A 60948-nucleotide genomic window follows, 5' to 3' on the forward strand; every position below is an offset into this window, starting at 1 on the left:
AGGGAGTGACAGATAGACTTTGAGCTCAGTGCAATCCTGACGCAAGAGCTGAATACTTTACAGGATCCTTGTTCCCCAATACACCATGGGAACCACACATGGAGGGCAAGGGTTGATAGAAGGAGGGAGCAAGATGCAAATAAATAAATGTTTTTCTTTAGTAAAAATGAGAGGTCTGTGGAGAGAAGGGTGGAAGGCTCATTTCACAAGGACAGACAAGAGGATGGCAAGTGTATGTGAAGGCAGTCCCTAAGGTGCTTTCCTAGAGGTTTGGTGAAGAAATCAACTGAACAAATCTCTGGAAAAAATTGCTGATTTGGTAATATAACCAGTTTTCATTGAAGCCTACCTGTTCTAATTAAAGTTTACTGAGAAAGTGGCCCAGAAGCACTGAATGAAACATGAAGACAAAGAGAGGGAATAAGCCATTGCAACATGTTGGTGTTCAAAGTATCCAGTTATCAGAGAAAAAATGTTTTGACTCAATCTAGAACAGAAGTTGGAGCATGAATCTTCCTTCCCATGAGTGAGTTCAGTAACAAATATGAGATAAGAAAACAAGGAAAACAATATGTCTTAAATTTCAATTCTGCTCCCATCCTTCCTGGGCATGTTGTTCTTTGTCATGTGTGTTTTCTCAGTCACCCCAATGATCCTGAATAATTTGACAAGTTCTACTACTTGCACTGTCTTTGTTCAGGACTCTTCCATCTGCCTCACCTTAGTTTTTTCTCCATTGCTGAATTTTTCACCAATTTTGCCTCTGCCTGTGCTAAGTGAATACGGCCTCCTTTTACTTGCTTTGTATAACACCCACATGCATGGATGGAACTGTATAAATAATTAATACACACCTTGATTTGAAGATTGTGAAGAAGGTGGCGATTGCTGCAGGAAGATTAACGTGCATTGAAATAACTAGGCTATAATTTTCTCTGGCGACCCATGAAAGAATTAACCCAAAGGAGGCCCCTTTAAGTACTTTTGCAGATAGCCCAATAAATTCCAGGTATGCCTTCACTTTTCATTCTTCATTTTCCTCTTTCTTCCAAGACATATCTGCATATCTTATATGCAAGCATATATGTATCCTTGCCTGTCCTCTAGTTTCTTCAAGTCATTTTAAGCTGTGGATTCTGCTATGTAGTGTAAATCTTTTCATGATGCAGGCATGGTAGCTGAAGAGCAGAGGAGGGGCAATTACCCACATACCTTCTTGCAGAGTCCTCTAGTCGTGCTGCGCACAGCTCTCAAAACAGGAACTCATCGTCCCATGGAAGATGGTTACAGATTTGCTTGCTGGTTCTAAGCCTCTTATTTTCTAAACACATCCTGAACCCTTGAGCTCAGTGCCTGATGAGAGGTAGGACAGACAGAGCAAAACAGGCAGGGGTCCATCAGAAAGCTGCCCAAACCTCCACAGGATGATTTTGTCAGTCCAATTCTTTGGTCAAGTTTATCAGTCTTTCACAAGGATCTATTAACAAGGAGTAGCCTGGTGACAGCCAAGGTATACTGCTACTCAGATCCCAAACTCAGTACCTTTGTACCTATCACCTGATCTCACTTCAGCTTGGATCTGCCTTATTTTTACGGGACTTGAAACAGCTCAGCTGGGTGGGAGCTGGATATCACCACACAGAGGTGTTTTGCCACCCAACATGAGAGCTCAGTGACCTTCAGTGGCAGCAGAAGTCCAAGACTGGCTTTTTTGCCTCGGATTACAAGTGTTTTTTTTTTTTAAACCTTCTATTTTCTTGGTCCTTTCCTCCAAGATGCTGTAAGAATGGATGAATCTGGACAGATTGTGAGCGTTGTAAAGAGGGAGGGGGACAAAGAAAGGAAGCACCTGTGACCAGCTAGAATTAATGCAACTACAATAGGGGAAAGGTCTTTTTTCACCCATCTGTCTTTCTAGCTGTGCCTTAGAGGGATAAAGTAATTTTATAATGGCTAGAGTTTTCTGATGCCAAAGGGGAACGAAGGAAAGTTACTTAAAAGCCAAGAGCAGGCTTGCACCAGACACCATGGTAGCAGCAGCTGAGTGTAGCACTGATAGTTTCCACCCATGGAAAAGCCTTCACAGAGAGCAGGACAGAAGTGGCTTGGGCTCTCAGGGCTGGCAAGGGAAGCAGAGCACATTTAAGCTTGAGGTTTTATGACTAAAGTGGGAACTGTGTCCTATTAGGCGCTGCAGGGTGGGAACTTCAGGAGAGCATATACAGCTGGGCTTGAGGTCTCAGTGAAACACAGCCGTGTATCATCTGATCATGACAAAATAGCAGGGGAATTTTTAAATTGTAAATGCAATAAATCATCAGAAAAAGCTGATTCAGCTCTATGCAGAAGACATTCAACTTCCACTGATTTGAGCAGAAGCTAAGGTTACTCAGCATTTTGCTTGATCAGACCTTATAAGCAAACTTAATGGTAGCCCCTGAAGCTCAGCTTTCTCTTTTAATTTACATCAAGAAATGATTACCATTTGTTCTCCTCTATAAATTTGCAAGTCTTTACCAAAAACACTGATTTTCTTGCTGGTGTAACCTACTACATTCCATTTATCAACCTATTAAAAAAAATGGGTACAGTAATTTCTTATATGGATTAGGTGTCTCAGATAGTTCCCAGATACTGCTTTTCATCTTTTGCAGATTTCTGTGCTCACCTGCAAGTTCTGCCTTGATCCCTTTCTCTGCTTGGCTCCCACACATAAAAAGGGAGCCTCAAGTGCCCAAACGCGCATTCTTCACCAACAGTTTACATTAATGTCTCTCTGCTTATCCTGTAATTGCAGTGTATGTTCAATACAAACATGAATGCAAAGAATTAGAAATGGATGTAACTCATGTGTACCTGCTTTATCTGTCATAGCACCAAGAAAACAGAGACATTTTGAAATACACAATTGGAAAGCATGTGGCCAAACTGTTCATAAATAAGCTGGCTGGCCTCTTCACCCAACAGTGAAAAAGGCTGCCTCAGTCTTAAGAAATGTTGGGAGTGTGGGGCATTATGTGTATTCAATTGCCTTACATTCCAAGATCAAATTGAAAATTGTTCTTACAGGTAGTTTTAGGCCTTTAACTTTACAGTCAATGCTGGTGTTTGGAGTAAAAAAAGAATGACCATCAGCAACAGTTTTTTATCACACAATCAAGATGTCACAACCATGCAATAACTACACCATATTGTGGTTGCTATTAACATGGTGTTTTTTGTCTCAAGTCCAAAATCTTATCTAAATAGTAGTGCTTTGAGTAACTACATTAAATAAATAGGTAATGGCATTAAGTAATTGCTGAGGGTGAATAAAATGGCTTTAACATGAAATTTACATGGGCAGATAGTGATAGGACAATGGGGAATGAGTTTAAACTAGAAGTGGGGAGATTCAGATTAGATGTTAGGAAAAAATTCTTTACTCAGAGGGAAGTGAGGTACTGGCACAGCTGCCCAGCAAAGCTGTGGGTGCTCCATCCTGGAGGTGTTCAAGGCCAGGCTGGATGGGGCTGTAGGCAGCCAGATCTGGAGAGTGACAACCCTGCCCATGGCAGGGGATTGGAACTGTATGATCCCACCCAAACTAATCCATTCTGTGATTATGAGTCTATGATTCTATGAAATTAGGGGATAAGTGCTCTCTTATATGCCTAGCTATATCATGCACTGCAGGATGTCTATGAAACAATTTAGGATGGAAAGGCTCAATCATGCGGCATGCTACATGCTCTGGCCACTCTCTGTAAGTACAGTCTAAATTTCAACCAAATTTCAACTAAATTAAATCTGGGGAGTGTAGAGGAGGTAGGGACTAGTCCCCATGCACAGGCTCCTGCTGGAGTTGGTGGTTGGGGATCAGATCAAAAAGGAGTTCAGCTGTCACTGAAAAACAGATGGGGAGTTGGTGAGGTGGAAGGAGAGCATAAGCAATTACTGCAGACAGCTGGCAGGGCTGCAAGGCAGCTCTGACCACCAGTGGTAGAAAGAAGCAGAGAGCCAAGGGATGGCTGGTAACAGGGTTTGCTCCAATTTGCAGGGAACAGGCATAAAAGGCTTGAGCTTTAGACCAGAAAATGAGATTGTTGAAGCTGATGGTGGTCTGATAATCTGTACCTCATCATGCTGGCAGCAGGAACCTCAAAAGTCAGTGATGCCCCTCAGTAATGTGATATCCTGCTTGGGTGAGCGGAGAGGGACCCCGCAACACCAACAGCAGCCTGGCTTCTGTGGGGCTCTGGAAAAATGCCCAGTAAGGAACAGGAGCTGCAGGAGCAGCATGTAAATGAGTAATCAGCAGAGCATGCTTTAAGCAAGGGAATCGAATTTGCAGAAAGGCTACTTGCCTTATAGAAAACAAGATGCCAGGTGGAGCATCCTCCTGAGACCTGCATGCTGAGCCTTACAAGTGCCACCATCAGGGCTGATGTGAAGCACTGTGCAAGAACTTCCCACAAGGAGCTGCCTGTGGTACCAGGAGCCTGCAGGCTTTCCTGGACTTCTTGGGATAATCTTTACATCCTGATACCTGGAGTTGTTTTTATGTAAGTGGAGTTTCAGCATTCACTTTCCTGAAGAAGACAGTCTGGGACCTTGTTACAGTGGAAATCTTGAAATGTTTGAAAAGGACAAATCAAGAGCTTCAGGATCTGCTCAAAAAATCACAATTTTACTTGTGTTTGATGGCATCATCGGGCTTGTGGTGGTTTCAGACCACTTGGTATGGGTGGGAGCTGAGCATCACTTCCTTCTGCGGTGTCTCCAGGGTCAGTGCCTGGTCACCTGTAGAGCTCAGTTCTGCAAAGCAGCTTTTGTCTTAGGCCATCCTGGGCAACACAGCAAGCTCTGATTTTGAGTAGGTGGAAAAATTACTTCCACTATTTAAAAAATATTAACTTCAGCTAGCATTAACTTATATTTCTTTTGGTTTTCTCCTTCTCTTCTTACTCAGGACTGTACATACTGTACAGTTAGGCTGCATTCACTATCAAAGGTCCTACAGAGCAGAGAACGCTATCTGAAGACTGATGAATCCCTACTGAAGGAGACTCTGTGATGTGGCTGCCCACAGAAGCAGAGCAGATTCAGTGACCATAGAGGTCCCCTCCGGCCCTGCCCACACCTTCCTCCCATGGTGCAGCTTCGTACTGGGGTGTTTTGTGTTTAAATAGAACTTTTAAAAGCTGCTGAAAAACCTGTGAAACCACAGATGGCAATCTGACATGTGAAGCAGACTTAAAAAAAATCCGTGCATCTCATCATCTGATCCACTAAACCAACTCTCCTAATTCTGGTTGTGCAGCAGGAAGGGCAGATAAGCATAAAGAGGTGTCTGATTGTGTCACAGTTAGGGAGAATAGGTAGCTAGAGAGCTGCTTATTGCAGCTATGGTATAATAAATGTTAACTCAAAAACTTCAGCAGAACCAAGCCAAACTAACTCTTCAAGCTTCTGGTTTCATATGGTTAATAAAGCTGTGCAGAACTGCAGGGTCCAAGCGCAGCTATCTCCATTCTAACTATGCTTTTTACTGGCTGAAGCTCACCATATAAATCTAGATGTTTGGTTACGTGTTATTTTAGTATTCTGCTGTAAAAATAATTTTTTGGAAACAAATAAAACAAAACCAACTCCACAAGTCTAAATTACTAATAGTTTTTGCCAGCACAATTGCTGAAAGCAGTACAATTAATGTAATTATCACCAGTTGTACGGTATAAAGTAAAACATATATTCTACGTTGTAAAATCCTTTTCAGTGTTATAAAAATTAAACTTAAGCAAATTTCCTTTTGTGCCACCTTGAAGTAGAAATGTTTATTTTACATTAAAACAGCTGAACTCAACATTGTTTTTTTTTAAACATAGCTTGATTTTTTTAAATTCTAATGGCTGTTAGTTTTCATATGCAGCATGTGGAACCTGTTAATTAAAAGCTACTTCCTTGTGTTAGGTCTTGATCATGTTCCAGAGCCTCATACCTAATGTGCTATTAAAATCACTCTTTGACAGCCCGAACCTGGGAGGTGCTGAATACCATCAACTCCCTGTGAACTTTCCAGGTCGCTTTGCACTTTGGAGGTTTTCTGTGGGTTAAGAATCAGGCCGGACTGTTGTTTCTCCCAGCTGGCCAAACATCCATGCCCCAGCAATGCATACTCCCCAGAGCCTCAAGTCTGGTGCTGTGCCCACATCAAAATTAAATTTTGAGCAGCTTAGAGAAGGCATTAGCCACTCTTATCTGATGGCTCATTGCTTTTGCTCATGTGCTTCTAAGGGAAGAAGTACAGATGCAGAACTCAGAGCTCACAGTTTTGTCAAATAAAAATATTACTTGTTCTGGATGCCATCTCCAAGTAATTGGAAGAAAAGAAGCTTATCAAGTGTAGACAACATGTATTCACCAAGGAGAAATCATGCCCAATCAACCTAGTAGCTTTCAATGATGTCATTACTGGCTCAGTAGATGGAAGGAGCAGTGGATGTTGTGTACCTTGTGTACCTTGTTGTGTACTCAGCAAGGCTTTTGAAGCCATCTCCCACAGCATCCTTGTTATGAAACTTAGAGCAGAATAGATGACTGGACAGCAATGTGGATTGAGAACAAGATCTGGAAAACTGGGCAGGGAGGAACCTGATGAGTTTTAACAAGAGCAAGTATTAAGTCTTGCATCTGTGGAGGAATAACCACATGCATCAGTACAAGTTAGGGGATGACCTGCTGGAGAGGAGCTCTGTCAAGAAGGACCTGGATGTCCCGGTGGACAGCAGATTAGCCATGAGCCAGCAGTGTGCCCTGGTGGCCAAGAAACCCAATGGTATTCTGCGGTGTATTAAAAAGAGCACGGCCAGCAGATCAAGGGAGGTGATCCTCCTCTTCTACTCTGTCCTGGTGAGGCCACATTTAGAATACTGCATCCAGTTCTGGGATCCCCAGTTGAAAAAAGACAGGGATCTCCTAGAAGGAGTCCAACAGAGGGCCACAAAGATGATAAAGGGTCTGGAGCATCTCCTGTACAAGAAAAGGCTGAGTAACCTGGGTCTGTTCAGCCTGAGGAAAAGGAGACTGGGGAGAGCATGAGACAGACAGGTCAGTGAAATGACATTCCTAGACCTTGCCAGAGCAGCTTTAGTGCACTGAACATCTAGCTGAGCCTTTGCATAAAGCTCATCATGGAATTCATCCCAGTGATTCCTCCATCAAGAGCAATATCTTACTACAGAGAGTAAAGACAGTGCTTTAACGTTTCTAGTCTTGATTTAAATCTTCAAGTGATGCAGTCTACTACATCTCCTTCATGAACGTTTCCAATGATTAACTGTCCACGCCGTTAAAATTCCCACCATCTGTAAGTGCTCTCCTAGCACCTTTCATCCTCTTGTTCTGTTACTTTTGATTTTGGGTGGTCCTGTGTGGAGCCAGGGGTAGGACTTAAAGATCTTTGTGGGTCCCTTCCAACTCAGATATTCTATGACTCTGTGATAAAAATAAGAAATAGTGAAACAGAAAGTTAGGTCTGGATCTCACATCTCTCCCCACTCGGGTAAATAACTTCATCCCTAAAAAAATAAATCTTCAGTGATTAACTATGACTTGCAGGCAGTCTCCATGCATACTGAGGACTGAATTAAAGACTGTGCCATTTGAGGAGAGAGCTGTTAACAAGTGTCTGAAATACACCACTTTCCTTCCTGTCTTGTCTCTGTCTCCTGGCTTCTGAGCTGCTCAGCTGGGCCTATCTGGGGACCCACAAAGCTGGAGGACTGAGACTGAGGTGCAGATGATGGGAAGGTGACTCTGCACACGATGGTCCTCAGCCCCAAGACCTGGACGGATGGTGGCCACTGATTTCCACTTAGCATGGTGTAGAGACTCAGCAGAAATTAACATTTTGAGGCAAACCTATGGGTGAGTGCTAAAGGTCAGGATGCTGGCAGGGAAAATCTACAGTGGAGCATAAAGGATCTTTTCTGCGGAAGTGCTGTTGGATAAATATACTTAGTTGTGAGGAAATGCCAGAGTAGGCAGCAAGGGGATTGAAAGCCATCCAGCTCACCGGGGAGGAGGCAGCAGCACCCGCACAGGGCACCTCACTGTATGCCCTCCTGCATAAAAGCAATGAGCAGGGCTTGGAAATGCTGACTGAAATCCCAGCACCATGGGGGGACATGCTAATGGTGAGCTCCAAGCACATGCTCACTTCCTGCCAGCTGCTGAGCACATGCCATCAGGTAGCAATGCTATTTGCTTGCTACTGAACTGTGCTGGCCTCCAACCCTGCTCCCAACGCCTGGTAGACCTCACTGCCACCCAAAACATTTTTTTTAAAGAGAAAATAGTTACCAAGATGTATTATGCATAGCAGGTTAAGATTAATGCTATTGTTTTCACCTAATAGCCATGCACTGCCAAAGCTCTATGAACTGGCAAAGGAAAAAGTACACCTATTCATAAAGATTTTCTGTGAAAGTGTTCTTGCATAAACAGGAGTTCTTGTAAACACTGTGTACTCTCCAGATGTAAATATTCAGAAGAGGTGTTCAAAACACCTGAGATGGTTCCAGCTCAGCATTTTATTGATAGGAGATGGTGAATTTTTGGTCAGCTATTAAGTACTGTTTAATACGATAAAGTGTTTGTTTGCCTATCAAGACTGGCTGCTTACACTGACTTACCTGCAAGGTTTTGATAACAGATACTTCAAATGCTAGCAAATACCTTGTGCAATATAGGGAGACTAGACAGGGAACATGCTGTCGAATGCAGGCTAAAATGTAGACCAGATTGTTTACAGAGTTCAAACGGGTAAAATAGGTTTGATTTGGGAATTCTGGGGGTATCAAGAAGAAATTTTTTACAGTAAGGGCAGTGTGGCACTGGCACAGGTTGTCAGGTGGTGGATGCCACATCCTTGGAGACAATCAAGGTCAGGCTAGACAGGGCTCTGAGCACCTGATTAACTGTGTCTCTGTTCACTGCAGTGAGTTGGACCAGACGGCCTTTAAGGGTCCACTCCAACTTGATTCTGTGATTCTATGGTTCTAATATATTGTTTTGCATTATTATGAAATTAAAGACTAGCAGCTAATTTTTTTTTTTTTAACTTCAATCGTTGCTCACATCTGAGCTGTCTGAACCCAGAGTCTACACTTTCTGTGCTAAAGTGAAGGATGCATCGTTTGTTCACTGTATTTGATGATGATGTGATGTGATGTCCCAGCTGAGGAGCACATCTAGGGCAAAGGTTCAGGAGCACTGCTCTGCTCTGTGGGTGTGGGTACAGGGGAGAAGTTGTCCAAGGGCTTGCATCCTCCTCATGACCCTGCAGGGACTTTCAGGAGGGGACGCTGCACTGTGTTCAGCCAGGCAGTCCCAGCTGACCAAACTCAGCACTATTTTTCCTAGCTTGTCCTCAGTCTTAATTACTGTTGCTGGAAGAACACTGCCATCCTCCTTCTGTGCAAGTTGGACAGAAAGCACCTGCTGGGGTCAGGCAGTTCACTTCCCTCCTGCTTTGGGAGTATTCCTACTGTACTTTATTTATTTTTACCCCAGAATAACTCTGAACCTCCAAGAAGCAAGGCTGCTGCCCACTGCTTCATCAGACTGGGAGAGCTCAGCACCCAGCCTTTCTGTGCTGAGTATGTCCATCGTGTGTGCTCTCAGCACAAAAAATGGAACTTAGGTGAAATTGGAATGAAGATTGTGCCAAAATAATGGGATATGATGGCATCCCAGCTGTGAGCAAAACCCTTTGAGGGACGTGTGCCTTCCCACAGCACATCGCAATTCCGTGACACAGTGCCAGTGGTGGGAGAAAACAGACAGCGCTACCAGAAATGAGACATACGAGGACACAGAGGTTTGTCCTCCTCCCTGCAGTGATGTGGTGCTGTGAGGTGTTTGAGCCGACCCTTCTGAAGTGGGACAGGATGGCACCTCACACCTCCACTATTGTGGCTGTGCCAGAGGTTACTGCTGCTTGGCATCACCACAGCATACATAGCAGCAGATCCCTGATCCCCCAATAGAGTTGTGAGAGGAGACCCATAAACCACACATCAGAGGTGCGTTGCACAAAAAATGATGTCTTCTGTGCTCATCCCTGTAGGGATGGGTGGCCCTGGGCCACAAGAGGCTGCTGCAAAAAGCACATACACACGAGGGAAGGTCTAGCAGCATCTCCTGATACATGACAATTGTGTCACATACCATTGCTAGGACAATCTGCCTTCCTCCATCTCCCTGCAGATACGTACCACTGGGGATATCAGCCTGGTCTCACCTCGCTTCCTCCTCAGAAATCTGGCAGAGACTGCAGCCTCCAAGCTTGAATCCTAAATAGGGCTGTACTCCAAAGACCATCTCATCTCACATGGGACATGCCCTGGAGGTACCTGCCTGAAGAAGACCGAATTGCACCTCAGCCTGAAGCCTGACACAGCCTAAACCAGACAGCCTGAGCCACCTCCCTCCTATTTTTTCCCCTGGATCACATACTGGTGAATGCCAGACATCCCTCATTACACTGCTTTAAATCATAGCATGCAAAACTTTTTCATGTATTGACTGCTGCCACAAATCCTTTATATACTGTGGCATTAGAGGCAGTTTTTGGCTCATTCTTCACTTCTTTATGTTTAGAGCAGAGAAACAAAGGAAGGGGAGGGTGGAGTAATCTTTACACTGTCTATTTAAAGGCAGAGATGGCTGCGTGCAAACCAAAGCACACAGCAATGGGAATTACATGGCTGGAGAAAGCAGTTGGATAGGTGTCTGTCTTCTATGACAATTTTTTTCCTAATGTTTAGAGAAGTAGAAGAGGTGCAGAATTTGCACATCATGCAAACTACAAACATTATTGAGAATGTACTAATGAGAATTAAATTCTGGTAGTTGCTTTCAGATGTCATCTGAGAAACTGAAGCGGTGAGTCCCAGAAATAGGTTGCCAGCTGTCTCTGGTCATATTCTTTGTACAAGAATGCTAACAGTTCCCCCTCCTATCCGCCCAGGGACAAACCCTGCTGTCATGTAAATCCATGCGAGCCTCCAGCTTCTCCAGAACTGCACAGCTGTAAAAGGAATCTCACAGTTTTATTAAAGGCTGAGAAAAAACACTTGGCACTGCTGCCTGCTGTCAGCTACCACTTTTCTGGGAAGCACTGGCGGTCCAGCCCAGCTTGCAGTTTCTTGCCTCTGCAACAGGCTCCATGTGGGCACGTTGTTGGGTGCCCAAGAGGTTGGGTGCCAAGAGCTTGGATGTAAGTCCCCCCATTACTTGCAAATGCTTTATTCCCTGTGCTTCTCACTGGCAGGGTGCTGAAGCCTTTCCCTGCAGCTCTGCAGCTCTCTGCTCAGCTTTGGGGAAATCCCATCTCAGACTGGTGGAGCACAGACCTTGCAGCCTCCTTCCTCACATCGCCCAGCAAAGCAGTCAGGGCTGTCCTGAGGCACGCGTTATGAATCTCACACACCTACAAGTGAGAGGGGTACTTCCAAAAGCCCTCTTCTGCCCAATGATAGCATTGGCTCAGTTCTCACTGTGACAACCACATATTTAATTTTGGAAGTGAATATGCCAAACTGATTGCCTTATGAACAGTATTTGTTCTTAGGGGCTTACACATGTTGCCACAATAATTGTACCTCTGGTTTGAAAACTGCCTAACTGGAATATCCTCTGATATCTTGATTCTAGCCCTTTTTAGTGTACAAATGATACATGAATAATTTTCAACTTTACTTTATGCTTAACAGTTACTGGAAAAACTCCACCTTTCTCTCCTGGAGCTTTATCAGTTTTTTCTATTTCACACCTTATTCCTAAAGAATTTGCTCTCTCTGAACATCCATGTGCCCTCTGCTTTTCTCTGGTACCGACTCTTTGTGACTTGAGCAAGTAGCAGCCAGACAGTCATTCAGTGTCCTACATGTTGTTTCCACTGGATGAGAATGACGCAGACAAGGGTTTATGTTATTTTCTGCCGTAATCTTGTTTATTTAAAGGCCACATATAAAGCCCTGCTTTGGATGGACTCAAAACCCAGAATGGTTTCTTTGCTTATTTACGCAGCGATTGCCCTGTTCCCCAAATTGTCCCACAGCATGTGTTGCCCAGTGTCTTCCCCACTCACCCACAGCCCTTACCTGCTTCCCCACTCACTCCCTTCTGGGTTCCATTCTTTTTCTGCCTACATGTATGTAGCTGCCATCTCACGGGCTTGCCTGAGGTCAGCAGCCTGAGCAGCCCCTTCCACCAGCCCAGCACCAAGCTCTGGTGGTTCTCCTGGTGTTTCAGCTGGCTGTAAGGTGAAAGCTGCTTCATTCTCGTGTTGAGCTTGAATCATACTTTGTCACATCCACTAGAAGGAACGAGGCTTCTCCCAAGTTATCGGTGAGAAAAAACACCATCTCTATTGTACTGTTCACCTCTGTTTTGTTGATGGCTGTTGTCTGCATTTGTCAGAGCATTCCTAGAGCCTAATGAAGTCCTCAACACTTCAGTATTTATGGCAACAAGGACAGCCCGACATGGTGGCTGCTGTATCAGCTCTCCTGGAGTCAAGCTGACATTTTTAGAGGCAATGAAGCAGGCATGCACTGAGCAAGCTGTGCACAACTAGCAGAAAACATTTCTTTGATTAAAACCTTTAACAAATGAGAACTGGAGGAAATGTTGCCTGGATTTTCTTTTGAAAGTGGAAATTGCTGCCTCCTAAAATTAAATTACAGAAAGCTGGGCAAAGAAAGATAGCAAACTACATGCTAGACACATTGTGACTCAGCTAATATATTGCTTTCTAAATATAAAAACAACCTACTGGCAGTTCGGTGCATAAGCAAGAAGGGAATGATGTACAACACCAGACTGAGCAGAGGCTGCAGAAGTACTGATGAGTTTTAGTTTCCTTTCCGTGATAATTTATGGAAGAATGCTGGGGAGACAGGGTAAGGCACATCCAAGGTGGAGCAGCAGTACAGAAGTCGCTCAGCAGAGCCCCTGTAGTAGCAGCGGCTGTCCAAACCCACAGCAACAGCCAAAGGACTTCTACTCTATTTCCCACAAGATGCCTTTCCTTGTCCTTTCATCTAACTACTTATTAACACTTATTAAAAGAAATGCCTATAAGCCATGGCAGTAGCTTCTGACTCGCTTGGCCACAAAGACAACGTAGGGCTCTCCCTAAAGTTACCCTGAATCTCATTCCTGGAGAAAAGCAGAATGTAAAATGTTCAGTTGTTCATACCCTTTCCTGTTTTGCTCAGCGCGTTCAGCACTGCAGATTACAAATAACCTTCCATCTCACAAATGTCAAGTATAGGACACTATGAAGACTGTCAGGTTTATTATCTTATTCCAATTCCCTAGTCTCATTCAGCCAGGGAGTAAAACAGTGAAAAGAAAGGAGCAGATAATTTTCTTGTTCTTAGTTCTCTAACCTCAATTTCTCCTCTGGCCAACCCCACCAGAATGCCATTCCTAGAGTGGGCTTCTCATTGCTTTTCAAATTGTAATAAAATCAATTCACTTGTGAACGAAGTTATTTTTAGATCTCATTTAATAAAATTAAAAATTAATCTGTAACACTTTTCTGTAGTTGAATTATCTAAAAAACAGCATTCTTGGAGACCATGATTCATAATACTGAATCTCACATATAAAATCCAATTGATAATGTAAAAACTTACACAATTACATCCTTTTTTTGTTTGAAATTCAAAGCAAGATTTCAGATCTATTAGACTGGATATAAGGAAGAAGCTTTTTTATAATAAGGTTGAAGCACTGGCACAGGCACCCAGTGAGGTGGTAGATGCCCCATTCCTGGAGATGCTCAAGGTCAGGCTGACCAAGGCTCTGAGCACCTGATGGAGCTGCAGGTGTCCCTGTTCTTCGCAGGAGAGTTGGACAAGATGGCCTTTAAGGGTCCCTTCCAACTCAAATGATTCTGCGGTGCTATGATCCTAGGAGACCCAGCAGGTCTTTGATTAGGTATAGTTATGTCAATGCAAAGTGAAGTTCCTTTTCCTTGAAGAAGAAAAAAGAACCACAACATTCTACCTTCATGCTTCTCCAGCACTCTAAGCGTCAGTTCTCAACAGATTTTCAATGCTGCACTCTCAGACTCTGAGAACCAGAAGCATTCTCATTAGTCATCAGCTCCAGCAGCTAGGGAGGGTCCTTTGGCACAGTTGTATGTCAGCAAAGTATGAAAACACAGATTACTGTGAGGATGGCAAATGCTGAAGATGAAATCTCTTCCCACACCTGCACTTTGATGGCCATTTTCTCACAGAGAGATTCTGCTATGGCACGGTCTCTGCGAGGGCCAGCTTGGGTTTGGGGAGAGAGGAAACACAGCAGCCTCCTGGATATTCATTTCTCAAAATTCCAGGAATTGTTGATACCTGACACAATTTAATGGTGCAAAAATGTTGAGAAATGATTTGATTAATTAGATAGCTCCTGCATTTTGAGGCTGAGCATTGCATAACATGCCTGGGCTAGGAGTACTTTGGAAGACAATGCAGAGGAACTCTCAGCATCAGTTTCAACAGGGCAGAACTGACAAATCTGCAGCACAGGCTTTCTAGAACCTTTTCTAAGTAATCAACCTGAAAAGGACGAGTTTGGTTTCATGGCTACTTTCAGCAGCTGGACTCCCAGCCAGCAGGAGTGCTTTGTGTTAATTTCAAACGCCTCAATCATGATTCGAATATGTTCCTATGCCAAGTGGTTTCCACTGAGTTAACAAACAGAAGTATTCAGCCTTGTGCTGGAAATCTATTCGCATTCCAGAGGACTTGAGTCGATGGGCATTGGCTTGTCATTCACATACTCTGTCTAGCAAAACAACGTTCCCCGCTTACTTACACAGAGCAAAAGTGTTCTAGGAATTTGCAAGTGTGGTGTTCTTAGAAACAGTGACTTGCAGCCACTTCTCCCTAAAGCATTAACTGTTGTGGAGTGATGGGGGTAGAGCCTCTGTGAGGAATATTTGCATTGAAAAGGTTGGACAAGTAATGGGTGAACAACTTCATGAAAATCACAGTGCTACTGTTCCTCTCGGGGGTACTCCACAGTGTTGTAAGCACAGGATGCAGGAAGGACTTCCCGACTCTTACCAGGACGAGGTGGGGGAACTCTCCCCCCAGATGTCCATCTTTCTGTCCATTTAGTGGAAGGTTGTGCCTGAAAGAAGGTAAAACCTGATGGTCCCATATAGGAAATGCCCTATCTATGCAATCAGTAATCTAAAAATAGAAAGTGTCAAATAGAGAAATATAAGAGAAATCAAGTTCAGTGTGGAGCCGGAAGGAATAAACTGCTTCCAGCACTGAGCCATTTGTGTAAGAGACTACAGACACTTGGGTATCCTCACAGCATTTCCTATTTTGCAGCTGAAATTACATCAGTAGGACATGTCAGGCAGACCCACTGGTGCAACGTTCATGTGGTTTTCAACTCAGCATCACCATTCATCCTGTGAGGGAATTGCCACCTCCCACCTTCTCCAGTTTTAAGCACCATCGCTCATCAGCACAGAGAGTCATTGGCCAGGAGCTCACAGATTCCCTCAGTCTGCCATAATAAGAATGACCAAACAACTCAACATTTCATGACTCCTTTTGCATTGTGGGAGCTCCCAAAATCACCCTTTGGACTGCTCTGCCTTAGCTGTCTCACATATACAAGAAAACAAGTGTTCAAGACTTGAGGAGCATGTGTGGCCTTGCACGGACTGTCAGACTGGAGTCCAGTCTGACAGAAAATGGCCAATTTAAATATTGCTCCAATGTTGCATATCCAAAGTACATTTTCCACACAGGTCTCTTCTCTTGAACTGTCTAGCTCAGCTGAAGTTTTCTCCCTGAAGGCTTTGGTTGCTGTTGTTTTTCCACCTCTAGCAAATAAGGCCTCCAATGCCTCTGAAATGGAAGCTTTCCACTTCAGTGGATTTAAAATATATTTTAAAAAAAATCCAGTAAGAAATAATTCTAGTTCTTGCATGATGCCCCAAGAAGTTTTTTCACGTCTGTGATCCAAGTTTTCAGATAGAGTATATCGTGTTCAAAAAATATATGCACCAGTTCTAAATAACAGATTGATTTTTGCATATGTTTATAATGAAATGATTTGGTAGAGCAACTTGACTACCTTCCTTCTGATTATGTAAAAAGAAAAAAACTCAAACCTTGTCAAATTCAGCAGCAAAACTGGTGACTGATATTTAGAGCAACAGGCACTTGCCCATAATCTATATCATAAAACCATAACTGGCTCTCTCCATTAGGACCAAAGTGACAGGAATGTTGCAGGTTGGGACAAAGGTGTATTTGCAGCCTGCATACTTTCTGCACGCATTAATAGTCCTTCATGAGTATTATGCTCACATTTTTCAGAATGTATTTATGGTATTTTATTTGCTAAAGCCTGGCTGGGTGGTCACTGCTGTCTGAGACATAAAATTATGAAAGCCCCTGGCCTAATCTGCAAAACCAAACAGTCAGAGCTCACTCAGGCTGCTCAACAAGCCGTGCCTGGCAGGGAGCGGTGCCATCCTCTGAGTATCCTTCTTGTTCTGCCTTGGCTGGAACATCAGCAATCAGAGAGGAGAGAAACCTCCTTGGGAAGGATGAGAGAAATGCTGAAAATGCACAGTACACACAGCAGCAGAACTGTACCATTTGCTTAATTTACCTCTTTTTTTTTTTTTTTTTTTTTTTTTTTTTTTTGTCCCAGCATGAGAGGAAGCTGAGTTTACAAAATAGCAACCACCTAACAGAAGGGAACGTGCTTACCGAGCCCTGACTCATGCTGCTGGTCTTTCCAGGGTCAGGAACTCCACTTTTGCTTACTCACTGCTGCAGCAGTCAAAGAAAATCAAATCTGGTGCATGAGACAGGATCAGTGTCTGCCAGTGTTCTGCCTGGCACCTGCATAATGTTTGACTTTCAGGATTGGCTCATCGGCTTTGACAGGAGTTTTTGGGTGGCCAAAAGAAAGGCAAGCAAAGGGTGCCCTGAGCAGGAGATGAGCCCCTTCCTGGTGCCCCAGCTGTGTCCCCACCACAGGAGTTGCCACCTCATTCCTTGGGCTGGCGCAGGGCTGAGTATTGAGGACCAGCATTCGTGGACCTCCAACATCCCTATGGACTGATAAGCCCCTTGGACAACAATGCTGTGAGCCCACAGCTGCCTCCCTACCAGTAGCAGTGTGCAGCAAGCAAATTTCTGATGCTCTACAGCAATAAATGTGCCTTTCAGGGAGATAATGTTTTCATCTCTCTCTCTCAGCCCTTTGTTTCTCAGCTACATTTTCATGCAACTCAGACAGGTCAGTCCAAAAGCTGGTAACTTAAAAACTCCAGTAAAAGCAATCCATGTGAAGCGAAATGGTAAAAACTCCCCTAAAATGCCACTGGTCCAGATTCCATAGTCAGTACTGATATTTTTCAACAGCTTCTCCTCAAATATGTGTTGTCATTAGCACAAATTAAAACCAAGCCTGATAGCCTGCTAACTGCAGATTAATTAACATTCCAGATGAATGTTTTTTGTTTTCAGAGAAAGGACCAATCTGCTGAAGGTCACTGTGCTCTGAGGGAGCTGGGAAGAACACACTCTGCTGCACCACACTCTGCAGAGCCCAGAGATTTAGTCTTGTGAACCAAATGCTTCTAGCAGATCTCCACATTTGGATATACAGAAATAACTGGACACAACACTGTAACACAATGCTTCAAAGCAGGGACAAGAAATAGGATTAGGGTTTAGTAACTGCATCCCATAGTATGAAAGGGTCTTGGCTCATTGGAGTCCCTGGAGATTATCTTTTATGAAGGAGACGATAGGACATCTCTGCAGTACATAGTATTGGGATGTTCAGGAGTGCTGTGCCCAGTTTTGCACAACACATGCAAGTCAAGAGGAACAGTGAGAAACCAGAGAGAATCTAAACTGCAGAGTCACTGAGATGGTGACAGCAAGTGACCTGCAAGGACAGGTGAGCATCTTGCAGCTACCTGAAGGACAGGGACAGCGAGACTCAAGCCAAGATCAGAGGAGACAACAAAGCAGGGAAAAGCACAGGGAAGACAAGGGGCTTCTAAATATCTGCCGATGAAATAACCCTTTGAGCCCTTCACCTCACTAAGTAACATAGCTATCCATTTGTTCAAAGACAGTTTTCCAATTTGGAGATTTCAGGAGCCAGTGATCTCTGTTTTTACAGATCTCACAAGAGTTCTGGTGCTGAATGCTCAGCCTCAGAAAGATTTGGGAAAATATTCAGGCCAAAACTTCAGTCAGGAAGGGCAATCATTCTTCCCAGTGTTTCATTATATCAATGTTGGTTTTTTTGTCTGATATTCCCTAGATTTATTTTATTTCAGTTCAGAAATCCAGCATTCTCCTATATTTTCTGTTACCATACTGTCAAATATAGACTATAGACTGTTTGGCTGCAGTTAGAATCAGCTGCCTCCCAGAACTGCAAAATGTGTTCAGGTACTGGTTCATCAATTCCTGTTCCAATACTCATACAGTTTGGAGATCAAGATGTCAATTAACATGATCACAGCCAGACAAACACCCCTACACAAAACATCGTGTCATGTATTTGAGGAGTAACATTACAGAAGAAAGGAAAACTTCAGAGTTTTCCTACCTTCTCTCACCATTAAGCCTGGTTCATTAGTTACACTGGTTATACTGATCATAGAAGTGTTAGCTATCTCCAAGCCAGAGTTTAGCTGTTAATCCATTTATATGAAGACAAATTAAGAGCAAGTTTTTCATGCCTTCAGTAATGCCCTGGTGTCCTGGGGATGTTGCAAAGAAGGGACATGGGTGTCTCCTTCACATTGGACTCTCTCATATCTCAGCCAGCTTCCTCCTCGCCATTTGCTCATGTCAACTTCCTCACGGCTTGCTCCAAAAGTAATGCCTCCAATTTATTTGCATGGAAACCACTACTGATACAAATAGCACAATAACATTTGCTTTTAGAGCAAATTCTCAGCTACAAAACTCTATTTTTCAATGTAGTTGCTACCATTGGCTGGCATTTTTGCCAGCAGTGAATAAGAGCCTGCGTGCATCACTTGTAAAAATCTGCATGACAGTCTGTAAAGTGGCTTTTTTTTACATAGCTGCCACACACTTCCATGTCAGACACCATCCTGTCAGACTGCCCCTCTGCTGCCATCTGTCACACAGCAACAACATGTAACAGGATATTGGCGGGAAGGCTCAGCCTCTACTGCCATACCACCATCAACTCCCTCTGAACGTCATGGGCCAACATAATAGAACAGGAGGCATTACTTTCAGAGCAGCCCTCATAGATCTTTACAGACCTTAGCACATGCAGAAAGGTCCCAGCAGGCTGCAAACCAAACTCCCCTCTTTGGTCTGAATGCTTTTAGTGCCTCTTGTATCGTGGAAATAACCCTAGAGGACAGAGATCACTCATTAAAAGCGCACAGTGAATGATCTAGAGCTGCTAAAAAGAAAAAATATATTTCCACAATCTATATGTTTTCATACTGTGCTAGTTCTCCCCAGGTAAACCCAAGACCTTTGTTGCATATGATTTGAAATGAACCTAATTTCCTCCACTTCTCTGTTTGCCACCTCACTCCTCTTTACAGGGCTGTGGCTTCACCTCCTTGGGAAGGACTTTCCCTGCAGAGTCTCAGCCTGCTAAAGCCCTTTGCTCTGGTGGAAGCTCAGCCTCACAGCTGGCAACAGGCAGCTGAAGGGAAGGTTTAATGAGCGTCTGTGGCAGGTGGGCAGTAAGCACTTTTACTGGGCATTAAAAGCTCAGCATAGCCACGTAACAGCTGAACACAGTCTCCAAGACTACATTTCTGTGAACAAATCACATTGTCCATCAAGAAAACAAGTAATGTTCTGCTGCACATTGCTTCATAGGCTGTGGAGAAGTTCACTATTATCATCTCTGCAACTATGACTATAAGTAACGAGGCTTTGAATGTACAATTTCAGCTCAGGATTATCTTGACCAATTTTTAAATGGTTATTTAAGTGAAGTAAGAACAAAATTGGAAAGGTGCATATTCACATATACCCTCAAGTTTGTTGTCCATCTAGAGCATGTTTTTTGAAGTCACAACCACTACGTTTATGTACCAAACGATATCCTGGGCTCCATCAGAAGAGGGGTAGCCAGCAGGGCCAGGGAGATAATTGTCTCTCTCTACTGTGCCCTCATGAGGTCCCATCCGGAGTACTGCATCCAGGTCTGGGGTGTTTCACAGAAAGACCATTGAGAGTACAGAAATTTCCTCATATGTATCTTAATAAAGGAAAGTTCACATTAGCTCTCATTCAAACCCACTTGAAATAAATGGTAGCATTGTATAATCTTCTTTTCCATCACTGTTTTTAATCTCTCTTTTTTTTTCCCCCCCCCCTTTTTCTCCAGGGAATACAGGCTGGCTTGATTAGAAATGAGATTGCATTGGATCCGACCACAACTGTTACAAAAAAAAAACAGATTTCCTAGACAGTATCTGTCTCAACATCCAAATACTACAAAATAGCATGAAGATTAAAACTAATGGTTGGAAGAGAATGAAAAGGAAAAGAGCTAATACTGAAGAGCAGGTGACACAGCAGGTCATTTGGTACCGATTTCCATGCCAACTGAGAAAGCCAAAAGAGCCACTTCTCTGTAAAGGACAGTGGGATGGACTGGCACCAGTGAGGAAAACTTTCTTACTGAAATTGGGAATGTGTATGTGATTTTCATTCTCCAGAATATACCTCAAGTCTTATGACGAATGTGACTGACAAGTGAACTCTACAACTTTAACGTATGTGTTGAGTCATTACATGACTCAAATGAGAAGTCATATAATCATAAAATTATAGAATGTCTTGGGTTGGAAGGTACCTCAAAAATCGTGAAGCTTCAGCCCCCCCTGCCACAGGCAGGGCCATAAACCTCCCCGCCACAGGCAGGGCCACCAACCTCCCCATTTAATACCAGACCAGGCTGCCCAGGGCCCCATCCAACCTGGCCTTGAACACCTCCAGGGACAGGGCATCCACAACCTCTCTGGCAGCCTGTTTCAGCACCTCCTCACTCTCTCTGTGAAGATCTTCCTCCTGATATCCAACCTAAATCTTCTCTCCTTCAACTTAAAACCACTTCCCCTTAAAAAGGGACCTGGCAGTCCCGGTAGATGAAAAACAACATGAGCCAGCAGTGCGCTCTTGCAGCTCAGAAGGCAAATGGTATCCTGGGCTCCATCAGAAGAGGAGTGGCCAGCAGGGACAGGGAGGTGATTGTCCCTCTCTGCCCTTGTGAGGCCCTATCTAGAGTACTGTGTCCATGCGTGGGGACCCCGGTACAAGAAAGAAGTAATACAGTGAAGATGAGAAGGAGAGACTTCAGGTTAACCAGACCACAAACAAATAAACTGATAGAATATATGGGGCAGTCTTCTAATGAGTCTGTTCGGAGGCAAGGGGTGAGATAGACCCAAACCATCCTGAAGAAGAAGATATGAGCACTGATTTCATCTGGAGTCAAACCAAACAATGTTCCAAGGGAGAAAATGCACTGACAATCACAGCCAGCAAGTCTTCTTCTTCCTTAGAATGAAGATGAGGCTGAACACGGGTCTCAGCCCACGGCTTCTTTATGAAGAGCTATGAAATTAATTACAGTCTCCACATGAAAAATACTGGTTTTATCAGGAAGAGAAAAAAAAAAAAAAAGAAGCTAGCTGAGAAATGTTATATAATATTACTGTCTTGTCTGCCAAAACATGGGAGAACTAGAAAATGAGGTTATCTGAAGAAGGTAGTCATACATAATTTAGCTGTAACAAAGTCAATGTGTATAGGATATTTATACAATGCAAAGGTTTCTAAAAAGAAGTAGAAATTACATTACATAAGAGGTGTAAAATAAAGAAATAGACACTCAAGCACAGCTGTAAGAGAATATTTCAAGGCACTGTTTCAGTGTTTACATCTACCCTTTCAGAAAAGGTAGGAATAATAATAGTTTTATTTAAAGCTACACTCAGGGAGACAGTTTCAATAAAATAAATGTATTACAGCATTTCAGAAATGCTCCTTTCACCTAGACTTACTGCCTCCAGTAAGTAAGATATACATACATATTCAGGACCTTTGGACATGAAAAATCTACAGGACATAGCTTGCATATCACCATAGTTTTATTGTCTGTGATTTCTCAAGAAAACAGAAATGGGAGAAATATGTTGACAGTTCAGTCTAATTGCAGAATTCTTTTGACTTAGTGCCATAGTTGCTACATGTGAGTATTGCATATAAAAATAACTTTCTCTGACCTAAAAATACATAAATGAATAAATAAGGTTGGGTTTTTTGTTTTGTTTTGTTTTGTTTTGCTATGAGATGAAAACCCCCTGCATCACTAAGCAATACACAGCTAAACTGTAATTTATACACTGCTCTCCATGGTAGGACAGCTGTGAGTGTCTGTTTGAGAGACTGGCTTAATAAAGTCTGTGTGACTTGAGGACTATTTTAAAAGATCTCTCCCAGGAAAACATCAAGATATAATGCTTTATGCAATCAATAATGTTGCAGCCTTCTGTTGATAGCTACCACAGGACAAGGTCATCCTATAGACTACACCATCCAGTCTGAGCATCACTGCAGCATCTTTGTAATGCACACAGTCATCTGTCCTAACCAAGGATCTCACACTGAATTTCCTGCCACAGGGCACAGACCAGAATAGCTCTAAAAAATTATATGTAGAAAACCAGACTTCAGAAACACTGAATGAAAAATTAAAGAATCTTTTCTAATAGAATCAGGTAGGGGAAAATGTACACAAGCTATTAAAGTTATATAATCATTGGAGAAAAAAAAAAAGACAACGGAACTGTTTTATAAACTCCTTAACAGGTCAAACTTGATTATTATTGTCATTCTAAATTCCTGACCATTAAAAAATATTTTTTTATTTCAATTTTCAAGGTAAGCACAGAACAGAACCATTGAGACACTTTGCACGATAGCATCTCCTTTGTTTTAATCACTAATTGTCGTGGGTGTTCTTGTGCTAGGTGGATAAGTTTTATAAATCCTAAATTTCAAGCATAAATTAGTCATGCCCTGCTCACTTCATAATGTTCAGCTGCAAGGTGCTGGGTAGGCCTCTCCCAATTCCTGACAACAAGAGTTCAGTTTATGTCCCTGGTACTGAGTCAGCAGGTAGATGTAAAGCCCCTTTTAATGATCTCTGAAGGTGAAAACTGATGCTAAGGCAGGGCAGGATTGCACTGTGAGCAACCCACGGACAGCTCAAGAGCTTAAGAGAAGAGAGAAAAGTCTGGAAAACAGAAGTTTTGGTTTTTGTTCTTAGATCAGTAAATGATGTGTCACGAGGAAAAAATATTGAGGAGGATGTTGGCTGCTTCTTCACTGAGGTCCCTGCTTCCAAATATGACTGCCTGCACCTATCTAGCTACACCAGCAGGGGCCAAATCTCCAAGATTTCAGCCAAATTTCTAAAAAAACAGAACCTCGCACATCTGCAATAGAAGCTGTAATTGTAAGGAGACAGATCTCCACATTTGCAAAGCAAGGACAATTTGTGATGGGCGTCACAGGTATCGTGTGTGATGTCATGAGCCGGGACAGGAGCTTGAACAAAGAGGTACCCAGTATGGGTGGCCACCCATTTATTTCTGCTTCCATAGCCAAGGGTAGCAGAGCTGGAGCTTATATTTGCTTCTTTGCTTGATACAAGAGAGAGACTGAGAGAGCTGGGGCTGTTCAGCCTGGAGAAGAGAAGGCTCTGGGGAAAGCTGAGAATGACCTTTCAGTATTTAAGGGGGGCTGCAAGAAAGAAGGGGACAGACTCTTTAGCGGGGTCTGTTGTGATAGGACAAGGGGAAAAGGGTTCAGTCTAATAGAGGGGAGATTGTAGTTGAATACAAGGAAAAAAATATTCACAATAAGGATGGTGAGGCACTGGTACAAGTTGCCCAAAGAGATGGTAGATGCCCTGTCCCCGGAGACACTCAAGGTCAGGCTGGATGGGGCTCTGAGCACCTGATTGAGCTGCAGGTGTCCCTGTTCACTGCAGGGAGTTGTACTAGGTGGCCTTTAAGAGTCCCTTCCATCTCAAACGATTCTGTGATGCTATAAGATTATGCAGAGCAGAGCATAGACTAAGCAGCAGATGGAAGTGACTCTGAGACATGCAGTGAAGACATGGAAGCTCCAGGTGCATCTTCTCCTACCTCCTGCCATTTTCCATTTCCAGAGAAACCTGGGACTGCTCTGGAAGCAGCCTGATCAATTCCCTGTGATCAGTGTGTATTAAACATGTTTCTCTTCTTCCATGAGGACAGTAGTAGTGAGCGACTTTTTCAGAGACTGGAGAGTCCCATCTCCAGACTTCCAACGTTACACCAGTCATTCAGATAGGTGTTTCTTTTTCCCTTCCAGTTGGCAACAGGCAGTTCAAGTTCTGCACAAATCAGTAGTAGTCTAAAACAATTTTCGTCTGATTTTTCCCTTTCTGCTCCATGCACTGCCAAGGTTTCACCCACCCCACTGGGCTTGGAGCTCAGCCTGACATGGTGTGCTTGTAGCCCCAAACCAGTCAATGCCATAAAGCTTCTCTGGATCTCCATCACCTTTTTCACCCATGCTGCTCACCCAGTAGTTGACAGATCCACGTGGGGTGAAATACTTTATCCATTTTTTGCTCTTTCTTCTAACTTAGAAAAAAAGAAAGAAAATCATCCTGCTCTTGGTTCTCCTGGAATTTTCTCACATCCTTTCCAGGCATAAAAAGATGATGTCTATTTGCAATCCCATTATTACAGATATGCACAGTTATTAAGAAAATGCTGTGAAGGCACATCAAGCAAATAATACCAATTTTCAAAATTCTATAGCAATGTATTTATACAATTTACAGAATTCTGTATGTATTTTACACACCATTACAGAATGTCAAGTAAATAACACCAATTGCTCTGTTTTTTCCCCCTCAGATTTCTCTTCAAGTGAATTTTAATGCTAAAAAGGGGTGTCAGATCGGCAGCAGTAGGAAATGAAGAGTTCTGTTTGTGCACGGCTGCGGGGCAGCAGCAGCACACGTGTGCCCATGTCAGCTCAGCTGCATCCAACCCTACATTGGGACCAAACCAGGGAGGAGCGAGGACCTGAAGCGCATCCATGCCCCTGGCACAGAAGCCAAGCAGCACCCAGGGGACTTAAGGCTTTGTCCACCCCCACCAGAAAACAGAAATAACTCATTTTGCACAAGTGACTGAACAAAATCTGTTGTTCGGTCCTTGAGCCGGGCTGGATTAGGCCCAGTCAACATGCAACGAGTGGTAAATTGCCAGCTCCTGGACCATCCAGTCTCACAGTAACGCCTATGTTAAATTACATGTTTCCATATTTACAGAAAGTCAGTATTTACACACCATTATGGGTTATTAGAGTAAATTGGATACAGTTTATTTATATGGACTGCCATAAACTCATAACATTTTTCTTGGTTTTAATCCTTTCTTTAGAAAAATACAAAAAAAAAAAAAAAATTAGAACATGTTAACGAGTAGTAATGATTTGTCTATGACTAAAAATCCAAATCAATTGAACAATAAGATTCAGTCCATGGCCTAGCACCCTGGCCTCTACTCGTCAGGTTTTTAAACTTTGCAGTTCACTTCTTGGCACACACAAGATTTTCTGCCAAAACACAGAGTCACAGCCGCCCTTCCTTCAGTACCATTGGTCTGTTTGACAAGTGGTGAACCCAGCACGTCCCAGGAGCTCGCTTACTTGTTTGAGCTCTCGCAAGGCTTTGTGCTCCTGGCCCAACCATTCAGCACCTGGATAACCTGCAGCCACATTTACGTGCAGGTTTGAAAGGGTTGGAAACCAACCGCAACCGCTGTGCTGAAGGTTGGGCTTAGGCCCCTCAGCAACAGCAGTCCCCAGGCAAGTGCATGTGTCTGATTGCATCTTACAAATCAACAATCTGCTTCCATGTGTCTTTATCACTCAAAAACATTACAACAAAATGCCATCTTTTAGTGAAGGTTGCTGGTATCTCCTAGTTGAGGCATGGCTCCTCCTACCCACAGAGCACAGAGAGCTCCCGCTCACCAAGCACACCGAGCGATGAGCTATTCCAGAGCAGATTTATGCTTCGAATCCTATCTGTTTATACTGCACAGACAGGTGTGCATCAGAGAAAAAACAAATCAGGATTACATAATTGTGAGCAGGGTACAGTCACAGCTATGCCAAAGCATGTTTTGGCTCAGCTCTAGTGCTGCCAAGGGCAGCTGGGGTATCACGCTCCCTCCAGACCCCACAGCAAAAGCTGTGCTCACATTAATGGCACCAGTTCGAACCCTAAAGGATGCAACATCTCCAAAATGCATTTGTCGTGCGGACCTTATGTGACTTTCCTCTCTTTTTTTTTAACCTTCAGAGTACTGGGGAAAAAAAATGTTTCTTTCTACAGATTAATTCCCAAATGGTAACAGCTCATCAATGTGTTTGTGTGCTTAACATACAATGCTACAGTTCCTTAAGTATTACACACTGTTATTTCACAGTTCATGAATATCTGAACATACTTTAAGAAAAAAGTCTAATACTTTCCCCCCATTGTCATTATTGATAGAGATTTATTAGTTTCATTTTGCAAGTTTTACTTTAAGAAGGGTGCTAATATCATGTATTATGACAGTTCACACTGAAAGCAATTTTCCATAAAAGATGTTACAATGACCCCTATGGAACTTGTATAATTTCATAGTAGATAGTTAAGTGCACAAATAAAACACATTTACAAGATTGATCCTGTTAGCCTGGTTCTTGCCCTCTGAAACCCTTATGTGCTATTTGAGGAATCTTAAAATTAGTACAACTGTTGATATTACTTATGCTGTTTCTGGAATTCTGCTTTAGAGGAGGAAAAAAAAAAAAAAAAAAAAAAAGCATACTTATCATTTAGCTTTGGTATGATCTGCAATAGGTTTTAACAAGTAGAATATATTCCAACCCTTATATTTTCCGCAGCTGTGAATTTTACAATGATGTAATAAGTCATTTTACCAGAGAGGAAATATTACAGACACAGAAAAATAGTTGGAGACCCAGTTTTCTTTTTAATCCTCTGGGGGTAAGCTATGAAACAAGCAGTCAGAAGAGTGAGTACTCAGTGTCATGAGTGGTATGCATACTTTTACAATAATATGGGCACAAAAGAGATTGTCGCCTTTAGTACATGAGGGTCACTAGAATTTATTATTATTACCTTTTTATTGTTATTCTCTTTATCCATGCACCTTTATATTTACTTGCATGAATTTACCACAGGTTCATAGTGGCCTTTGCCATTTTAATGCTTACAGAGCCTAAAGCTTCCAAAATGCCTATCTGGCCTGTACATATTTCATTAAAAATAAACTCTATATAATAAATAAATATATAAAATAAATAAAATGTTGCCTTTGGAATTTCTATAAATAAATTTAACTTTTTATTTTTATTTGTTTTTACTAAGAGGTCTTTGCTTTAAACTCAGCGGGGTGAGACCCAGCGAGCGATTAACTGAAAAGTCTCTTGTCTACGTGAGACTGCACCCTCCATGCCTTTGTAAATGCAGCGTACACTTGAGCAGGCCACCAGCCAAAAATCCCGATGAATCAAAGTATGGCAGCTATGCTGATATATGACGAAGTACAACTGATCAAAAATTTAAAAGCGTGTCCATTCCCCAGCATGCATCAGGCCGTTCTCCTCCTCCCTCTGGCTCCCCTCTCTCACTCCCATTCACGCTCTCGCTTCCTCTCGCTCTCACTCACTCTCTCGCGCTCTCCCTCTCGTACTAAATCAAGCGAGTGGGCATAGGCTCTCCTCCAGGAGGACAAACCTTTAAGTGCAGAACAAAATCAGCATGTTCCATCCAAGCCTCCATCATACATTATGCATGCGACAAAGTTTGGCAACAGTGGAGCTGATGTGATGACACAGCTAATCAATAAGAACCCACCGCATGAAACCTTTATAGTGGTTACTTTTTAAGGGCTCAAGTGAAGGAATTGTCTTTGTCAACTTTGGCTTAAAATATCCTTATATAGTTCAGGTACTTTCTCAGGGTCCACTGGTCTAGGTAAAAAATGTGTAAATTTTTGATGCCGTTTAGTCCTAGTCCCTTCTCTTGGAGTCCCATCTTTATTTAACGCAACGTAGTATCGTCTTCCAGTGTCCACGTGTTTATATAGATTTGATGAATATGTGTTATACCAGTTTTCTTCAAACTGCTCTCTGAATACACACTCCTGGGTTAATTTTTCCTATGAAAAGAAAAGAAAAATTGGTAAGGAGTTAGCCATAAAAAAAATCTATTTTGTAAAGAATTATGAATTTCACTGCACAAAATCAGTACTTCCTTGTTCAATTTACAGAATGAATCCTTGCAGTGAATAATCCCAGTTTCAACTAAATAAAGCAGGATTGCTGAGTGTTTCACAAAGCAGTCACATGGGTAGCACACAGTGTGTGAAGCAAAAATGATCCTCCAGAAGCATTGTTGTCGAAATCAAATCAGCACCAATGAAAATGGAAACAAGGATTTTAATTTGTGATCATCCCAAGGCAGCTCACAAAATATTACTGGGCTTATATAAGCAATTGCTTGATCATGAGTGCAAGTGCTTGAACAGACATTACGAAAGGTTTGTAGAGTGGTGATATCACTCAAGATCTTAAAATCTCTACATCTTTTTATCACAAGGAGCACTCAGTGCATCTCATTAATTACAAAGGATGCAATTCAATACCCATCATTTGGTTTGTTATCGCAGAACCACAATTCACAAAAGCCTCAAAGAGGAGCAGTAACTCTATGTGCTGAGATGAATTTAGGTGAAGACAGGCTTCCAGACCGTATAAGCATTGTTTTTGTGTTCCATCCTATGGAAGACATCCACTAAAGGCATCAGCCATTCACCATCTCCCTTGTCAGAGAGTCCCACTCCTTCCAGTTCACTTTCTCATTGAGTCAGTGAGTATCACCTACACTCTTTTGCTCTAAATGAATGAGGTTGGCTTAAAAAACAGCTGCTTATAACCTGATTTATTTTGAATAAGTTAGGAAGTGCTTACACAAATGACTGAGAAGGAAGACTGGAAAAAAAGTATTAGCCTCTAATATGGGGAAGCTGATGGAAAGTTGGGAAGAATAAACTTGGGAATAGTCTTATCAGCTGGTACAAAATATAGTAATGATAATTTAATATTTTTACAAGAGTTTTCAATCAAATAGCACTCACATCTACCAAATTCAACTTGTACTTGAGGATCACCTCCTCTTGATTACAAAACTTCATACAGCACCGGATTCTGTAAGCATGTAAACATGTAAAGCATGTGTGCATATGCCTTAGAGAAATTAAAACTTTAAATGGCCCTTTCAGACAATTACATAGAGATGGAAAAACAGAGATCAAGGGCCAGGTGCAGCAAAGCCTTTATGGCACGTACACCTACAACCTGAGCACAACCAAGGAGCCATATCTCAAACTCCAGTTCCTTCCAATAAACCACCATCCACAGCTTAACCCAGGAGCTTCACAAAATGTACCACCACTATGTTCCAATTTGGCCTGGGGCTGAAGGAGACTTTGAAAGTCACTTCTGTGTCTCAGGACTCACAAGCTCTTTTCCTACAGCAACATGCTTCAGTCCAGAGGTTTTTCTGCTGTTTCAGGATATACCCAGAAATGCCTTCTCCTTGACAGAGCCAAGATGGCTTAGCATGCACCTTGAGATTAAAGGGTTTGACTGGGCGTGGAGTGGTCCCAGCAATCCATGAGAAGCCCTGGCACCAAATACTGTGTCCTCATGGTGACACTTCATCTTGCTGACTGCATGGCAAGCACCTGCTCCCCATGAGGGGTCTGCACCCCACTGGGGCTGGAGACCAGGGTCCTGTTAGGATCCAGGGAGCCCTACATACTTCACAGGAGTCACATAGAATCATAGAATCATAGAATCACCAAGGTTGGAAAAGACCTAAGAGATCATCCAGTCCAACCGTTCACCTATTCCCAATAGCTCCCACTAAACCATGTCCCTCAACACAACAGGAACCAACACAAATAGGAACCAACCCACATGGGAGAGCAACCAGTCAGCACTCCACCTGGAGACAAGGCTGCAAATTCAAGATCTTCTTCAATGCCAAAAAGGTTAGGATTTAGAAGGTTTTTTTTCTGTGGGGTTTTTTCCTGTAGTTAACCTGTGACTAGTCTGTTAGTCTAGAAAGGCAGCAAGCAAGCAGTTCCTGACTCTGTTGGGAACCTCATCACTTCTCAGGAAGGAGAAATCCCCTCCAGAGCCAGGCAGGGGGACATTAAACACTTGAAAATTCACTATGGCAGAGGCAATGGCCCTGCATAAATTCAGTTGGCTGTAGCAGAAGAAAAGACCGCAGCCCCATTCCTCACAGCATCTCCAACCGTTCCACCACCAGATGTCCCTCCCTGCAGGCTCGGCTGAGCAGAGTGCATAAAAACGTGAGCGGGTCCGCAGAGCTGCTGCATATAATCATTTATGTCATTTTCTGACTATGACACTTTTACTGTGTGAAGTAGAGAGTCTTTGGAGTTGCCCTCCCTAGAGATCTTCCAAAGGTGCCTGGCCATGGCCCTAGGCATCCTGCTCTGGTGTCTCTGCTGGAGCAGGGGTGAAGCAGGTGACCTCCAGAGGTCCCTGCCCACCTCAAGCATCCTGCCATACTGTGAAATAGCTCAAACACAGCAACACCCATGCTGTTTAGAGAAAGAAAAGAAACACGTACCTGTTTACATTAAATCTTTGTATATGAGCCAAATCCTGCAATCAGCCATTGATAATTTCCTCCTATGTAGTCTGACAGCTAGAAATTACAGCAGCAATGTGTACCACCAGACATCTGCAGCAGCTAAATGTTAGGCACGTTGCAGTAGCCCCTTGTACAGCCTCTAAGTACTATAAAAAATATTCAGCTTCTACAAAGATCATTTTTAAGCACAGCTCTCACTAGTGTTTTATTTTGCATGATGTTCAAAATCACTTTCTATGCTTTAATGCAAAAGCAGATGCTAAGAGATACTATATGCTGAATCTGTCAGACCATTGGGGAAAGAGAAACTAATGCAAATTGTTTTCCTGCTCTCAGAAGGCAATAGAATCACATGACAAGCACTGCAGAAGCGCTCCTTACTAAAAATAGCAACAATTTAGGAGGATATTTCAGTCCTGTCTTGAATTCATTAATTATTCACTTCATCTGCATCTTTTTTAGCATCATCATAAATTTCTATCTTTGTGTGAGCAGTACTTTCCCGTGCCCTGAAGGAGAAATTTTAAAATAGCCTCTCTTTATCTGGCAGGTTTGATCGATTATGACAGTGCTGTGGTGCGCTGAGCTGGCAGACCTTGGATAAGGTCTGCATGCTGGGTGAGCTCAATGGATTTCAGGCTTACAAACTGAATCTTCATTTTACAAGTTCAGCCTGCTTTTACTTTTCATTCTCTCACAACACAGCTAGTTCTCTCCTACCTTTTATGTGATTCTGAGAAATCCATACAAGAACTGTAGGGAAATATTTCAATAAAAACCCCACAGAGCAATCAGGATGCAGGGTCAGATCTGTAATTATACTAATAACCACACATTCAGAAAAGTTAAATAATCACACTTTCAGTGAAGTTCAATATTTTCATTAGAAATTCTTTAAACAGTTCTCTAAAAATTCTGGTTGTAACAAAAGACCACTGAAGCAAATCATGGTGCCCAAAGAAGCTGAGGATGCCCCATCCGTGGAGGTGCTCATGGCCAGCTGGGATGGAGCTCTGGGCAGCCTCAGCTGATGGGTGGCAGCCCTTCCCACAGCAGGGAATGGGGCTGAGTGGGCTTTAAGGACGTAAGGCAGTCTATAATTCTATTAAACAAATGCCACTGACTTTGAATTATAAATACATATGAGGAATGTGAGGAATAAAATCCCAGTACATCCTTCTTTCCTTCTTTCATACTCTGGAAGATCCTTACAAGAATGGTTCATCTGGTACCAAGACAGGCAAGAACTGATAGTCACCAGCACATTCACCTGTATTGCACTACTTAACACTAGTTCACACTCACGCTTTGAGCATGTGTTTTATCCTGCCAGCATGAAGATAATGCAGGGGTGAGGCCAGTCCATCCTGCCAACACACATCTTGTTGCCTCACCAGGTTGGGATGGGAAACATGCTGGAAGCCACCACTGCCAGCACAGGGAGGCAATCATGTCTGCTGATTGCAGGTGGCTGCATTTTATAGAATGACAGAATCATTGGAGCTCAAAGGAACCCCTAAGGCCACCTACTCCAAACCTTGCAATGAATAGGGACACCTACAGCTTGATCAGGTGCTCAGAGCCTGGTCCAGCCTGACCTTGAGTGTATCCTCTCAAGGAGGGATAGGGCATCCACCACTTCTCAGGGCAGTGCCAGTGCCTCACTACTCATCATAAAAAACTTTTTCCTTATATCCAATTACAGTCTCCCTTCTTTTAGATTGAACTCATTTTCTCCAGTCCTATCACAACAGACTCTGCAAAGAGTCTGTCCTCTTCTTTCTTACAGCCCCTTTAGATACTGGAAGGCTGTTCTTGGGTCTCCCCAGAGCTTTCTCTTCTCCAGGGTGAACAGCCCCAGCTCTCAGCCTGTCTTCATAGGCTACACGTTCCATTCCTTGGATCATTTTTCTGGTCCTCCTCTGGACATGCTCTTACAGTCCTTTCCCTTCTGGCTGTGACCTTTACAAAGCCCCTAAATACAGCTGAAAATATTTGGACCTTAGATTCAGCACTTCTAGAATCAACTGACTTCTCTGTTATTTTCCAGTGCCAATATTTTATTGCACTACACCTGATGTCACCCGACATCTGTCGAAGGCTGACACAAATACCAAACATACCCAGCTGGAGCAGTAGTGGAAAGCAACCTGCTTTCCTGCAGAAGGGGAGGCTGCCTGCCTTGAGCAAATTATTCAATTCAGGGACCAAATAAGGAGGTGACCTCAAAATTATATAAATCATGTATTTCACCGCATAGCACATGTTTTCAATGAAGTCTGTTCATATAGTATTCAACTATGAATTGATCAATCTCCAGTTTACTACATTCCCACTTTCTACCTGTGTTTTTTAGCTTTTATTTAACTCAAATAGTTCAAGTAATTCAAGTGTTCAAAGATGCACCTATCACAAAAGCAAATAAACCAGTGGATTTAATTCAGAAGCCTGACAACATCTGGTTAGCAGCTAAATATGGAGCAAAACAATTATATTGTTCTATTTCCAGGTAGACCCATTAACAGTGAGACTGTAAATTAGTGTAGCAGACAGTTACAGCAACCACAAGGAAAGTTTTGGCAACTTATTTAAAACAGATATCCCTGTGAAGCAGCTAACTGGAAATAAGTGGAAATAGGAAAAATCCTGCCCAGAGGATGGTTTCATAATTTAAAGAATGGTTAGACATTAGTGTTGCTTCACAAATGAAAGCACAGGACAGGGTCCTGTATAACTCTCATCAATATTCTTTTTTTTCTTTTTTCTTTTTTTTTTTTTTTAATAAACTGCAGAGCACAAATTTATTTTGTAATATGACAAAAGGAAATAGCTCAAAAGGACAAAAGGAATGGCTCCTCTGATCACCAGACCTATTACCACAGCAAACAGGTTTCATGTTTAGCAAATGACTCCATACCACATACAGTTCTGCCTTAGGTAAACTACTACACTGAATCAATACAGGAACTTTACAAGAAAATATCTATCCAGGAGTCCAAACAACCATTAAAAAGAAGCGTATAGGATGCAGTCAGCACTTCCTATGTATCTGCTGTGTGTTACCATTGTGTTAATCCATGCTGTGTTAATAAAATTATGTTTAAATAGATTGTCTTCTAAATAAGTTCACACAAATCCCTTTCATGCCTGTATAACATTAATAAAAACGGCCTATGTGGTGAAGAGAAGCAAGCAAAAAATTCCCTGTCCTCCTCTGAAGTGGTTTTCTTTGCTCCTCTGCCTACAAACACATGCATGTTACATATGGTTGGCCCTTCCCATGCCATAAGGCAAACACCCTCTAGAGCACACTATCTTCAGCTAATAATTAACACTCATCCAGAGTGGTCATAAATAAAGGCGCAGTTCAGCATGCTATGTTGGGAAGTCTCTGGCTGCATGGACAACATCTAGCCACAAACAGAAGCCAAATCTCAGAGTCCAGGCAGTGCCACTTTCCTCCTAAGTTAGCGGAGAGCAGTGTGAGGCAAGCACTGCATACTGAATGCCTGATCCAGTGAGTGTCAGAGTTATCCCAAACCATTTCATTCAGCAGTGTTTTTCAGAACACCATTTAATAATCTCATAGAATATTAAAAGAGAGAATGAAAACAGGCCTGTCAAAAGGACTAGTTGTCTTTTTTAGCATGTTTGCACCACTGCTTCTCCATGAGCTCTACACAGAGATGGCAGGAAACCCTGCATGGCCAAAAGATAGACCTAGCAAATACCTATGCCTCCATGCTGCCATTCTGATGCATTGCATATTCCACAGCAAAAGACAAGGGAAGTGAGGCAAGTGCCATGGCAAAACCACCATTGGGCAATCGCATTTTCCCTACCTGAGGTCACCCGATACTCTGGCATGAATGGAGTGTTCATTAGCTTCTCCTCCCAAACTTTTAATTCATTTCATACAGGCCTTTATTATACATACACCCTCGCTTAAACATAATAAATAAATAAATATTGTTTTTTTAAAAGTTTGAATGTATTGTACTGTGCGAAGCAGTTACGAGAGCGCCTGAAGATGAACGCTTTCACACAAAAAGTTAGTAAGAGCTGGCACAGCCCGCTCTCCTTGGGAGCCTTACCATAAAAAACAGCTACACTGGCACAGGAACAGCGCTATCTCCATGTCCTGATGAAGGCAGCAGAAAACCAGCATTTCGTGAGCAGAGCCAGCAGGCTTCAGCATCAACAATGAAATACCAAGGGGACCATCATGGTCTCTCTCTTGTGCCCCATCGCTCCTTTTTTCCTATTCCCATGTCCTCCGCACCACCCGGACCTCCCCTGGCAGGAGCAGATGGGGATCCAGCATTACGTTATCCCAGCACACCAGGGTTGTTTACAGAGCTCTCCAACACAAGAGATGCCAATTAGGCCCCCACCCATTTCTGCCACTGCCAAATCTGCAGCTCGTGGTTTTAGTGATATCTGCTCCTTGGAGGTTTCAAGTTTGCAGCAGCTGTCACGCTTCACGCATGCAATCCCCAAACACAAAGCCATTACAGGAGGACCGCCCCTTGGTACTAGAGCTTACGTCTGCCAGCATAGGCTGCCTACCAGCAGCCATCTTCTGTCCCTCAGGGTTTGCTCTAACCCTGCCCAACCAAGCAAGCAGGAGGAAGGCCCACTGCCACCTCAGCACCTGGGCTCTGCTCACACTTCATAGAATCACAGGATCATAGAATGGCTTAGGTTCAAGGCAACCTTAGGGATCATCTAGTTCCAATCTCCTTTGTGTTCAGGGTTGTTCCCCACCAGCTGAGACTGGCCAGAGCCCCATCCTGCCTGGCCTTGAGCACCTCCAGGATGGGGCACCCACAGCTCTCTATGCAGCTTGTGCCAGTGCCTCATTGCCCCCTGAGTAAAAAATTTCTTCATCACATCTAATCTAAATCTCACCTCTTTTTGTTTAAAGCCATTCCCCCTTGTCCTATCACTATCAGCCCGTGTAAAAAGTTGGTTTTCCTCCTGCTTGTAAACACCCTTTACGTTCTGGAAGGCCTCAATGCTGTCTCCCCAGAGCCTTCTCTGCTCCAAGCTGAACAAGCCCAATTCCATCAGCCTTTTTTCACAGGAGAGATGCTCCAGCTTTCTCATCATCCTCATGCCCTCTCCTGGACTCACTCCAGCAGCTTCACATCCCTGCTGAACTGGGGATCCCAGACCTGGATGCAGTACTTCAGACAGGATCTCACAAAGACAGAACAGAGGAGAACAATTCCCTCCTTCTCCCTGCTGGCCACCAATCTTTTGATGCAACACAGGATACAGTTGGTCTTCTGGGTTGCAAGCACACACTGCTGGCTCTTGTGAAGCTTTTCATCCACCAGGGCCCCCAAGTCCTTCTCCACAGGGATGCTCTCAGTGAGTTCTCACAGTCTGTACTCATATCTGGGATAGCTTCAACCAAAGTGCAGTATCTTCAGTTGGAGGCCAAGCTGACATTCCAGGGAGAGACCATTGAGGGCCTTGCACAGTGCCACAGTACCATTCCCCTGAGAGCTAGGAGCTCCCTCCTCCATGCTGGCAACAACAATAATGGCATGGGGAAGAAGTAAACTTTTCAAAACCACGTGAACAAGCAGGTGTGTTCCCCTCTGTCCCTGCCAGCAGGACCAGACCCATACCATGCCACTTACCATTCACAGTTCTGACCTCTATTTTATTTTTGGTTTCCCTGGCATAATCAAGAGCTGTAGTCATCAGTGTTATCTAAGCATCTAATTCATCACGCTTGGCTGAATCCTTCCAAGAATCAGAAAACAAGGTGGTATGCAATCTGATACAGGGCCTGAGCCAATTTTCAAAGAAGACAGCAGAAAAGTTACCATCAGTTTAAATGGAACTTGAATCAGGCTTGTGATGATAAAAAGGCAGCAAATATTTTGAGACATTAAAAGAGCCATTTCAGGCATGCTCAGATTTACTGAAAGCTGTAACCTGACCCACCACTTCCTGCTCCACAAATTCTCTTCTATCAAAAGACAACATGTATATCAACCCAGATCTGCTCTCCTGCAGCTATACACATACTCTTCAGGCTGTACAACTGAAATGCTAGTCGAGCTTTTCACCGAGTAGAGATTATAAATAAATTGTGTTTTGTTTAAATACAGCTAAGATTGAGCACAGCATCAAAGGGTTTAATCGGTGTTTTTTTATTTTGCTTTGCAGTTCTTTAAGTACAGAACATCAGATTAAAGGAGATAGCCCTCCTTGAGCAGAAAGCACATGACTTCTGCAGGATCAGCTAAACTCACATTCTGAAAGACCTTATAGCACGAGGGATGGTAGTACTTGATCTACATGAGTGTTTACACTCAGCAGGTACCCCCCAGATTTGAGTTACCCATAATTAGAGAAGCACTTGATTCTTCTACAGTGTCATCATAAAAGCTGCAGAACACTCAAGACTCTTCATAGAACACATTGCTATGGAGATCAAATAATTATAATAGATATGCAGTGACAAAAATTCATCCCATTCAAGTACTTTCTGTTTTACTCTTTCATCAAGATTATTTGGCCAAGGACTGACAACAAAAGCCTGACTCCAGATAGCTTTATGTAAAGCCAATAACAACATCTGCTAGGTGCTAGCTCAGAGGACAGGGACATCAGTGACTACAGTGTCATTCTGGAAAGGGATTGATCTGGATGTACTTTAAGTATCATCAAGCAAAGCATCCCAGGCTAAGGCATTTTGGAAAGATCCAGTCTTTCTCACTAAAATGCCGAGCAGCATCCTGGAAAACAGCAAATTTGCTAGACAGACTTTAAAACCTGTAGTGCTCCAGGATCTGCTGCTCTGAGATCTTCACCAAAAAAAAAAAAAAAAATCCCAAAGATTTCCACATATTTTTGGTGCTGCTGTGCCCTCATTTAGATTGCCAGTGACACAGCTGACCCATCAAATTCTTAAGCAAGTCAGGTAGCTCTGCTCTTCTGCTGTCCCCCTGATCCTCACACTAGCACAACACTGGAACCTGTCTTTTAATGGGTCAGACTTGAGCCATGCAATTAATTTTGGCTTTGATGAAAGAAGTTCAGTCTGACTGGAAAAAAAAGAAAAGAAACAAAAAAAAGAAACAAAAAAAAAGCTAGTTATATAGTAGCAATTTCAACAGAAGGGGTGAGTGAAGAGGTCAGAGATCAGGCAGTTGAACTACCAGGAACAAAAAGCACGTGGACCTTCCAAAGAACTTCTAAAATGCAAAAAAAAAAAAATCACGAGGGTTCCTTTTTTCCAACTTTACACATTTGTATATTCTAAAGTGACCCAAAGGATTTTCCTCAAATCTTCCCAACTAAGTTTCCTGTACTGAGTTCAGATTATGTGTTAGTTGCTTTCCTAATGAAGGCACCAGCAGGCCAAATATCTGCCTAGGTATTCAGAAGCAATAAACGTTTATATGCTAAAAGACTATCTTTATATTGCAGACTCTTACAGGAAGAAACTCTGTCTAGATTTAGGTTTTTAAAATAATGAATACAGTAGTGCTCTTATCTTGATCAGGGTCTGCTGACACAACCGTAAAATTAATAGGTGGTTTACAGGAGCAGGTCCAATCCTGCTTCCATTAAAGTCGGTGTCATATCAACCGTAATAGAATCAAGTCAAAATTTCTCCTGAGTCACAACTGCAGTGCCTCCATAATTGTGTTGAAGCCAAAGAATGAAGCTGAGCAGATGAGAGCTGCCCGGCCTGGGCCAGGCTCAGGAGCTTGCATCTGCAGCAGAAGCCAATTTATTTCCCAGCAGTGGTCATGGAGCACAAATTTAAAATCTCAGCTTCAGATCAAAAGTAACAGCAGAAACCTGACATTACAAAAGGAATGAAAAAGAAGCCAAAGGGCCTCAGAAAAGGGAAAAAATGGATTTGCACTGCAACAAGCTTTGTTTCTTAAGCTTTCTGAATGCAACACAAATGAACTGCATTATTGAACATCACCAGATCAGCCCAAGCACATTCAGACTGCAAAGCCAATCCCAACCTAGACAAAATCCCTAATGAAGTCCCCGTGGGGCAGACTTTTTCTGCACTGCCTTTGAAAATGATGAATGGTGAAGTGGAAAAGAGAGCCACATTCACATCCCACTGGCTCCTGAGTCAGAAACAGAGCACATCAGATCTTTATCTGATGCAGCGAATAATCCCCAAGCATATCTCGGTGTGTCACTGCTGATGATGCTCTTTTAGTGTGTCATTTCAACACGCTATTCTCAGATCAACTCAGTATGCAGAAGCTTTTCACACTCCTGTACTGCTAACAAGGCTGGCTGCAAAAACATTCAGGGCAACAGAAACTGGGGAGCTGTACAACCACAGAGAAGCAAATCAGAAGAAATTCAAGCTGAACAAGCCCAGCATTTTCTGGATGAGTAGGATCTAGTTTTACAGTACAGTTCTGCCTCTACAAGAATGGCTGGTACCACCAGGCCAGTACCCAAGGTTCAAGAACTTGCTTTATCAGAGCTTAGCTAAATTCATAGACACTGTCCAATAAATTCTATTTATCGATATATAAGCACATAGAAGATATTCTAAAACTCTCCTGTTCCAGGAATGTAGCCATAATCCATATTCAGCACAGAATCATAGAGATCGAGGCAAGGAGATCACTGAGAGTTTTCTCTCTTATAAAACTAACATCTGACCTAGCAAGCACCTGCAGTAAGTCCTCTGAGGAAAATCAAAGACCTAAGGAAAAGTGCAGTACCTATCCCACAGGGCACTGTTAGCAGCCTGTGGTGACAGGTGTTAGCATCTGTGAAAGTCTGATCTGAAAAACAGGCTGAAATCTTAGTTTAACAAGAACCACAGTAGCTGCAGTTTCACACACAGAATTCCCAGACTCCCTGGGTTAAGTGGATTCACCTATCAGTTTTTCCTACCCCTATTTCAAAAGACCTTTCTCCCTGCAGAATACTTCCTGCCTTGCTACCATCCTGCTGGCTGGCTTGCATTCACTCCCAATGCTGGTTCATCCAAAAGTCACATACAATAGTACAGTTTTCAGAAAGGCTGCCCATGCAAAAGCAGAGAAGGGCTTTCTGCAAAGGTACGGGAGATGAGATTGTGAGCAAATCTAGCCAAGTAGCTCAAGTTTCAGGGCTCTTCTGGAAACTACACCTTCAGTGAAGAAACTGTCCATGGTAACAGATCTATTGCCTACCATTTAGTGTACGGAGGAAGCGGTTTCAGCTTCATCTCCCAATTCCCTGCAGAAGTTTTTCAGGCTAACTCAAAATCTCACTTCCTTCTGACCCAAAATTTCCTAGTTATCCAACCTCAGTTTCCTTATGATCCATTAAAACTGATTTTCTTGTCCTTTATTTCAAGGACTTTTTTTCTCTTCTTGGCACTAAACATCAGTGTATTTACAGAGACCAGCAGTGTATCATCTCAGTTTTAATTCTGCAGGCTAAATAAATCAAGATCTTTAAACTCTACCATTTATTAGCTTTTTCATCCCTCTGATCATCCCATTCTGCACATATGCCAGTTTCAATTCATCTTCTTTATCACAAAAGACCAGAACTGCACTTTGCCTTTGGACCAGATCTGACCAGCAGCACTGACAGCTTTCCCTGAGCCCAAGCCTACAAATTCACATTTTTTGCACTGTAGGTCAGAATCCCTTACATGAGGCAGACTCGTGTGCTAAAAACACTGCCCAACTTTGCAACATCTGCAAATTTCAATAACACACAACTATTTTTTTATTTTATGACAAGATGTTTAATGTCCCTAATAAAAGCAGAGCGTAAAACCAGCCCAAGGACCAACTCATAAAAACTCCAGCAATATCTTCACTGCTTATGAAGATATTACCTCTAATACCTCTCAACACTCCTCACTGCCGTCTTCTTCTCAGTTTTTTCATCATCTATCATACAACTTTTCCACTAACTCCCATTTTAAATACTTCTTCTGCTGGGCCATAACCTAACACAGCCCTGCAGTTTAGAATCATAGAGTGGTTTGAATTGGAAGATACTGTTAAAGGCCATTTGGTCCAATTTCCTTGCAATGAACAAGAACATCTACCACTTGATCAGGTTGCTCAGAGCAACCCTATTTCTCACTTCTAAAAGAAGGAATTCCCACATAAAGTAAAACAAGCAAGATTTCCTGACACTATCTATCCAATTTTAGTAACCTCACCTCACAGGCCCTCCTCTCTTCTTCCATGCAACAACATCCTGACATACCCTGAGCACAACCCAGGTCAGACCAAGAGCTCTGCAGCTTCCCGAGTCCTGTCCCGAAACACAAGCCATGCAGCAAGAGGTTCACTGACACGTGAAGCAGGTAAGCATGCATTGCATGCATTGTCCCCTACTGAAGCAACCTCTCCCTCAATCGGGTTTATTCCCCTCTTTGCACATCATAAGGCCACACAGTGAACTTAATGGGGATCCACCATTACTGAACAGAGCCCTTCGGCATGGCCAGGCTGACTTCCAGCTTCCCTGCTTCAATTTGCCATGCAGCAGCAGAAAGGCTCGTGCCACAGCGTTCAGGGAAAATGGCCTCTTCTCTGCCCACACTTTGTCAGCTCATGAAGTGAATCAAGTGACAACCCAAGGTGCCTATCAGGCACTCACTAGCCCAGACAGTGTGTTGTGCAGCCACGGGCAGATTAGCCTTCATCTGTACAGTTTATATTGTATAATATATGCTATAAATTATACATTTATTATCTATTACATTCATATTATACAGAGAGTTTGTAAAGATCATAGAATCATAGAATGGCCTGGGTTGAAAAGGACTACAATGATCGTCTAGTTTCAACCCCCTGCTTTGTGCAGGGTCACCATCCACCAGACCAGGCTGCCCAGAGCCACATCCAGCCTGGCCTTGAATGCCTCCAGGGATGGGGCATCCACAGCCTCCTTTGGCAACCTGTTCCAGTGCGTCACCACCCTCTGTGTGAAAAACTTCCTCCTGATATCTAACCTAAACCTCCCCTGTCTTAAATTTCTGTACACTTAAATTTCTATAGCTTCAAATTTTTTTGCCTATCCTTTTTTGCACCTGACTCAGCTTCACTGCAGGAATTGCTGTTCCGTCCCTACTCTTCTCTCTATGACCTTTTTGCTTTTGCTTTTCTGCAGTCTGTCCTTCTTCACAGACCTTCTGCTAAGCAATCACAGCCTGTTAGACCTCAGATCTCTCCCTGCACTTAATCCTTACTGGGATATTGTTCTCCAGAATTTCTAACAAGTTTTGAGTTTCCTTCACATCCAGGCCCATTTGTCATAAAATCATAGAATCATAGAATCATTTGAGCTGGAAGGGATCTTTAAAGATCCAACCCCCATGCACTGAACAGGGACACCTACAGCTCCATCAGGCTGCTCAGAGCCCCATCCAGCCTGACCATGCCAGTGCCTCACCGCCCTAAGCATAAAAAAATATTTTCCTTATACCCCTCCTGGCCTTGCTTCTTTTGATGCAGCCCCTGATATGTTTGGCTTTCTGTGCTGACCTTAGAATCATAGAAGGTTTAGGGTGGATGGCACCTCAGAGAATACATAGTTCTAACCCCCCTGCCATGGGCAGGGTTGCCACACACCATATCAGGCTGCCCAGGATCCCACCCAACCAGACCCTGAATGCCTCCAAAGATAGGATATCCATAACCTCTCTGTGCAGCCTGTGCTAGCACCTCAATGCTCTCTCAGTAAAAAATTTCTTCACAGCGCCCACCCAGAACCTCCCCTCTTTTAGTTTAAAGCCATTCCCCCTTGTCCTATCACTGTCAGACCATATAAAAAGTCAGTCTCCCTCCAGCTTGTAAGCTCACTTCAAGTACTGGAAGGCCGCAATGAGGTCTTCCCAGAACCTTCTTTTCTCCAGGCTGAACAAGCTCAACTCCCTCAACTTTTCTTCACAGGAGAGGTGCTCCAGTCCTCTGACCATCCTCACGCCCTCCCCTGGATCCACTCCAACAGCTCCACATCCTTGCTGTGCTAGGGGTCCCAGACCTGGTGAAGTACTCCAGGTGGGGTCTCACAGGGGCAGAGCAGAGGGGAACAATGCCCTCCTTCTGTCTGCTGGCCAAACTCTTTTGGTGCAGCCCAAGATACCGTTGGCCTTCTGAGATACAAGAGCACACTGCTGGCTCATATCCAGCTTTTTATTCACCAAGACTTCAAGTCTTCCTCCATAGGGCTGCTCTCAATGAGTTCTTCTCGTAGTCTGTACTTGTATCTGGGATTGCCTCAACCAAAGTACAACACACCTTGCACTGGGCCTTGTTGAACCTCGTTAGATTTTCCTGTGGCTACTTTTTGAGTATGTCTTTGTCCCTCTGAACAGCATCCCTCCCTTCTATTGTGTTAACTGCACCACTCAGCTTGGTGTCATCAGGAAGATTGCTGAAGGTACACTCGATCCCACTGTCACACCAGTCCCAACATGGACCCCTGGGGGAAAACACACATGATCAACCTCCTCCTGGACACAGAGCTAGTGACAACAACCCTCTGGATATGACCATCCAACCAATTATTTATCCACCTAATAGCCCAGCTTTCAAATCTACCTTTCTACAATTTAGAGACAAGGACGTGGTGGAGGACTATCTCAAAGGCCTTGCACAAGTCCAGACAAACAATATCAGTTGCCCTTCCTTTGTCCACAAATTCCATCACTCCATCACAGAAGAGCACCATATTGGTGAAGCATAATCTGCCCTTGGTGAAGCTATGCTAGCTGTCTCAGATCACCACATTGTCTCACATGTGCCTTAACATGATCTTCCCAGGCACAGACATGAAGCTCAACTGACATGTAGCTCCCCAGATCTTTCTTTCTCCTTTTCTTGAATATCAGAGTTATGTTTCCCTATTTCCAGTTATACGTCCATTTCACCTGACACAGTCACAATTTTTCAGATATGATGGAGAGCAGTTTGTCACAACAACCAGTTCCTTCAAAACCCTGAGATGCAAGTTATCTGGACATACAGACTTGTACACATTCAGTCTCATGAGGTGGTCTCAGACTCGCTTCGATCTAACACTGGGAGACATTTTGCTCCCCCAACCCCCCCTTAGATATGCAGGGACAGGAGAGGCATGAGAAGCCTGACTGGACATGAAAACCAAGGCAAATAACTCATTAAGTACCTCAGCCTTCTCCATGTCTGAGGGCGTCAGCTCTCCCTTTTCATTTATCAGAGGGGGTACATTCTCCTTTGCTTCTGTGTTCTGCCCGATACATCTAAAGAATCCCTTCTTGTTGTTTTTCACATCTCTTGCCAAGTTCAATTGCACTTTGGCATTCCTGACTCCAACCCTCCACATTCAAACAGCATTCCTATATTCTTCCCAGGCCACCCATCCCTGCTTCCATTGCTGACACTTTTTTTCCCTCAGCCTGGCCAGCAGGTCCTTGCTCAGCCATGCTGATTTCCAGTCTCCTCTCCCTGGTTTCTTATTCTGAGGGATGGAGAGCTCTTGTGCTCTCAGAAAGGCATCCTCAAAGTGCTGCCAGCTCTGTTCTATTCCTTTGTCCCTAAGGACATTTTCCCAGGGGAGCTCATCCAACAATTCCCTGAACAGTCCAAAGTTCACTCTCCTGAAGTTCAAGGTCCAGTCTCTAATCTTTGTCAGGCTCACATTCCTTCAGATCACGAACTTGATAGGACATGATCACTGCAGCCCAGGCTGTCTCCAATATTAACCTCTTTCACGATCTCTTTCACATTAGTAAGCACCAGGTCCAGCAACACTTCACCTCCGGGAGGTCATTGCAAAAGGACTCCAGGAGTCTCTTGGACTGCTTGCAGCCTAGAATACTCATCATAAGATGCAGCAGATTGAGGGCCCCCACTAGCACCTTATATTTCTAACTTAGCTATGCTGTCCCACGCTTAGTTGTGGGCAGGCTCAGTATCACCCCCTACACCCTTCACAGTATCATAGATCATTTAAAGCCCTGTCATTGAGCTGTGGCAGCTCTTGGGCCAGAACTCTTTCCCCTCCTATGACCCAGGTGGATCCCATCAGCAGCCATCAGTCCAGGTGCTGAGTAAATCAGCCCATGGTTGAAAATGCCAAAATTCCTGCAGTGGCACCAGCCTCTTAGCCATGAATTTATCAGGTAGGCTTTCCTTGTCCTCTCAGTATCCCTCGCTGCCACTGAAGAGACAAACACCACCTGTACCCCTGCTCTGTCCACTAACTGCCCAGTCCCCTGAAGTCCCTTTTGATAGCTCTCAGGCTTCTCTCAGCGACATCATCACTGCCAGTTTGAACTATCAGTAAGGGATAATAGTCAGATCTGATAATCTGATAATAAGGGATAATAATAATGTGATATAGTCAGCTTTCTGGACTGAGAGTACCTTTACGAAATTTTTAAGAACCTTTATGACCCCTTCAAATCTCAAAGCCTGCACTTTCAAACCACTTGCAAGCCTGCTTCTTGCAACTGTCAGGAAAGCATGAGTCACTGCTGCTAACCAGCACTACTGGGTAGTTCATCACGGGGTGCCGCATCCTCCTGCACAATTTGCTTGAGTTGAAAGCCAGAGCACTCTGCTCCCCACAGCTCCACTGTCGCAGGGGCTACCCTCTGCCTCCAGCATCTCACCATTCAGCAAAAGGCACTTTATTTTACACACAAGCAGAAGAGGGTTTCAGGCACTATCAGAGCCACTGTCTCCACTGGGCTTTGACCACTCTCAGCCTGGAAGTCTTCACCTTCATCACTCTGCCCTGTTCCCAGGCTCACTCCAGGCACAGGTGCCTGCTTGCACACTGAGGGACAGATAACCTGAGTTATAAAAAGAATAAATAAATGAATTGGAAGCCTATGGAACCCTTCAGATGAGAGGTGTTTAAGATTAACAGGAAAGTGTCAACAACTCTGCGGGGTAATTTTATTATCTGTCCTATTCTTGGATACCTGCACCAACCATGCACTCGGTTCCAGCGCTGTTCCCAACATGCATCTGCACTGTTTTTTTCTTCAAGTTGTTTTTGTGCACCTTGCCCTGTCATTGGAAAGCTGAGCAATTCCCTTCCCTTATTTGCCTGGGAACATAAAAAGTATTTCTAGAGTGCAGCAACACCTACACCAACTCATTTCCAGTGAACTACAAAAATGCGTCCCTTTTTACACAAAAGCTTCTGTTTGCCTCTCTCTGTACTGCAGTCCTCCCCACACTGTGAGACCCAAACAATCACACAACGCCTGCAGGTGCAGCTGCTGGGACAATAAAGAGGCGTATCGTCACCTCCCTGCACACTTACTGGGAAAATATGTTTCCTCAAGGACAGCACTCTCTCTCCCTTCTTCTACTGTTTCCCCAGGAGTTATAGAAGCAAAAGACAGGTCCAGTGTCCCAAAAACATTGGGACAAACAACATTCCAGTTAATGTTTCAAAGGATAGCAATGTATTATATATAAGCAGTCCTAAGTCTCACTGTGCCGTGTGTACCTGTAAGTCTGAATTGCAGAGGTGAGGAGCCTCACTCCCCAGCTCCAAATCTGATCTTCTTGGCTCTGTCTGAGCTGTTCCATGGGCACCTGAAGTCCTTCTCTACTCTTCCTCTACTTCCACATGCTCCCAGCCCTCTTCCCTTCCCCAGCAAGCCCACTGGCTTCCTTCTGCCTTCCTCTTCTTCTCAGCATAGCAGCCTCTGTAGCTGCTCCACATCTTCCCATTATCATTTTTCCTCCCAGTCAGCCAAGCTGCCCTGCCTCTTGCCACATGCCAATGACACAAAGGGCAAAGGGGACACCAGTTTTTGAGGAGGAGTGGGGCAGCTCTGTGACTGTGGGAAACAAATAGGGCAGGGACACCAGCAGGGAGATGGAGCACAGCTTTCTATGGGAGGAGAGCCCAGGACACAGGGCATCTAGGCTGAAGGTGTCAAAAGAAGGACAACAAAACTGGTGAAGGGTCTGGAACTCAAGTCTTATGGGGAGTGGCAGAGGGAACTAAGGTTGTTCAGTCTGGAGGAGGCTTCAGGGAGATCTTATTGCTCTCTAAAACTGCCTGAAAGGAGGTTGTGGCTATGTAGAGTTGGCTTTTTCTCCCACATAACAGTGATAGGACAAGAGTGAATGGCTTCAGGTCGTACCAGGGAGGATTCAGGTTGGATATTAGGAGAAGTTTCTACTGAAAAGGTGTGGTGGCATTGGAATGGGCTTCCCAGAGAGGTGGTGGAGTCACCATCCCTAGAGGTGCTCAAGAAACATGGAGATGTGGCAGTGAGGGATATGGTTAACGGGCATGGTGGGGATGGGCTGACAGTTGGACTAGGTGATTTTCATGGACATCTTTTCCAGCCTTACTGCTGCTATAATTCCATGTCCCATGCTCCTGTCATGTTCAAGGAAGCACAAGTACTGCCTGAGAGGCCAGCCCAGGATAGGAACCCTGTGTGCTACATGAGTGCCAACTATGGATACTCACAAGGCAGAGGTGTGGGGCAGTGTGAGCTTGGGGACAGCCCACAAAGGCATGAGGGTTATGGGACTCAGCATGAAGATCTTCACTGCATAGCACCAAGGAGCACAGCTACAAAACACTTGTTGACACTCTTGCCAGAGGTGTTAGAAAGTCTCAGCTGGCACTCCAGGAGGGAAAAGGAGTTCACGTCTCATCTTAACACCCTTTGGATCCTATCTGGAGTTTTGACTTTTCCTCCTCCCCAGTGACAAGCACAGGAGCTGCTGTGAAATGATGAGTCATAGCTGCAGGCTGCAAGGGGAAGGCAAGGTAAAAGGAGAGCAGGAAAAGAGCCAGACAGACAGAGCAAGAAAGGCTGCTGTCACCACTTAGCTCCAAGTCTGTGCTACACAGCCACCTCTGGCTTCCTTGCTGAGCCACACACATATACTATCTGCTGTTTGCCTAGCTAAATCCACGGAGTGAGAAGGAACATGGGAACAGCCACCCTGTGATACGCGGTCCTAAGAACAGCATGACAGTCACAGAGCTTTTTGAACCAGAAGATGTGAACTAACCCCTGTAAAGGTGATGAGTTGGGAAGTGCGTTTGTTAAGCAGCTAATTTAGATTTAGGAGGAAAGCAGCACTTTCAGAAGGCCAAGAGGAGCACTTCTGGATCAAGATATGCTAAAACTGCCTCTCCTGTCGCCTTTCAACAAAATTGGCAGCAATTTCCCATCCTGGCTGATCTGCCTCACCGTATGTGCCATCCCTAGTGGCACCACAAATACACTGGGAAAAATCCTCCTGTGCCAAATGTTTTACACGCACATGTAGAAGGACGTGTCTTTCAGGGAGCTGATTTGATTGCATCTCATATACTTTTCATACAGAAATCTGAATATGGATCTGACGCTGTCAGAGACATGGGGGACCTCATCCAATAGCACCAAGTATGGCAGAAACACACCTGGATAGATCTTCAACACTGATGTAGAGCAGGACAGGGATTTCACTGGTTGCTGCTCAGTTATGAGTGGGAAGCAGTTTTTCCAACTTACAGAGCATGTTCACAGTTTCACAACCATACTTGCTCCATGACAAAGGCGATACTGTTGTTCATGGCCTTCTGTCAAAGACTCACAACAAAGAGCCAGCTCCCAGCAGTGTGGAGACCTTGCTGGTGCTGCAGCACAGTACAGGTTCCCTGCTTCATCCAAGTGATAACTTGAAACCCCAGCCAGTCATACAGCAGACACTAATTTCAATTAAACTGATCTCCTCTATCCTTGTCTGGATTGTAACTTGTTTCTGGTTCAAACTGTGGCATTTATTCCCACCAGAGAACTTCACTTTCAATTAATCATCCTTTTTTTTTTTCACCAAAACCAAAAGCAAAATGCTGTCACTTAAAAATGCTCAGCCATTTCTACATGAAAACATGCTCTGAGGACTGCTTATCTCAGAGTTTCTACCAGAGCTGACAGTTGCTGAAATATAGGCACTAGGATTGCTAGTGTTGACAAGGCTTTAAAGCATCATCACACTGAGTAGCCATTAGAGGTTATATTTCAATGGAAGTAATGTAATTCAATTACCATCACTCTTCAGCATGTGCCATCTCTGGAGGCTGACAATAAGCCATATCATCCATCAGATTTTAACCTGAACTTTGCATTCTGGCCCTATAGATTGCCACTTCTCCATTATGAATGGCTTCATATTTTTAGCCTCATTTATTAGGGAAAAGAGGTTATCTAATTACACTGTCCATCCGTCTGCCTGCCTGCCAGCCCTCCTCAACTTTTCAACCAGTTTCAATCAAGAGGCAAAGGTCATCAAGAAAATTAAGTCCCTATCAGTTTTGCAACTAATCAGAGGCAGAGTAAAGTAAAGAAATCATTCGAACATCCCACCTGGGAGCTCCATGCTAACCAACAATCCAGCAAGTGTGGACATCTAACACCACCTCTCTATGTGCAAGGCACATAAAAGCCCGGGGAAATTGTGTTACTGCATGGAGAGAAGGTAAGAGAGGTCCATGCCTGGGAATGAGACACAAATCCTTAGGAAAGTGGGGCTTTTTGAGCACTGCTCTTCATGGAACAAATGTTTTATCAATGCAGTAGTCATTGACAAAGAATTTCTTATGCATATTAGCCAAAAAAAAAAAAAAATCGCTCTCACAAAATACAAATTACACAGAAAAAACAATGTAACATTGGCTTTCCAAGTCTATGCATTTAATCTCTACCAATGTCAGCCACATCCACAATTCTTTTTCTGAATATTTGAAACATAGAATAACTTTACTGTTTCACTGACTACGTGCATCCTTTTAATTGATTCCTCCTACTGATGATTTTCAACCTTACTGATTCACAGTACTATTGCTCTTCTGCCTCTGTACTGCCATAGAAGTACTCCTGACTTGGCTACTTCTTTATGCCGTGGATCAGCTGCACAATTACTCTGATTTATGAAAACTTATTCACTTTTCACAGGCAATTTGTGTGCATCTGTCACTGCATCTATTCCTTTCCTCTCTTCCCCTCCATCCTTGCAACCTTTTCCTCCTCCTCCTCCTTCATACTGCCATTTATTCTAAATCCCTTTCTTTTTTCTATTCCCACTCACTAGTTCCTGTCATCTCTGTATCTCCCCTTTTCCTCCTTCTCCACACGTTCTTCATCCCAGCCTTGCCCCTCATTTGCCACCTCTTCTTTTGCCTCCCACATACACTTTCACACTGTGCACCTTCTGGCTTCTTCTTCTAACTTGCTCTTTGCTCAGAAGATGGACCATAGATGCCCCATCCCTGGAGACACTCTAGCTAAGGCTGAACAGGCTCTGGACAACCTGATTGAGCTGAAGTTGCACCTGTTCATTGCAGGGGAGTTGGAATACATGACCTTTAAAGTTCCTCAAATGATTCTATGATTCTGTGGTTGATTCTAAAGTTGATTCTGTGACTCTAAGATAGTCACCTTCCATCCCTCACACACAGTAATACAAGAAAGAAACCAAGAGTCAAACTGGACACCTTGTTACAACACTTCTAGTCTTGTTTCCTCTCACTACTCTATAGATCTATCAGGAAGCTGAACTCTCACTCCTGCTCTCATCTGCCCATCATCATCTTTTCACATCCCTCCCACTCTCACAATTGTCCCACTTTTCCCAGTCACCATTTCCAGTTATTTCCCAATTATTTCCCTGTAATACAAGGGACTTCAGTCACACCCAAGACTATATTGTCAATTCAGCTCTTTATGAATGTCTTTCCCTGCAGTGTTCATGCCATGCCTCTGGTTGACCACTGGCATCTTTCCCTCTGTGCCTCTGAAGAGCCCCTGTGCACAGAGCCTCCCTTCACTTCAAACATTTGCTTTCCCTCCAAACCTCTTCCTCCAGTACAGCAGTTTCTCTAATTCTTGCCACTGTTGGAAGCTGGCACTTGTCTGCTAGAAGTGGTTGCCTTCTATTGTCTGAAAAGTTACCTACTCCACATCAGACACCCACTGCCCACAGTGTACCCCACTGGGAACCCCAGTGCACAGCAGATGTCCAAAGGAAGGGACATACAGCACACAAACACAGCTGGGTGGCCATTCTACTCCCACAGCAGAAGCACCAAGGCTTACTCCTGCTCCAAGCCCATCACCAGCTCCTGCTGAGAGCCCACAGAAAACACCAGCTGAACTTTCAGGACATGACCACCCAGTCTTTTGCCTTCTTTTACAATTTATAACTTTTATCTACTCCTCATTTTCTCATCCACATATGCCACCCTTTACCTCCCCCTCGACTCGCTTTTGTCAATTCCTAGCAAGTTCTCTGCCCACACACAAAACACAGTGACTTTGTCTCATTTCAGTCTCCACAGAAAGGACACTTTTGCAAACCCTGCAGTACATACATCCTTCAGTCTTCAGTGGCCAGCAGTCTCCACTCTTCACACCCATATTGCCATCAGCCCACATCATCACTCTTTCTGGTCTTTGTCACCATTTTCTCTCCCTTCCATGATATTTGTTTCTTATTAGACATTAAGACTTCTCACACAGAAGCAGTACTCGCACAGCAACGAGGCCTTGCAGGAGCAACCAGGTATTCTTACCACAGAACAGAAGGATTAGAACCTCCCAGGACAAGTAGGGACTTACCGAGCCATAGAGTTCCCCTTTCTCATTCATTCCAAGGTAGAGTCCACTGTCTACTCCTCGGATGCTGACCAGGCCCACTGCTATACTGATGAACTCCAGTATACCTAGAACATACAGGAAAAAGCACACAATGTACACGTTGTACACTCTGGAAGGTTGACTGATCCCTCAGTGACAATCAGCTGGTGCCAAGGGTTGCTTTCCCTTTTCAGTGTTGATTGGACAAAGATGAGGAACAAATGAATGCACCTTAAATACGATGCTCGAATGGTGAAGTCCTTTAATTTCTGCTCAAAGGATGCATTGCAGACAATATTAATGTGTCAAATTAAACGATTATCCTTACGCTTTCCTGTCATTTCTGAACACAAAACTGAAGCTCATCCCTAATGTAGACTTGTCAGCATTGTGATCTGTGCAACGCATAAAGCATTCAATGAAAAAAACTGAGTTTTAGGACAGACAGAATTACCATTATTAAAGCACCTATGAAATCTGTCTTGCCGAGTAAACTTTAAAGAAAAAAAGAAAAAGAAAAAAAAAACAAAACAACATTTGAATCAGCATGAAAATAACTTTACACATGGAGCCAGAACTCTACTTCCAGGCATCAATGAATCAGGAATACGTGGAAAGGTTTACTCACAGTGTCATCTTCAGAGGCTTGAGAAATGAGATCTGTAGCACAGTCCAGAGGCTCACACTATTCCTCTAGATACTAGGTATTCTCACTGGTATGGTATTTTTTTACTCATCTCAGACTTGAAAATTAAAATACTCTAAACCCAAGGGATAGTGTATGAACAGTTACATCCTCTTGTACAGGCAGCAGTGAGCTCACACAGACGTTTGTGCCCCGCAGACAGGGCATTCTGCAGACAAGCTCTCCCTGCTGCAGATCTCCCAGGTTCATCATCCGTGTGCCCAGTACTGAGAGAATCAACTCAGGCACCGCCTCCTCTGCGTCTGAGCTCTGGTTTTCTGGCAGCCTTTCCATCTCAGTGAGGATGCTACCAGCCAGACCTCACCCACAGCCAGAACTGTGTGGAATCAAAGGGGATCATTCCCTATTCCAGACTGTTCATGAAGACCACAGAGTGACCCAGCCCCATTCAGAATCACCACGCAGTCGCACCAAGCTGCGTTCCAAGCCACAAAGTAAAAGCCCAGCGCAGCATTTCCAATGGAGTTTGTGAATTCTCATGTCTAAGCCCATCACATAACTATTTTAAAAGCTCGTTGGGAATTATATTTGCATGAAACAATAAAATAACAGCATAGTATGTGTTGAGCCTCACGTGGCCAATAAAAAAGCACTTTCATGGATTTTTGGAACAATTAATTTGGCATCTCCCACAAAATAGTTGTGCACTAATCAATAGCAGGCATGAATCACATAAATTTAACAAAGCACGAGCTGAAGCCAACAGGGAGAATTTACAGCCAAGCTAATGTAAAGATGAAATGTATTCCCTGCAAGGGACTATTGATCATTGCCTTATATATTATTCAGCACTATTAATGCCACAGTCTATTGTTTTGATAACCCTGCTTTAAGGGTTCATCTTAAATTATCCTCTACATATGCACAAATCTTAAAACACTGGGAGGAAATATTTAGTAATTACAGAATTTTTTGAAGCCATAAAAAGTGGCCCCGTGCTGTTTATCTGGTGTGCACAGTATCACCGATACAATCGATCCATTGAAACAATCCAAACATCCCCGCTCTCTCTGGCAGTGCAATACAGCCAGACTTCTTACTAGAGCTTTTTCTGTAAAGCTTTTACCAAATGATCACGTTACTCAATACGTATTACCAAGAACTTGAACTGAAGTTAGATGCTATGTGAAGCATTATCCCATGCTGTAAGTCAGTGAGTCTGGCACCTTTCACGTTAATATGAATATAGACTTTAATTGCTGTCCTCATTGCAAATATTTGGGCACGTGCTGCTTAGTGTGTCAAAGGAACAAAAAGCACTGTCACATCCCATTGCAAATACCAAGATAATTTAAGGTACTTGGCAAAGAGCATCCACATATTTGGGATCAGAATAGAGATTTCCTCATTTAAAACAGTCAGAAGACTCCTAGCAGCATTATTCTACCTGGGGCCAATCGTGAAGTCATAAGCAAGTTGAAGTGTTGCATGGTTTGGCCCAAACTTCCACGTCTTTTTTCACTTTATCATTTCTGTAACATACACACAGTGCACAGCACCTGAACCAGATATTAAAATAGACATCCCTCAAAATGGGGCTGGGCCAAAGGAAAATCAGGACAGCTCCAAACTTTATAAGCCACGGCCCTATTAATAGCTGACAATGGGGAAGAGAAGAAAAGGAGAGAGGAAACGCATCTCAGTACATGGAGTCCTGAGCGTCCTCTTGTCAGACAACAGACATTTACTATAGTGAAACCACTCCAAGGGAAGGACCCACAAAGAGCTTGGGAAGAATGCTTGGAGAGATGATTCCTTGCAGCCCTCCATGCACCTTCTTCACTACAGCCCAGCTCAGGCATGGAACAGCACACCAAGCACTTGGGGCCAGTCCCACCGCCATCCCATCGCAGGTCCTCCACAGAAGGTGACTCTGTGACTTCCACAGGACACGCTTCCTCCAGCTCTAAGCAACGAGCATCTTAGCAACTTCCTTAGTTCATTCTGCCCTTTGGACATTTTGGTCGTTTGCTATATATAGATTCTTTTCCTGTTGTCGGATCAAAGCAGCGCAGCTTCAACTGCGCATTCTAAACACAGCTACGGGAGGAGGCCGGAGGGGATCTGCGGGCAGTACGTGGGGTGCTGCAGTGCGGTTGGCATCTGCGGAGGGGGGAACCGAGAGGATGAAGGGAGCAGACCTGGGGCTTTCCCCCCACCCCCAGCTCTCAGCAGCCCCGGTCGGGTTCTCAGTGACGGAGCTCTCAGCCCGGACGCACCCGCGTGTCCCAGCTGTCACCGCTCCTCCCACTCCCCCGCCCTGTTCCAATTAAGGGACCGAAGCGCAGACAGCCCCCACCCCCCCACGAGTCAGCGGGGCCCTGCTTCACTTCTAGGTTGTCTCAGCGTGCATCGTCCCCGCACCCTCTTATGGGGGCACTTCGGGAGAGCCGCGCAGACCCTCCCCAGGGGATGGACCAGAGGGTGGATGAGGGCCGCTCCTCTTCCCTGTAAACCCACCCCCTTCGAACTCACCCCCCATAAACCCAACCCCCCACAAACCCGCCTCCATTTCCCAAGGCCCAGAGGGCTCAGACCCCTGTGCTCATCCATGCCCCGCACCCAGCGCTCAGAGAAAGCTGCAGCCCCGATCCGCACCCTCCGCCCCCAGCAGCACCCTAGGGCGGAGATGCACCCCCCAGCTACAGCCGCGCCCACAGCCGCTGAGCGCCTCGGTTCCCTGCGGCAGCAGCGCAGCAGCACGGCACAGCAGGTACCAGGGAGAGGATTTCACCTGCTGACTGCTTTTTTTCCCCCCTTTTCCTGCACGCTCCTATTTTTTTTTAATGCTGTGCATGCAGTCCTTGTGCTGACGCACAGGGACACGCCTCTCCGCTCTTACAGAGTTCCTGAATTTACAATGACTCCACTGTGTGGCAAATGCTCTAGACGAAAGGAGACTGCATTAAAAAAAAAAAAAAAAAAAAAAAAAAAAAAAAAAAAAAAAAAAAAAAAAAAACCCTTTTGTCACCCAGATGAGATAATACGGCTTTGATCACCCACAACTGCATTCCGGGGGGAACCGGGCCGTGCCCTCCCGGGGAGCTTTTCCCTCCGACATGGACATCTCCGAGTGCTGCTGCCGCTGCTGCTGTGGGCATTGCGAAACGCCGGGCTGCCGGAGCCGGGCGAGTAGAGACACACAACATGGCTCGGCTTATTGTATGCCACAGGCACGCATCCAACATCGCATCACAAAAGAATTGCTCTTATCTGATGTCTCTCCAGAGGGGTGTGTGTGCGCGCGCGAGCGGGGAGGGGGATTCCCACCGCACAGAGCCCCGAGAAGAGTTTGCGCGCAGCCCCCGGGGTTCTCTTTGTCCTTATTCTTGAAGGAAAACTTCCTCCCCCCAACAGAACCCCCCGTTCACGCAGGTTTCCCTCACATGCTCCGAGGTTCCGAGTTCACCGCTCTCCCTGGGCAACACCCGGACATCACCACCCCAAAACCCGAATAGCGATCGCCGCTAGGGTCACCTCTGGGCGGACACAGAGGTAGCGCCGCGGCGCCGGTACGGCACCGGTACGGCACCGCCGCTCCTGTCCCCACACGCAGAGCAGCGCGGAGCCCCAGCGCATCCCGCAGCTCCGGCTGCGCGCTGGGGGGCACCGAGAGGGGAGAACCGAGAGTCGTTGCCGCGGCGTAGCCTGAGGAACCACATCGATGGGGACAAATAATGTTAAAAAAAAAAAAATCTACGTAATGCCTGGGGTGCAGTAGAGCTGCCCCGGAACCCCTCAGCAGCGGCCGCCAAGCTATTTTTAAAGGCAGGGTCCCGCAGAACGCGCCCCCACCCTGCAGGCAGCAGCCGGCGGCTATATCCCCCCCCCCCTTCCCACACCAAGGTGCCCCGCGGTGCCGCCGCACTGCCCTCCACCTGCCGGGCCCGGCCCCGCGCTGCGATGCGCGGTGTGAGCGCAGGGAAACCCGCGCGGGTGTGCGTGTGCTGTGCGGCTGAGTCTCCGTGCGTCAGGAAAAAAAAGCACCGTGGGTGAGAATTTCCTCCATTCCCCGCGCCGTGCCGCCGCCTCTCCGCGCCGCGCGGGCACTTTGCGCACTTTCTCTCCGCTCCGCTTCCCCCAGTGCGCGGGGCGGCGGAGATGGGCGCAGAGCCCCTCCGCGCCTTACGGGGATTCCCTCCCGCAACACCGCGATCGCCTACACGGCTCACAAAGCCGTAAAAGGCAGTTTAGATACCGTTCAACATCTGGCATTAAAACACGAGAGGAAGAAAAAAAAAAAAACAGCAAAAAAAAAAAAAAAAAAAAAAAAAGCCTTCACCACGGGACTTTGTTTTTACGACCGAGTGCGCGCTGTCAGGTTGGGTCGCTCCCGAGTTAACTCCTTCCCGCAGCGCGGAGCGCCGCGCCTTACAGCCTGGCGCATTCCCCTCACCCCTTCGTAACACATAGCCCCGGCTCCCCCGGGCGCTCCGAGGCGCTTCGGTGCGTTCTGTCCCCGGCCCCAAGGCAGCTCACTTCCTCCCCCCCCCGCCAACTCCGGGCTCCGGGGTGCGGGCAGAGCACGGAGCCCTCCGCCGAAGCCACAGAGAGACCGAGAGCCGCGGAGCGCTGCGGGATCGCCGCGGGAGAGCCCCGCATGCTTCGCCAGGAGAGCCCCGCACCGAGCGGGGGGGGGGGCCGCGGCCCGGGCAGGTAACCGGGAGGGAACCGAAAGAGGAAAAGCCTCGTGCATTTGCGTACGGGACGGCAGCCACTCCCTTCGGGAAAGTCGGTGTGTTTTAAATCGGAGCGGTTAATGATTAAAGCCCCTTTAAACTCGCGAAATCGCGGCGCTCCGGTGAGACGTCCCGAGCGAAATTTCCTCCCCGCGTGGATCGGAGCGGAGCTCGGCCCCCGGCTCGGTCCGGCCCCGCATCCGCCGCACCCCGCAGCGCTCCGTTCGCCCCCGGGCAGCGCCGCGGCCCCTCTGCCCGCCGCCCACCCTCCCCCCCCCCCCGCCCGCGGTCCCAGCGCGTTATTCCATCACATGACCCCTCAAGGGTTAAGGAGAGTACCTACCGAATCGGCTGTGGTCTTGCCTGGTGCCCTGGATAGTACCATTGGGGAAGATTTCTAAATGAAATCCAGTCCTGCAGTAGAGCTGCCTCCGCCTGAGGATCCCCTTTAAATGGTCCAAGTCCGTGACCGCGGGGCCCCTGGGCAGCCCACCTGCCTCAGCCTGGCCCAGGTGGTCACTGAGCAAAACCGGGCTGTCCGCCGGCAGCGCGGGCACGTTCCCAAAGGGCACCGCGTCCTGCACACCGAAATAGTTCCCAACTTCACCTAAGGGAGCCATCAGAAGATTCTGCTTTTAGAGAATAAGAATAAACAGTAATGATGGTGCCAAACCCAGGAGATATAAGATAGGTATATTCCACTCCTCTCCCCTCCCTAGCGCGGTTACAGAGAGAATGTTCTTTCTTCAATCCATTAAACGCATAAATAAAAGTAATATTCTGCTTTGACTGGTACAGGTTCAAGGTCAAACCAGTTAGTCTAAGAAACCACCACTTTATACTCACACACTGACATATTTATAAACATATAGATGTGTATATCTATAGAAACGCATATATCCCCAGCTCTTAGCAAGCAATAAGGTCTTCAGCCCATCCAACCGTAATAAAGAAAAAAATCCGTAGTTTCTCCATTTGGTTTAAGAATAGAATGACCATAGCAACTTAAATACCTAGGCGGTAGAGGGGTTTTTTTAAGATGCACAGGCTACGTCAGGATTTATGGATTCTGACTCCAGAAAGGCATGCGCTGTTTTTACTCTATAACAGACTGCATACATCAGCATGAATCCCGCAAAGGGGGAGGGGGGGATCTCACGGTGTTGGCTGAGATAAATCCAAAAAAAAAAAAAAAAAAAAAAGAAAAATGCAAAAAAAAAAACAAAAAAACAAAAAAAAAAAACTTTTGACGTCCAATTCTATTATCCAGAATTCTCAGGAGGCTCAGCAGATGTCCACTGGTTTGGGGGTATTGCCGATCCACAAGCAAAGCAGCACCATACAAGTGCTGGTGTCTCTCTTGGCTGGCTCGGAACAGGTGTTGCTCCTGCAGGGCTCCCTGGGCAATGTTGTACTCCAGCACTGAGCTGCGGCTCTTGACTGTGGATCTCCATCCAGCACGCAGAGTGGCGCAGGAAGAGGCATTGGGCTGGGTTTAAGGTAGTCCTGAGTGCTGCTGGAAGGATTCTGCGAGGTCCTAGCGCTCAGCCCTACCTGCTGCAATACAGAACCGCTTCCAGCGCCGGGCACAGCGCTTACTGCTCTGCGGCAGCGCGGGCGGGGGGGCACCGACCACAAAGAAACCACCGCGAGAATTATTTTTCTTTTCCCGTGGGCTGTGCTTCGGGACCCACTCAGCATCCCCCGCGACCCCTCCCCATATTTACACCCAAGTGGGGCGCAAACTCAAATTGGCACTGCCAATGGGAAGTTTGGGAGAAATTTTATATCTTTTTTTTTGGGGGGGGGGGGGGGGGAGGAAGGGGGGGCGTGGTTCAGTGCCACTCCACATGGTTTCCCCTCCCCCCGCGATCCAGAAGCCCTCCCCGCAGTGCCCCGCGCTGATTTTCGGGGATGCTCCGTGTCGCCGCATGGTGCCCCGAAGCTTCAGGCCCCCGCCGCCCGCAGCGCTCGGGGCACCCCGCGGCGCCAACAGTGTTCTCCTCCCGCATGCAGAAGTTATTTAAAACCGCCAGGAGAGAGCCACTGGAAGCGGGGTGAGGGGAGGAGGGAGAGGGGGAGAGGATTTATGTTTCTTCTGTGATGTCGATGATGGATGTTATTGTTGTTTCGCCGCGCTCCAATATAGCTGCATTAATTAGCAAAGGGACAGAAGGGTCTCTCTCCTTCATGGAGAGCTCGAGGACCAGGCTCAGCGCAGAGGCTATTTGGGATTAAATGCAAAACCTGAAGACAGGCTCTTTTATTTATTTATTTATCTATCTATCTATCTATTTTATTTTATTTTTGCAAGGGAGAGAGAGGGAGGAAAGAAAAAAAAAAGAAGAAGAAATGCATTATCATGGGAGTGATTGCACGATGCCAATGACGATGCGCACCCCAGAGGTGTCAGGGTCCAGGAAGGTCCCTTGGTGGAGAATGGAAACAGAGCCCTGGGAAAAGAGAATTTCACAAAGGGGGTATTTAAAAAATGCTTGACTCTGTGCATGTCTCCCTGCTGGGTTGGAACAGTTCTCCCACGCTTCCCCACCACCGAGCCAGCAGCCTCACTGCATCATCCCTTGTCACCCCAACTTAACACTTGGGAGAAAGGAAGGGGACTCCCAGTTTCCACGTCTGTGGGGAGGGCTGAGTCCTAAACCCCCAAGGATGTGCAGGGAGTGGAGGTGCTCCAACCCTTTCAGTCACTTCCATTGGTCCATATTTCCATCTGAAAGATGGGATTCAGGAGCTTCAGGGCAGGGTCCCTTCCTGCCCATCCTGCACAAGCCTACCAGGAGCAGCAGCTCTGTGTCAGCTCATGCAAGAGCCAAGCAGCACCCCCACCCCTAAGCAGGGACGTCTCCGGTCATGTTCCATGGCATTTGCCATATATATCAGGTTTAAGGACACTCCTCGCACACACAATGGGTGTATCAGTGTGAACAACTGCAGAATGACTTGGGAAAAACTGCAGAACTCGCCATGTCAAAAATCATTACTCTTTATCAACTTGATCACGGCAGCACCCGGAGGCCCCGCTCGGGGATCACAGTCCCATTGTGCTGGATACTGTAGACACATGTAATCAGAGAGATGGTCTATGCCCAAAGAGCTTATGATCTTAACCCATGATGAAAGACAACAGGTGTATACCACAGACACATGGGGGAAGGATAAGGGAAAAGCAGCGTTGAGAATAAAAAGCAACAGGCTTGGCCAATGGCAAGAGTTGTGCGGCAGAAGGAAGTTTTAAGGAGATTTGAAGGAGAACAATAAAGCAGCTTTATGGTTATTAATGGGAAGCTTTTTCTATGCATAATGTGTAACTTGGAAGAGAACATAAAATTGCTTGTTAGGAAATTGGGCTGCTGAGGAGTGAAGGCTTGTGCCACTGGCAGAGAAAAAGGGAGTATCTCACAGCGGCCAAAGGGCCTGGGATCTGCAGTGCTGCTCCTTCTGGGAACAGCTGAGCTCCTTCCAGTGCCTTAAAATTTACAGTCATAGCCCCAGAGAAAAAGAAAAGAGGGAATTTTATTTTATTTTTTTCTCTAGGCCAGGTTTCATTATTTTCTATCTTGTACTTTAGGCCAGCATACCTCGTGAAAAATATCTGAAGGTAAGAAGGAGGTATTGGCATCGTTATTTTTTTTTTTTTCAGGGAACTTAAAAGAAAGCCCACATATTATTGGCTCTAGGAAGTTTAGTGTTATAAAAGTGTTATCTAAGTTGAGGCTTTGATGTCTGAATTACTCATAAGTATCAAAGCCACACATGAATTATGCAGGACATCCCCAAAATTATACCCATCTGTGAGTAGGTGGTGTTCCAACCCTGCTTCACATAAAATCTATGTGTGATGTGTAATGTCAAACTTTCCCTTTACAGAAGTATGGCTTCACTGATAGCTCAGGCTGTATTAAAAACCTACACTTTTATCCCCAAGACACAGAGGCATCCCCAGCTCCCCTCAACTAGAGATTCACACCCACTTCCCTTATACCCTTCTGGAATTAAAGACTGCATCCGCCACTGTG

At 44.8% G+C, this 60948-nt stretch overlaps 1 protein-coding gene across 1 annotated transcript; it reads right to left on the reverse strand.

Moving 5' to 3' along the window:
• Positions 1–26993: 26993 nt before the first annotated feature.
• On the reverse strand, positions 26994–58546 carry FGF9 (fibroblast growth factor 9). The gene is made up of 3 exons (XM_048930816.1): positions 57255–58546; positions 51509–51612; positions 26994–28378 (listed from the first exon to the last, which is right to left on the reverse strand). Exons 1-3 carry the CDS (start codon positions 57529–57531, stop codon positions 28133–28135), a joined length of 627 nt encoding a protein of 208 aa, XP_048786773.1. The 5' UTR covers positions 57532–58546; the 3' UTR covers positions 26994–28132.
• Between the last annotated feature and the right edge of the window lie 2402 nt (positions 58547–60948).

Source organism: Lagopus muta, chromosome 1, assembly GCF_023343835.1.
Source record: "Lagopus muta isolate bLagMut1 chromosome 1, bLagMut1 primary, whole genome shotgun sequence".
NCBI classification, from domain to species: domain Eukaryota; kingdom Metazoa; phylum Chordata; class Aves; order Galliformes; family Phasianidae; genus Lagopus; species Lagopus muta.

Excerpts from the sequence above, each read along its gene's own strand:
- FGF9 (XM_048930816.1), bottom strand. The coding sequence starts at position 57,531 with ATGGCTCCCTTAGGTGAAGTTGGGAACTATTTCGGTGTGCAGGACGCG. Across the intron at positions 51,613-57,254 it reads GCAAGACCACAGCCGATTCG|GTATACTGGAGTTCATCAGT; the intron begins GTAGGTACTCTC and ends TGTATGTTCTAG. Across the intron at positions 28,379-51,508 it reads AAGGGGAACTCTATGGCTCG|GAAAAATTAACCCAGGAGTG; the intron begins GTAAGTCCCTAC and ends TTCTTTTCATAG.